Source organism: Falco cherrug, chromosome 10, assembly GCF_023634085.1.
Source record: "Falco cherrug isolate bFalChe1 chromosome 10, bFalChe1.pri, whole genome shotgun sequence".
Taxonomy (NCBI): Eukaryota; Metazoa; Chordata; class Aves; order Falconiformes; family Falconidae; genus Falco; species Falco cherrug.
In genome coordinates, this window is record NC_073706.1 from 36,181,529 (window position 1) to 36,242,476 (window position 60,948).

General features: G+C 56.9%; 3 protein-coding genes across 11 annotated transcripts; all 3 read right to left on the reverse strand.

Annotated features, from left to right (window-relative positions):
* Nucleotides 1-12,020: 12,020 nt before the first annotated feature.
* Nucleotides 12,021-23,135, reverse strand: IFITM10 (interferon induced transmembrane protein 10). The gene is made up of 3 exons (XM_055722143.1): nt 22,872-23,135; nt 21,457-21,871; nt 12,021-12,943 (listed from the first exon to the last, which is right to left on the reverse strand). The coding sequence occupies exons 1-3, from the start codon at nt 22,895-22,897 to the stop codon at nt 12,794-12,796; spliced, it is 591 nt and encodes a 196-aa protein (XP_055578118.1). The 5' UTR covers nt 22,898-23,135; the 3' UTR covers nt 12,021-12,793.
* A 4,049-nt stretch (nt 23,136-27,184) lies between these two features.
* On the reverse strand, nt 27,185-43,694 carry CTSD (cathepsin D). The gene is made up of 9 exons (XM_055722142.1): nt 43,424-43,694; nt 42,851-43,007; nt 40,399-40,522; nt 38,663-38,781; nt 34,507-34,706; nt 33,194-33,316; nt 31,866-32,010; nt 30,779-30,877; nt 27,185-30,092 (listed from the first exon to the last, which is right to left on the reverse strand). The coding sequence occupies exons 1-9, from the start codon at nt 43,498-43,500 to the stop codon at nt 29,931-29,933; spliced, it is 1,206 nt and encodes a 401-aa protein (XP_055578117.1). The 5' UTR covers nt 43,501-43,694; the 3' UTR covers nt 27,185-29,930.
* A 7,704-nt stretch (nt 43,695-51,398) lies between these two features.
* Nucleotides 51,399-59,983, reverse strand: LOC102054275 (cytosolic 5'-nucleotidase 1A-like). 9 transcript variants are annotated; one of them, XM_055722747.1, is made up of 8 exons: nt 59,847-59,942; nt 57,097-57,160; nt 56,944-57,002; nt 56,046-56,213; nt 55,578-55,707; nt 54,914-55,036; nt 53,653-53,831; nt 51,399-53,112 (listed from the first exon to the last, which is right to left on the reverse strand). In XM_055722747.1, the coding sequence occupies exons 3-8, from the start codon at nt 56,986-56,988 to the stop codon at nt 52,810-52,812; spliced, it is 948 nt and encodes a 315-aa protein (XP_055578722.1). In that variant the 5' UTR covers nt 56,989-57,002; nt 57,097-57,160; nt 59,847-59,942; the 3' UTR covers nt 51,399-52,809. The 9 variants fall into 9 exon arrangements, with proteins under 9 accessions (XP_055578722.1, XP_055578725.1, XP_027661135.2 ...); XM_055722750.1 differs by having other exon boundaries at nt 57,093-57,160; XM_027805334.2 differs by lacking the exon at nt 59,847-59,942 and adding an exon at nt 57,937-58,602.
* Between the last annotated feature and the right edge of the window lie 965 nt (nt 59,984-60,948).

Here is a 60,948-nt window from a genome sequence, read left to right on the forward strand (position 1 = left end):
CTCCGTGGGGAGAAACACCAGGAGCACCCGGGTGTTTCTGCAGCCATCTCCCCCGTAACACTGCCATTACACCCACGGCAGAGGGCAAAGAGGTCTACAAACCCTCCCAGGGCAACCTCCCAGCTGTTCTACCAGGCAGAGAGGAGGCAGCGTTCACAAGCCCCTTCTCTTTATCACCTCCTTCCCTACAAGACTCAGTTTGCCGGAACTGTTTCAGTATGACGGCAGCATCCTACAAACCCATGCCATAAATCCAGGCTGCCAAGCGCTGGAGCACCTCCTTTTCCTCCTTCCATCCCCGAGAGTGTTAACATGCTCTGCACCTGCCTGCGCCCAGGGCTGCGGGAGCCTAGCTGCGCATCAGAGGAACCAACCTCTGATCCCTAAGAACAGCCCTCCTTAAAGGCAACGAAGCAAATCCAGAGAGGAAAAGCACCCATAACCCACTCCCCATCTCTTACGCAGGTGAAAGCAGCTGGCACAGAGGTAAGGGGTAGGGATGGAGTGGGGACTCGCTCACATTTGTGCCAAGAGGAGTCACTTCAGAAACCCAGAGCCACAACTGGTTTCCAGCCTATGGGGAGGTCTCTTGGGGGAAGACGTGGCTGCAGGGGGAGAAGCTGGTTTTCTCCCACCTCCCCAAATCCACTTGGGTAGTATGGGATAGACACTGCTGCAAAGTCCTACCCAGCCCTCAGGGGCTGTCTGGGTAGTAATAATGGTGCTGCATTTAATTTTAGGTGAGTTTAAGCTCTCCAAAGGCAGGCACCTCAGTGGTTTTCTCAGCCAGGTGCCTGGCATCCAGCAAAAACACGCTCGGCAGACACACACAGTGCAGTATTTGCAAGAACAATCTCCACGCAGAGCCCCCAGCACACGCTTCTAAGGACCCTGCACACTTTGCTTTGCTCTCCCCAGTGTAGCTGAGGCTAGATTTTAAACAGCAATGCTAGATCCAGGTTTTCCCTACCCTTGCATCAAGGCAGGGACAACTGAAAGCCACAGGAGAAAATCTGTTGGGTTAAAAGCCTTTTGGTGTGAGATGCAGCCATCGCGGTTCGCAGACCCTCCAGCCCCAGGTCTGTGCTGCTCGAGCATGTTGCCGATGGGCTGAGGGCAAGAATTTCTACCTACTGGCATGGCAATGAGGTGTTTGGGCATCCATCTGCTGCTCACGCACCCAACTGTCCTCTCTGGTCCCAGCCATCAGGACAGTCCTAGACATCCAGGACCTGCCAGCAGGGCTGTGCCAGGCAAAAGCAGGGACAAGACACCTGCAGAGCCCTTGCAGACATTTTAAAATCCCCAATACCTGCAGCTTCGGCCAGGAGGGTTTTGTCGGTGCTGCAGTTTATTTCGTTTTGGGAACCGTTACAAGCAAAGCCAAAGCGAGCGCGGGAACCCCCAGTCAGCCCCCAAACCCCAACAAACCTCTTCCACAGAGACAGTCCTGGCGTGGCCACCCTCCAACAGCACGAGCAAACCCTGTCTGACAGAGGCAAGGCCAAACCCATAAGCGCCAATTCCCGAGCATCGAATCCTTCCGAAAACAAAGCTCCCCGCAGCCGCGTTTGGGGCGCAGGGAGCCATGCCCCGAGCCTTTCGCCCTAGCGCAGGAGAGTGAGACAATGCAAGCGAACGTTACACCGCTCCACGGGCGAGCTGCTTTCAAGGTTAACATGGCCCCGGACTGCCAGGCGCAGCCCTCAGAGCTACCTGTTCAGGGCTCCTTGGACATTCCGACCATCTCCCGGGGGGGGGGCGTCTGCCTTTATACCTCAAATGCGAGGGAGATCAAAACCTCCAGCAACTATCCCCAATGCGTTTGTCATCGCTAGCTGCGTGGGACGGGGACGGTCTCTTCCACACACACTTATGCAGCGCCCAGCTCCCACCAGCGAGCTGCTGCCAGCTACCGCAATACGAAGGAGCAACGCATCCGTGCCTAGAAATACCCAAATAGCCTTAACAGAGCAGCACCGCACCGCGTCCTTCCTTCCAGCAAAACCGCAAATTACTGACCTGTGCACAGAGCTCCCCCAATGCGAGCTGAAGCACTGACATCAGCTCTTGCTGTTGCTCAGGAATTTAATTCTGGGGGAGGAGAAAAGGGAGCGGGGGGGGGGGGGGGGGAGGGGGGGGAGCAGGAAGGAGAAGGAACTTATTTATCAATAAGGGAAATAACCAGGAATCTTTAAAAACAACCAAGGCTCGGCACAGAGGGCAGCGTTTATCAGTAGAGAGTAACTGGGGAGGGGGGTGCTCGGTGGGTCCACGCACGTTGGGGGAGGTGGGGGGTGTATTTTAAAGGGGCAGCTCAGCTCGCTGGTGCCAGCGGCGCCTCCGCAGCCGCGGCAGCGGGGTTCGCACGCACACGCCGGCCGCCGGCCAGCGCCAAGGACACGGGGCGACACGCCGGCCCCTTCCATCCCCTGAACACCCCAGCGCTGGTACCGCGGGTCCCTGCGCCACCAGCCCTGGCCCCCCAGGAGACCCCACCTCCCCGCCATCGGCTGTCCCGGCGCTCCCCGAGCCCCCCTACCTGCCCGGCAAGCGCAGGCGGCATTTCCAACGCCCCCACCCCAAAAACAAGCGCAGCGCCCCGACATGCGCGGCCGCGCAGCGCCGGTGCCCCCTCCCCATCCCCGCCCGCTGCAGGGCTGCTCCCTCCCAGTCCCAACACCGCCCCCCCCTCCCCCCCAGGTTTTTTCCTCGCACCGCAATAATTCCAGCTCCCCCGGTAAAGCCCCAAGCCCTATAGCTCCATATACACGTACGTATATAGGCACATGTTTTCGCGCTGTCCACCGGCGCTGGCCGCGATGCCGGCTCCGCTCCGCACATGCGGGCGCGCTGCCCCCCCCCTCCCCGCGCCCCGGGGCGCGCAGACCCGGCGCGTATAGACATCTATAGGGGATGCACTGACCCGGCGCGGCGGCCGCTGCCGGCGCCGCAGGGCCCGCATGCCGCGGCGGGCGGGGGGGGGGGCAAGGGGGGGCCGCTCCGCGCTGCTCCGCGCTGCTCCGCGCCGCTCCGCGCGGCCGGGAATGCGCCGGCGATGAGGTCATGCCTTGGGAACGGGGGGGGGGGAGGGGGGGAAAGGCAGCGTTGACGTCACCCGCAGCCAATCAGCGCGGGCGGCGCAGGGGCAGGGTGACGTCATCCCCGCGGGCGCGGAGCGGCGCGGGAGCTGCCCCCTGCGGGGGGGGGGGGGATGCGCGGCCCCGGTCATCGCTGCTGCGCGCCCCCCGACCCGGCCCGCGGGTCCCTGCGCAGGGGGTGCGCTGCCCCGCGGGCCGGCGGGCTGAGCACCGAGCGGCTTTGGTGTTCGTGGGGGGGGGGGGGCTGCACCTTCCTGGCTACTGGGGTCCCGGGGGACACCCCAGGGCTGCGCAGCCCCCGCCAAAAACTGTGCTTCCCTGTATTTTTGGTCCATAGCTGGTTCCCACTGATGAATATTCCCTGTTCACAGCGATGCTCCCCCCCCCCGCGGGCAGGACCACCGCTCCCGCCTGCCCGTGCCCCCCACCCGCAGCCCACCCCCAGCCCCCGCTGCGGAGCGCGGGGCAGCGGGGTGACACGGCCGGCGGGGCTGGCCCGCGCTGTGCACCCAGGCTGGGGAAGGAGGGGTGTAAGAGCAGCGCCCCGTCGCGGGGTGGCACGGCCAAGGGTGGCCCAAAAGTTGGGGGGCTCAGGGCGAGCCCGGCCCATGTGTCGGCTGCCAGCTGGACGGGGTGGGCTCACCTCCATCCCGCCGCGGTGCCACCAACGTGGCCGCTTTGGCTAATGTGCGGGGGCTTGTCGCCGTCCTTGGCCCTGGCCCGGCAGCTCCAGTTGAGAGGAGGATTAGGGTTTAGAAGCTTAGGTTTTGCTGGCGCTTAGGAAATCAAGGAAACCTTCCTCCCTGCCGATACGGATGCCGGATGTTTTAAAATTAACTCTCATCTCTCTGGCAGCTTGCTCAAGCAGGGTGTTGAGCTCCCACAGTTACTGGCGGCAAAATCTTTCCCAGAAAGGTCATATCTCGTAGAGCACCAGAGGCATAAAACCCTGGGATGCTAAACTTCTCGCCCTCCCCGTTGCATAAGCAGAGCTGAGTTCAAACCCTTCTCCTACCGCAGAAAATCAGCTCACCCAAAGCTGTCAGCAGGGAAGCGTGCAAAACCAGGGCTACTCTACCTAAACCGCAGGGATCTCAGCCCAGTGCCCATCATCGGTGGCAGGATGCTGGGGCAGCACCTCTGGCAGCACTGGGTCCTGGTGGGCATGGGAGCAGGAGCAGGAGCATGCCCAGCATGGCTGGAATGGAGCCGTGGTCTTTCTTCCATTCTGCCTTTCCTGCTGGTTTTCCTGCCCAGCTCCCTCCTTGCAGCCGTGCGAAGTGCCCCGGCCAGGGACAACCAGAAAGACTTCTCTTGCTCCAGGCTTAGGGCTGTTCCCTCCCCTCCCCAACACCCCTTTTCAGGCATAAAATAGAAAAAAAGAAGGGGAAAGAAATGAGTTTGAAAATCCCGAAGCTGCCTTGTCAAAGCTGTTACCTAGGCAGAGAGCCACGAGCACACAAAGCATGCTGAAGGAAGAGGATTTCAACTTTTTTTTTCCAAACCCCAGTTAAAATCGATGTTTCCAACCCCAGGCCTGGCACGCCACTGCCCGCTGAGTGTCCCAGACCGGCTGTCAGGAAGGTTGCTCCCCGGCCAGCGGCATGGTGCAGGGGAGGAGGGCGAGGAAGGAGATGCAAGAAGGCTACTGGGCTGGTGGAAGGCAAGGGAGGAAGGGAGGTTGGTGAGGAAGAGGCAGAGGATGGGGTGTCCCGAGGGACTGCCAGACACCTGCCTTGGACTGTTCATTCCAGCAGGAGGCCGAGCTGAGCTCCCTCTTGAGCCTGCACCCCCAGCAACCTCTCCACAGCCACCCCACGCACCCCCTGGTGCATGCCTGGGTGATGGGGACCACCAGAGGTTTGACCCATGTGAAACCCCTGATGGCAGCAAGGAGGAGGAGATGCTCTGGCAGGGCCGGGGGCCAGTGGGACGCCGGTTCTCATAGCCAGCGGGAGAGACTCCAGCCCACGAGCGGAGCGTGCATCTCTCCCACGCCCACTGCTTCTGAGCGAGGTGCTGCAGCCAAGCGCCTGGTAGGGAGAAACCAAAACAAATGATTCACTGCTTTTAAACTGCTCCTGGGATCGCATGGGGCCGGGAGCAGGCAGCGGCGGCGGCTTGCAAAACCTCACCTGCCTCCTAAAGCTGGGAGCTAACCCTGTTTAGATCCCAACCCTGTTCAACCTGAATTTCTGGCATTCGGGTGCAGACTCATGGCTACCTGGAGGGAGACTGACCGGGGGCAGCACCACGAGCATGCCCGGCCGGCTCTGGGTGGCTCGGGCGCACTGACCAGGCAAGCAGCATCCCTGTTTTTCCCGGAGGAAATTAAGCGGGAGAGCTGGGGCAATGCTGTTGTGGTCAGGCAGGCAGAACAAAGCAGCCTCACGCTCTAAGCTCCCATCTACCAGATGTGAATCTATTGTCTCAGCCCCAAGGCCGGCATCCCCCCCCCCTCCCCATCGCAACCATCCTGAGCCAAGCAAAAATTATTTAGCAAGTTGGTTATTGCTAAAGGAAAACACTTTATTTCAGGTAAAGCACTTAAAAAATAATTCACTCCACTCTGTTTTTTCCTATTTCCCAGATTTCAGGCGCATCCAAAGATGGATTGCATCCCAGCTCTGTGTTTTGAATGCGAGTTACACTTGTACGCTCAATAGTTCTTGCTAAAATGTTTTCCAGGCCCCCTAATTGCCATGGCAGGCCGAGTGCAGAAGAGCACAGAGAAGCCTTCTGCATCCTACAGGGATTAAAATCAGAACCTGATCACGAAGGAAACTAAGACTAGGAAAAAGAAATTGCTGCCGAACCAACTTTCTTACCCATCAAAAAGGAGAGACTTTTTGCCCACCTGCAATTACTTTCAATGGCAGAATAATTTTTATTTTGAGCCCTGCCCGGTGGTCAGACGCAGTTCCTCGCGCCGCCGGCTGAGCCAGCCTCCCGCCCCCCGAGCCGGCAGTGGCGCAGGGGGCTGCTGCATTCCCACCACAGCAGGTATCGCCACCCCAAAACTGCGCTGATGGCTGATGCTGGAGCCAACCCTCAGGCTGCCCTGGCTCTGCTTCTGCCAAGGGTGGTTGTTCCCACCACACGTGTGCCCGTCACCCTGGCCGCGCTGTCCCGGCGTGGGGCACGGCAAGCTGCTGGACGGAGGGGCTTGCCGGGTGCCGTGTCACCCTGTTTGGTAAAGGAACAGATTGGCTGCGGTGAGCTGTGCGTCCTGCTGTAGGAAGGGCATCACCGCTCCCCTCTTTGGCTCCTGTGCTCTCTGGGAGCAGGTCTCCAGCTCTCCCACCCCATGGCTGGGATGGAGCCCAGCAGATTCCCGGTGAATCCCAGCACACCATCTTCCTCCTGCAAAGCCCAGAATGGTGTCACTCCTTTAGTGAAGCGAGCTGACATGCTCGAGCAGGCAAAAGGCACTTCCAGCATCACCAGGCAGCTGCGTTTCTCACACAGTGGGCTGTCCTGGATTGGTCTCCATTTTTCTGATAGAAATATCTGCCCGTGCACAGCGTGGCTCAGCGCTTGCAGGGTGCGGAGCTGCGCGTGCATGTCGCAAAAGCAGCTACCGCGCAATTAATTGCAGAAGTAGCAGGCTGGAGGGTTGCGTGCTGTGCCATTCAGCTCAGCGCATGCTGCAGAAGCATTCATTCTGCGGCTCTGACTGTGCCGCGGGGCGCTCCTGCCAAAGGGAAAAGGGGAAAAAACCCATCATATGTTGAATAAATTCCCTCTGATTCCCTCCACCCCGGACATGTCTGAGAAAAGCCGGGCAGGAGTGTGCGGATGTGCCAAATGCAGGGCACAGTTGCCGGGTACTGGCATGACGGGTCGAAGTCAAGGGATGGGAGGGGCAGAGGAGCAGGACCTTTGCACCGGCCGCAGGAGCAGCAGCCAAGCCGTGCAGAGGCTTTGTTTGCACTAACACCCCTCAGGTGTGGGAAGCATGCCTGCTCCTTGGACCCCAGTGCCAAAACAGCGTGGCATGTTGGCACAGACGGGCTTGTCCCAGGCAGTGAGGGCGAGCGAACGGCTTTGGTGTGCCTAGAGCCATCTGGGGTCAGATTTGCTTTGCTGAAGGCAGTGGGAGGGGGTGGAGAGAGAGGACTGGGGAAGGGGAGAGACACCAACCGGTTTCATTTCAGTATATCTGAGTCTTAAATAATAATCACTGCCCAGTGCTCCGGGACAGGGCATGGGTTTTCTTCGCCATATGTGAATGGGGGGTGGGAAAAACAGAAAAACATTACCCCGGGCCAGAAGGCAGCATGGAGTTAGGTTCTGTGCAAGGGTCCATCAGGTCTGGACCCTTTTTCTCTACCCCTATGCTGGTTTTTGTTAGGCTGCTCACCAGTTGCTAGGGTTTTTTGTTTTGTGTTTTGCTTCAATCATTTTCACTGATGAGAGCATCTGCTGCCATCTGTGCCTCCCGCTCCTCCCCCCGGCAGACCCTCGCTCACCGCCGTGGTCTGCCTGCAGAGCTGGGTGCTCCTCGCTGCCCGCCACCGCACGTGTCCTGCACAGCCTGCCGGCACCCAGTGATGCAGTGGAAGGAAGGGGCAGCTCCATCAGCCCCCTGCTCTTTCCCTGGGACCGCCGCCCGTGTCTGGGCACTGCTGCAATTGCAGCGGTCGCAGGACACCTGCGGTGCCAAGGTCCCAAGCGAGCCCAGGACCTGTTGGCGTTAAGCAAGACTTCGGTTCCTCTTCTGAGAAGCCAATGGCCAATGAGATGGTGTCGGAGGGGAAAACAGAGAGGTGAAGGGACTTTACTAAGGTAACCCAGGACATCAGCACACAGCTGGGAAAAAAGGCAGAAGCTGCTACTCACTGGCAGCGTGACTCTGCCTCCCGGCCCCCGCAGCGCCTGGGAAGCAGGGTTATGATGCTACAGCTCCATGCTGGGTTTGCTGGTGGCTTACACACCCTGCCGAAGGATGGAGCTTGCCGTTCGCATCTCTCTGACTGTTAATTTGGGTATCCAGGCTGAGGGCTGCTCCAGCCCTGACTCGCAGCGCTTTGCCCGCACGCCTGGCAGCTCGCCACCGGTGTGGGAACCGGCGGATGCCGGCGCGGGGCTGGAAGGTCGTTAACAGAACTAGCTCCACCTCGCCGTGTTTATTCCCACCAGCCCCTAGACCTAGGAGACCTGTGGGGTCACATTGACTGACCAAACCCAAACCCGTCCACCCCAGCTGGGATCCGATGCCAACCGGCTCGGCAGCATTTGTGCAGGGGCGGCATCACCGAGCCCTGCGTGGCAGCTGGGGCAGAGCTGTGGGTGAGCACGGTGGGGTTTGCTCACAGGCGGGTGGGACGCCCACCCCTGGTGCTGCTGGCCCCCCAGCCACCTCCCCCTGCCAGCGTGGAGGGTGACGGCGGGTGGGCCCTTGTGTCACACGTGTCCCGGCTGGCACCAAGGGGCTCATCCCTACGGGGAGCTGGGGCTGCCACGGGGGCTCGCATCGACCCGGCGGCGGGGCTTGGGGCGGGGGGCGCGTCCCTGGGCTGCTTGGGATGGGAGGGGATGGACCCGGGCTCCCTACCGGGGGCCAAAGGGCCCGCTGCTGGGCGCCCAGAGGCGGCGGGGATGGGCGGGCGGCCGGCGGCGGAGCGCGGGGGCCCTCTGCCTGCCTCCCGCAGCACGGCTCCGGCGGGGCAGCCCCGGCCCGGCTGCCTCCCGCCGTGACCCGCCCCGGGGTGCGGGGCTGCCGTCAGCCGCCCCCCCCCAGCCATTGCACCCCCCAGGCAAGCGCCCCCCCCGCCCCCGCCTCGGTGCGCTTTGCCCAAACGCCTTTCGTGTACCGGGGGCACAAACCCGGCAGCCGTATTTTAAGCACAATCTCACAATGTCGGCTAAAAGGAACAATCACCCCCCCCCGCCCCCTTCCCCATTTTCCCCCTCGAACTAAAGAAAAAGTGAAGAGAGATCCTCATCAAGCTGTCAAGCTCAGTTTCCTGAAGGAACGCAATTAAATCTCTATATGGCAGCGTGGCCGTCAGTTCTTCCCCATCTCAAAAGATGCTTCTCAAGCATCATTCGGCTGCTCCTCTCCCACCCCCTCTCAGCTTCCCTTCGCCGCCGAGTGCAACAGAGGCTGCAGCTTCGCAGCCAAGAAAAGGTGCGATTTGGAGAGTGCGGTGCAACGCTGTGAGTGGCAGAAGTGAAAAGGCAGAGAAGCAACCCTCGAAAGCCTGCCTTCTGCTGCAGCGGGTGTCAGCCTTGGCAAACCTGAACTTCCAGAATTTTCTTGCAAAATTTAAAAAAAAAAAAAAAAAAAGAGGAAAAATAAAAGGCAATTAGAGGACCTGTCAGATTTGGCGGCTGCTTTTCTTTCCCTCGTTCCTTCAAAATGAAAAGAAGTTCGTTCTTTTGCTTAACAGCACAGTTGGTGTAATCTGGGGTGTACTTGCCTGCCAGTATATGGGGGTGCAGCTCTGCCACCTCAGTTTGGGGTTCCCGACACCGGCAAGGTGAAATGAATGCTAAGCACCTTGATGCTGCTGCACTTGGAAGACCTCTGCATGAATAAATTACTTTTATTTTCCTAAAGAAGCTTGGAAATCTATGTGTTCCCCTCATTTTTCCCATCTGGGGAGTGCTTTCCTACTGCCATGAGTTTGGAGGGGCTCTGCCAAAATGAAGGGAGGCACCAGGAATGAGGAGGGGAGAGCGCGGGGGCTTTGCAGCTCCCAGCCCAGAGCTGCAGGTGGGGCCGAGGGAGGGCTGTGGCAGAGCTGAGCATCTGCCTGGGGTCCATCACCCCATCCTCCAGCCACGGGGTTACTGCATCCTCCTCCGCTACCCTGGTCTTGTCCGAGGCAGGTCTGGGTGGACCTCCAATCTGCTGCAGCACAGCAATTTCAGTCTTCACACCTCCTACAACGTGGGCAACAAATAATAAATATGATGATTACTAATGACAGCCAACCCTCTCCATCCCTGATGGTTTACACATGCAAAAATGCTGCAGAGTCAGTTCAATATCCCCCTGGTTCATTAAACCAGCATCCATTTTCCTGCAGATAAGACGGTCCGTCAGGGGAAAGGATGATGGTAACTCATTTGTCACACTTGTTAAATGTAGGAAAGGCTGGCTTTGGGTCACTTCCAATTTTGTGTCAGCTCTGCCTTTTATCTGAGCAGCCCCATGCCTGCATGCCAAGCAGGCAGCTCTCTCCCACGTGGCAAGGGAGATGGGGACAGCAGCACTGTCCTCGCAAGATTTCAGAGTCAGGGGGGTCTCTGAGTGCAAAAGCACCTGCTACATGGCTCCGATGGGTCCCAGCTCATAGAAAGGGACACAATTGTTATTGCAAGATGTGCCAGGCTCGTTGTTCCCACAGTGACCTAAACCCGGGGCTCTGAGCCCTGGGCAGTGCAAGTGGGGTCACCCTGCATGAGTTACCCCCGGGCCCATCCTGCTGGGCTTGTGTTTGGGCTGCAAAGCTTGAGAGGGCACCGGGTGGGGAAGGGTATGGAGCCACGACCTGGCTAGCGGCCAGCGGGAGCTTGGTGCAGGTGCAGGGGAGGGAAAAGTGATGCAACCCCACCTCTGCGCTCCTCCTAACCCTCGGAGGATTTTGGGGTGACTGGTCCAGGTCTTGACTAAACTAGCACCGTCCCAGCCAGCTTTAATTTGCTGCAATTATCAGGTGCCAGCTCAGGGTGGCTGCAACGCGAGTCATTGTGGCTGCACCCTCTTTGGAGGCATTGCCACTGTGACAGGCCACCTCCTTCCTGTGCCAGGGACAGGGACCGGGTACAGCCCCTAGGTATGTTGGGGTGGAAATGCAGATGGCTGTGACCCCTCAGAACTTGCTTCAGGGGAGGGAGCAAGAACAAAGGTTGGGAGGAATCTTGCCCTCTGGATAGGTGACTGCGGTGCAGTTCACGGCTGAGATACCTCCCAGGGCAGGAGGTACTGCACCACCAGTGGACACTTCAGCGCAGAACAGACCGCTCATCTGGTCTGGTGTGGAAATGGGGCAGGTCCTTCCACCCATAGCTTCCCCCACAAATGAAGCCCAGGCTGGGGTTAAGGCGTGGAGACCTGGGAAAGAAGGAGGAGACATCTCATGAGGCTTGCAGGGAAGCATCCTCATGGTCTGTCCCCATGGCTCGCTATGGCACAACCCTCACTGAGCACAGCCCAGAGACAGCACGCTGACTTAACCACGCACTCAGCAGTAGATGAAGTGTCCTACCATGGCCTGCCTTCATTCCCCATCTCTTGCTGCATCTCTGCTGTCGTGGTGGGCACAAAGGTGGGTGCTGATCCCTCCTCCCGGCTCCATGGCTGGTCTGCAGAGACTGGTTTCCCTCTGCCTGAGGTCATCTTACAGCTGGAAAAAGGTGAGACGGTTGTGGCATATGAGACGAGACAAAGTGTCAGAGGGGCTAAAACTATCTTTCAGTCCTGGTCTTGCCATTAATTTGTGGTGTTTCCAAGCCAGGGTGCGTTGATTTGCAGCACTGCAGGCAGCCACGGGCAGCTCTCAGGAAGGGCTCCAAGCTTCTGCCTCATTCAGCAGCAAACGTGCAGCGTCTCCAAAATCTGGCTCTTGGTGATGACCCTGGGAAGCGCCGTGGTAGCAGCAGGTTCAGACTGCGGCGATTTATTTCTGTCTTCGGCGTTGGTCCTATGAGGGGAGGGGGGACCTGCCTGCTCAGCTGCCTTTGCCTGCTTGCCATTGATCGACCATCACGGGAGTTGCTGAGGTTTCTGCTCTTAAATCTGGACCTGTGCCCTCCTTCACGGCCGCATGCGGCCCCGACCTGCAGCAGCATCCCTCACTCTGCTTTAAATCCCTCCCAAGCAGCTGCTGGTGACACTAGCATTTTCTCTTGCCAGCCCATAGGGACTAGGAGCCCAGCCATCCTAAGGAAGGAATTAACCCAGCAGTGTCTGATATCAGAGGTATCTTTTATTGACCATTTACAGAAATACAGTAGCACTCAGTTTAGGGGACTTAGGCGAGTTCTCCAGAAGGTGCCTTCCTTCTTCACTCTGCCGGGAGATCCCGAGGAGAAACCTGCCCTTTACGCTTTGGGGTGTCTCTGGAGGCTTTGGGGCTTCCTAGCATGAACATCCTAACACCCTCAGCTCCCCGGGGGTTGGGAGTTGTTTGAACCAGGGGATGAAATCCAAAAGAGGAAAAGAAACCCCCTCAGCACTGGGGGGCAGTGGGACGGTCTGAACACACCTGATATGTTGTGAGCCAGCCCTGCCGTGGTCCTCAGTGGTCCCCATCCATCACCGCATGTGCCTGCCGCTCAGCAGGACCCCACCGCTCCTCCAGGCAGAGCTCAGCTGCCGGCCGCTAGCTGCGCCTCGCTCTGTGCTTTGCACACTCTTGTCACACGCCTTGTTGGCCATAAAATAAATATTTCTTAGTCTATTTTTCTCCCTGTACATGTGTACGAGTAAGACCCTTTCCTACAGCAGTTCACGTACTGTTTGGGGGCAGGCAGGATATGCTCAGCTGGGCTGATAAAACTCATTTAATTTTTATTTATGTACTTAATTTATTTTTTTTTTGCAATCAAGATGGAGTGTTTGTTTTTTGGATCTTGTTTGTTTGGTGGGGTTTTTTTTTTGCGTCCTTGCTACAAGAAACGACTGCAGACACTTCTGGCATAGAGGCATTTTGGCGGTGGCCACTGCTGTTGGCCTCACTCTAGTAGTCAGTGAGGGGGTATCGCAGGAAGATGAAGATAAGGATGATACAGAATGTGGCAAGGGCTGAGCTGGTGATGTTAAAAAGCCGGGCTGTCTTGGCATCTTCGACTGCCCCATTTAAGTCATTGAGGAGTTTCTTATCCCGGACCTGAGACCAAGAAAAAAAAAAAAAAACAACAAAAAAAAGAGAGAAATAAAATAACTGGGAGATGTATAGAAGACATAACTTCTTTCAAGCAACACCCGCAAAGCCCAATGCACTCGTAGGGTACCTGTACAGCGGATGAGGGCTGGGCTGGGCCTCTTTGCACTTGAACACTTGGGGTGCTGTAAGACACCCCCAGGTGAGGTTTGCATCCCGGCTCCGCTATGGGCTGAGCTTGCGAAGCCAAGCACTGTAATGCCGGCAGGCTGTAAACCCCTGGCAGTGGAGGACACCTGGAAGAGTGACCCGTTGCTGTTGCCAACCAAGCAAACCAGGTCCCGGTGACCCCTGGGATGGGGCAGTGTCGTTTGGAGCTCGAGGGCGCACGAGGGAATGGAGGTGCCGTGGTGCACCCCATGCACGTGGGCACTAAAGCATCCTTCCCACAGCGTCACAGCCCCCTGGCCCTGCAGCACCGGGCTTTGGGCCGCCCGGCCCGCGAGCCAGAGGGCTGGCTGTGGTTTTGGTGTGCAACCCCCCCACCCACCTCCATCTGCGCCGAGGGGCTGCGCGGGTGAAACCTGGCACAGCATCCTACTGCAGCTCCAGGGCTGTGCACCAGCCTCCAGCATATTAAGCAGTCCTGGGTTAATGAGTTCCTTTTGCAGGTCTGATGCGGCTCATGTAGCGTCTCTGCCGCTGGCAGTTTTCAATCCTGACAGTGTGGTCTGCTCTCTTCATTATCCTGCGGGCTGGGACTTACGTGTGCTTGCCTTGGGACAGCTCTGCAGTGGGTAAGGACTGTGCATGTCCATGTCGCTGACCTGTCCCCACCTCCTCCAGGCTGCCAGGCAGCGGTGGCACCAGCAGGCAGTTGATGGCAGAGGATGTGATGGCGTCATGAAGCAGCAGATGGCACAGCCAGGCAGTGCGTGGCACTGCGAGGCAGTGATGCCACTAGCAGGAGGGGATGGCACTACCAGGCAGTGGGTGGCACAGCCAGGCAGTGCACGGCACTACCAGGCAGCAGGTGGCATCGCCAGGCAGCGAATGCCACTAGCAGGCAGCAATGGCACTTCCAGGCAGCAATGGCATCATCAGGCAGCAGATGGCACAGCCAGGCAGCGATGGCACTGCCCGCCAGCAGCAGCTCTGCAGTTCGAGCCCAGCAGATGGGGGGTCAGGCTCCATCCCTTCCTAGCAGGGATGTGTCCCTGTCCTCGCACTGCCCCTTCAGCCAGCCCTCAGCAGAGCCGGGCAGCTGGAGCTGCGAGAATGTGGGAAGAAAGGACCAGGAGACTTTACCCCTCCTCCCTTCCTGTACCCGCGTGGGGTATCCAGGGTGGCCAGAGGGTCGCAGGCCGTGGGGCTGCGCATCCCTCGTGTGTCCTTTGCTGCGGCCGCGTGAGCCCTGCCCGGTCGCTGCCGGCCCAACACTAGATGTCGGTGGAAGGCTGCGAAACCCAGCCCCAGGGTCCGGCCTGGGAAGATGAAACAGCTTTTATCAACTTGGAGCTTTCCAAAGAGACCCTGTGATGGATTCAGACCACATCTGAGTGACTTTTCTCTCTTCCTCCTGCAGTGCTTACCCGCAGGGCTGTCTCGAAAGCCTTCTGCGACTTGCCTGCGTGTGGGGAAGGGTTGCTGAACCCCTCATGCCCACGGAGCCATGCTGGTTCATGGGGCCTTCAAAACCACATCTCAGACCCTCCAGCAACGTCCCCTCCTCCGTCACACCAGCAGGGACCTCTCTGCACACATACCCCTTGCTCTTCATTGATCCTGGACCATCGGTAGGGCAGCTGCTGCTGGCATTGGGCTGGCAGGAGCCGGCGCCAGCAGGCACTCAGGTGAGAATGAGAGCGCCGTTTTCCTCCTTGTATTAAATCCTGCGGTGCCATGTCCTCAGCCTCTGTTGTACCCGGCTCCTGGGAGCCTGCAGCTGAAGCTGGGGCCATCGACCCATCACCCCGCTGCTGGGCACTCAGCAGCCGCAGGGCATCCTTCTGGGAGCAGGGACAGAGGACAGCCACCGACGGTGGGTGGCTCTGTGGCATACTTGGCTGGTGCCCCCAGTAGCGGAGATGACCTCTGGGAGGGCAGCAAGCCGGCAGCCTGGGAGCCTGCACACCTTTTTGTGTCAGCTGTGTGGCCGGGATGACTCACCTTTGAAATTATTCAGTAGGTTTAGCATCCTGCCAAAAACCCGTGGGCACAGCAGCACCAGGTGGCTGGCACCTTCTCATCCACCGGTGAGAAGCGTGGAGGTCCCTGCAGCCCCAGCCCCAGGAGCACTGCATTCGGGCCAGAAATCCCGCCTGCTGCTCCCACAGGTTCTTTGAAGCTCTCACCTGCTCTCCTTGTCCCAGCAGCAGGGAGGCAAACCCTGCTCAGGGAGCAAACGCCTTTTGCCCCTTCCTCCGCCATAACCCAGCTGCAGCTGGGAGCGGCCGCACTGCCGCGGGCGAGCCAGTGTTTGCTGCTGGTGTTCGCCAGGCAGACGGAGGTTTCTCCAGCAGACGAGGTTTGTCCAGCAGACCGGCGCGGCCGGCACGCTGAGCTCTGCACCCTTCCCGCGGCCAAACTGCTTGCTTTGCCTTTGTGGGGCCAGTTCCTCTTGGGCCCAGGAACACTTTCCCACTCCTCACCTCCTGCTCCTCCTGTCCCCGGGGCCCTGTCACCCTAATTTCCATGCCCAGCCCTCTCCCAGTGCCCCCAGCAGCCTCTCCCTCCTGACACCAGCTCACACTCAGGAGCGGTGCTTAGCTCTTTCCCAGGGTACGCTTCAGTGGCACCTGCTCTTGACTTCCCAAGGCTCTTCCTTTGGCCCTGCTCCAGTCCTGCTGCTGCTGAGCATCCCTGGCCAGGGGTACCCAGGGCTGCCCTCTCCCTGGTGCCACTCCTCCCTCCCAGTTCCTCTTTTTGTCCTTCACATCTCTTTTCTTTCCCGCTCTTTGGGCTCAAACGATGGTAGGACAGCCACCTTCGACTCCTGCCAAAGGGCACCCAGCTGCCTCCTCCCCATGCCCCCCCCCGTCCGGTTCCACCCCTCTGCTCCCACACACCCCTGTGGCACACAGCTCCTTGCCCCATCCTCACCGAGTCCTCACTCCCTTTCCTCTTCTCCCTTTTTATTTCCGCACACCCCCTGTGGCTTCAGCGGTCACCCTCATGCAAATGATCCCTCATTGCCCGTTCTCATTTATATTGCAATGGAGCCTCTAAGCCAGGGACAAGCGCCAGGGCCCCTGCGGCACACAAGCCGATGGAAAGGTGCTTCTGGCATTTCTCCTCCCAAAGCACTCACAGCCCCGGCCTCCCGCATCTCTCCAGGGCGGCCTTGCCTCCTTCTGCCTGGCCTTGCACCCCCAGATGTTTCCAGATGTCTCCCTTTAATGTCCTGCTGCGGCATCCAAGCCTGGCTTTGGAGGAGGACCTCTCCCGGGGAGCGGGCAAGTGTTTCGGCTCCTTCCCCACTTTGTCCTCAAGGAGATGCAGGTGTCTTTCTTATAGCCCAGCCTCAGCTTTTCTTATTCCCATGCTGCTGTGGCCACCACCGCTGTAACGTGCTGGCAGCGGGTGCCCCAGCTTCTGGGAGCCCTGGAAGCTGCTTCCTCCCACAGCTGAAGAGGTGAAGCAGGGTGAGGGACAAGGCCCCAGGGTCACAAGGCTGAACCCCCTCCAGACCCAGGTGTGGTGCTTCCTTAGTCACACACCCTTTTCTCATCATCACTTGGACTCTTCTCCCCTCGCCTAAAACAAGACAGGGATTTTTGGCCCTGCTTTGCACCGAGATGCCTGGCGTGTAAGGAGAATTACATCTGCTGACTGCAGGGTGCCCCCAGGTACCCCAAAGTACCGTGTGGTGGCCCCTTTGGAGATCCCACCCTGGCCAAGGCAGACCTCACCTCTGGTCTGGCTTGCCAATTTATACGGTTCCTTTTCCTCTTCCGTGCCTGGCCTTCCACAAAACACAGCCTGCTTTTGTGCGTTAACAAAATTAACAGTGTAAACCTTCCTCCTTTCCTCTCCCACCAGCAAAAGGCAGTGGTGGCCTTTCCCTCCATGCCTGCTTGCCTGTCACCTCCCTGCTGCTCACCTTGTCCTCCACCATCTCCAGCTCACCTTCTCCTCCAGTGCCTCCAGTGTGCCAGTGCCCAAAGGCTCTTTCGTCCCTCTGACCACCATCCCCTGCCTTTCCTCCCCTTGGGGTTTCACCTTCAGCTTCCTCTCCAAGCATCCCCCTTGGCTCCTACCACCCCACTCTTTCCCCAGCCCCCCAGCGGGACCTCCCCTCGCTCTGTGCTGGGGCTCAGCCCCTCCTGTTTTTGGGAGCAGGGAACTTGCTGCATGAGTACAAAGTGCTGCCTCAGCTTGCAGGAGGAGACAAACGGTTTGTTGGTGATGAGCCTAATGAGGCTGTATTTAAGGCAGCCTGGCTTTTAGCATGCAGCCTGCAGCTGGTTGTCTGTGAACCCATGTCTGTGAAGAGCTCTGCATCCCTACACACGAGCTCTGGGGGGGATCCTTGGATTGATTTGTTCTGTGAATTGGCCAAGAGCTCTCCAGCCCACATACCTCTACCACGCCGGCACCAGCGCCATGGCACTGTCACCCCTGTCTCACCCACCTCCAGAAACCGTTGCTGCTCCTGAAAAGCAGGCTGAGAGCCTGCCTGAGGGGCTGGGTGCCGCAGCCTCCCTGCTTCTTTGGGTTACCAAATAGCTACGGATTTGTGCTGGCCTGCTTCCACTCGAAACGGGGCAGCTCAACAGGCGGTGAGGGGGGAAGGCAAGGAGCTGTGCCCGAGCTGCGTGCTAGGGGCCAGGCAGAGAGCGGGCAGGACGGCTCCGCTCTCCGGGGCTGCCACCACACTGCATATTTTGGTGGGCCTGGGGGGGCAGGCAAACTCTGAGCAACCCCACGGGCTGCTGGTGGGACTTAAAAAGCCAGCAGGGCTTCTTGCCATCTTCGTCTCTATACAGGCTCAAGGAGGCATCTGTACCACGGCTCGTATCGGATGCCAGCTCCTCCGAGGTACCACCTCTTGGTGTGATGGGTATTGAGCAGGTCTTGGCTTGCCCAGCAGTCCCCAGAGAATGACCTAATGCCTGGAGCGAGGTCTCCTGCCACCGGGTGCTGATGCATCATGCGTTACCACTTGGAGCTGGGAAAGAGGGAGGGAGGGAGCTGCCAAATACCGAGCCACGGCATTTGCTCGTGACCAAAACCAAGGGAATCCAAAGCATTGCTGTCGGAGCGATCCTCGCAGCTGTGCTGAGCTGGGGTTAAGGTTACTCCAGGGTTTCTAACTTCCCTCGTCCTGCTTTTTATCTCTTCTTCCCCAGCACCAACACACACTTACAGTTACGTGCGAGCGCCTTGCTTGCGCTTGGGAGGCTGACCTTGAGAAGCCTGGGATGCTAGAAACAACACCCCAAGGGATACGTGGGTCGGTGTGACTCCGTTGCAGCCCAGTAAGCTGTGTCTGCTGAGGATCTGGCCCGCTATGGGTGTAAATAAAGACGAGGCATGCCATCACGCTCTTACTCAGAGCGCTTGGCTGGGTTGTCTGTCACACAGAGTACTTGGCTTGGACGTCACAGTCTCTGCCTTCACCTGACTTCAAGTGTTTCTTTCAGTAAGAGCATAAACTCTTTGGTGCTGGAGTGGGTTTTTAGCATTTTTTTAGTAAATGGTGGTCACCACGAAATCACATTTCCCTGCAGGAAGAAACCTAGAAGGCTGTAGCTCACATGCAAAAGGCCAGGCAGGCGTGGAGGTACTGTTCTCCCAGCTGTAGCTGAAGCCAATAAAAGTGGGCATGGGGAAGGAGACAGATTCACGGCAATATTCAAGTGTACCTAAGCATACATCTAGCTTCCAGTGTGGGCATTATGCTGCTGAAACCACTGGAAATATTAGGGTGTGCTAAGGTATGTAATGAAACATCTCATGGACTTGGGGTACAACGGCACTACTGCTTTATTAACAGCATGAATCTGGCAAAAGCGATGACGGTTATGGCAGGGTATTGAAAATGCCATTTCTGGTAATGAAAATGATAATTCCTGAGATGGCTAGACGCTGCTTAAAGGAAATGTAAAAACGGTAACCCAGGAATCATTTAATGCCATCAGTGCACTGATAGCCCTTCAGCCAGGAAACCTGTGCTCCACTGGCTGAGGGCTCTGCCCTCCGAGGTCCCAGAACAGGCTCAGGGAGGGGAAGGTGCTCCCCCCTCAACTTGGTCTCTGCAGAGCAGAGACATCCTAGATATCTGCGGCATCCTAGTATCTGCTGCTCAATTGTCCTTACATTTAATTGCAGAGGAACAAGAGAAGTCTGTTTAAAGGGACATCTGTCCCCAGGGCATTTCTTGCTTCTGCTTTCTCTGAACTTCTGGGAAAAACCTTATTGACTGTAGAAGAGATGAAAACAACAAGCTTCTGGAGAAATAACCCCAACATCCAGCCTGTCCGGGGTGTTCTGGAGGGCTCTGCAGCAGCTGCGCGTGAGGAAGGATTCTGTCTTTCTTAACATCCCAGTAGTCTTTCCCAGGACAGACCTTCTGCTACTGCCCCAGTGTACCTGTGGCCTCTCACCGCCTATCCCGACAGCAGCCTGCGAGGGCACCCACCATCCCTGCGGCCACCGTGCCTCTGAGGGATGTTTTCCCCCTGCCAGAGCCACAGCCGGTGCGGAGCTCCAAACCCGAGCAGGGTTATTTCTACCCGCTCAGGTCCACGTCCGTTTGGGTGCCATCGTTACACCCGAACAGCTCCTGCCTCCGCAGTCCGGAAGCCAAGGCTGGCTTTTGACAGCCATCTTCTATTTTCCTTCCCCTGATTTGGAGCAAGTTTGCCCGTTTGCCTTCCCCCCCCACTGCTTCTTTTTTTTCACACTGGAGTTTATGTCCTCTAGATCTTTGCAGGCAGGTGCTGAGCCCACACTTCTGCCTCGGCACGAGGCTCCAGCCCCGGGTTACTTCTGGGCTTTGCCCTTCCTTCCACCTCGTGTCAAGGATAGTGAAGAGTCCAGCCTCTAAAAACTTTGTAGGTGGCAGACCCTACTCCATCCTGTCCCCTGGGGATGGGTCAGCCTGCTCCTCAGGCTGTCCTGACCCCACTGTTTGCTGCCCACATCTACCCAGATACCCGCTGCAGCTACCGCCGTGTCCTGGTGATGTGACAGCCTCTCTTAGTCTGCTGTGACAAGCCTCTTGCACGGAGAAGACACCGATTGTGAAAGGCAAATTCAGATGAGCAAAGACATGAAAAATAGGGAGGAAGCCACTTTCTTACCTCGCTGGCTAAAACAGCGGGGGGCGTTAAGGGACTCCTTCCCCCACTAGTGTTAGGCTGCTGCTGCCTGGATTTGCCCTTCGATCAGTCTCGCTTGTAGTGATGCTCAGCCCTGGTGTGATATAAGCCATTAAGTGCCTTGCCCAGGCAGCAGCGAAGCCGGCTGCACGGGTGGTGGGTGGGCGCTCACCTTCCACCTCAGGGAAGGGGAAACGGAGGCAGGCACCGCAGTGCCAGTGCTGGGGGAGCCCAGGGCATGGGTGGCTGAGCCTCTCTGCCAGAGACCCCGAGGGGCTGGCGCGGTCCAGTTGGAGCTGGATGGGGTTAAATGACCTGCTTCTGTGAGGAAGCCCATGGAGCCCTGGCCTTCCTCTAAATGCTGCCTGCCAAAACAAATCAGCAGCTCCTCTCCAGGGCCACCCAGCCGCCCCGGGCTCCCTGCACATCCATTCAGGCAGTTCTGCGTCTGGCAGGCTCCGGCTGAGGGGCTGCCTGTGTGCTGGGCCCCATCCCTGCCCTGCAGCGGCCCGCTGCCATCCCCACCGTGGGCCACGCTCCACGCTATCACCCCCCCCCCCCCCAGCAGCACAGCTTTATCCCCCCAGCCCCGATGCTGTGTGAAGCCCCCCTGCACTCACTTCCACCTCGTCAGCTCCCTGGCGCTCGTTCAGTGAAGCTGGCAGGTCTCCAGGGCTTGCCTGGGAATTTATAGGGCTCGGGGCGGGGGGAGCCGGCCACCAGCATTAGTGTTTTAATTAGGGAGAGGGCAAGAAGGAAACAGCAGGGTTGCCCTGCACTTTGGCAGCCTCTCCCCCCCCAGCCAGATGCCAGCTGATCCTGGCTGGCTGCTTCTTACTGCTTCTGCCCCACCATCCGATGCTGCTGGATCCTATCCTGATGATCTCTAACCAACAGGATCCCGAAGAACAGACCGAATGCCGGGGTGCCTGCGGGCACAGCATGAGCCAAGCCAGCCCCACGTTTTCTGCCCATCACCCTCCACCTCCGAGGGCACCGGAGCAAGCCAAAGCACCTCTTCCCCACCTGAAACAACATCCCCGGCTCCCAACCACACCGCGTCTCTCCCCATCTCCAGCAGCTGCAACCTTTCATTTGGGTGGCAAAGATGTGATTTACACCAGGCGCGACCCCCAGGCACCCCCCTCCCCCCTCCGGCCACCCCGAACCCCGCGCCTCGCGCTCCGTACTCACTTTCAATGAATAGGCCAAGGCGATGAAGCCGAGGCAGCAGAAGTTGAGGTATACAAAGTTGAAGATGGACCAGAGATAGTAGTCGTTCACCTCGGTGGTGTCGGGGTAGATTTCGATGACGGTGGTGGGGTTGGTCATTGTCTTCTTCTCCACCGAGTGCTTGCACGGGACTGCCGGCCGCAGACTGTCCCCTTTGCAGCTCTTGCTCTCCATGAGATAAACGGCAGAAGAAGGGGACAGGATGGGCGAAGCTTGCCGGAGAGCGGGGGGCTTGGCGATGCAGGCAAAGCAGCCCTGGGGGGGGCCCTGGGGGGGTCTCGGGCTCCAGGCCACCCCCTCGAAGGGGCACGGTGGGCCCAGGGGGGGGTCCTGTGTCCTCTCCGTGGTGGCTGCCGCGGCGTCACCGCGCTCTGCCCTGGCAAAGCGAAAGTCCCCCCGTGAAAAATGGGGGTGAGAGGATGGAGGGGGCGGGGGGGGGGGGGGGGGGGGGAGAAGAAATAGGGGGAAGGAGCGGGAAAGAGGAACCGCGGGGGAAGGCAGGAGAGGGACCGGGAGCCCGAGGGGAGAGCGGGGAGAGGAGCGGCAGCGGGCAGGAGCGGGAGGAGAGGCGGGAGGCGGCGGGGGAGGGGGCAGCGCGGAGCCCCGGCCGGGCGCGGAGCTGCCGGCGGCCCCGGCCCCGCGGCGGGAGCAGCGGCACGTCCCGCCCCCCGCCTGACCCGCCCCGGCACGGGGGGTGAACACAAAATAACGCCGATGAGGGAATAAATAAAGGCAGACAGAAACGCTCGGGAGGAGGCGGGGGGTCCGGGCTGCGCCCCCGCCGCCCTCCCCGCCCGCTGTCGCTCTGTCGCTGCCTGTCGCGGCCCCTGTCCCATGTCGGGACGGCAGCGGGTGGCTGGGCTGGGGGCGGCGGGGGAGCGGCCCCCCCGGGGCGGCAGAGCAGCCCGGCCCCTCGCCCTCCTACCTCCTGGGGGGGTGGCTTTTTCGGGGGGATTTTTTAAAATTTATTTATTTATTTTTTCTTTGGCTGAGCCCTCGTCTCTGCGGGATTCCCAGTGGGATTGCATTGCCAGATTCCTTCCACCTGCCAGCAGGTTCCCCCCTTCCCCCCTCCCCCCCCCCCCTTTTTTTTTTTTCGGGGGGTGGGGACAGAATATCGTGTCCGGAGAGGAGGAGGAGGGGAAAGAGGGGATGAAGGCAGAGGATGGGGAAGGGTATGAGGGGACGGGGAAGGGGTGAGTGGGAAGAGGAGGTGAAGGCGGAGGATGGGGAAGGGGGTGAGGGGATGGGAAAGGGATGAGTGGGGAGAGGAGATGAAGGTGGAGGACGGGGAAGGGGATGAGGGGATGGGAAAGGGATGAGTGGGGAGAGGGTCCCCCATCCCCCAGCTTTGCAAATAGGAGAGACTGGTCCACCTCTGGCTGCCCGTCCGTCCGTCCATCCGGCTCCCGCGAAGGCATCAGGAGGAGCGGCCGGCTCGCGCGGAGGGCTGCGGGGAGCCGCTGCGCATCCGGCTCAGCGCTGCCTCCGGCTCGGCGTCCTCGGCGCGGGAGGAGGGGGGGGGGCACCCATGGGCTGGGGGGGGCAAGGGGGGACTTCGGGGATGGGAAGGTCAACCTGCAGCCCCCTCCCTCCCTCCCCGAACATGCCCCGCGCAGGAGAGCTCCTCCGTGTCTCAGCCCTTCTCCCGTGTCTCCCCCTCCCCGGGGACGTCACCTCCTGCTTGGAGCATCCTGGTACTGCTCAGCCGGAGAAGGGCATCTCCTGGGGGCCGGCCGAGGGGCTCCCCGGCCCCCGCAGGGGATGCTCGGCCCGACTGTCCCCAGCATCACCCACAGAGCCCCCGTGGTGGGGGCTCGCTGCAGCCAGGGTTGCGGGTTTGCTCCCACGGGCCTGGGGGAAACCTAAAGCGCGACAGGGGCTGTGGGGGCAGCTGGTACTGCGGGGTGGTGGTGGTGGTGTGGGGGAGCAGCAATGCAGTGCCGGGGCGGGGAGGGGGGTTGGGGAAGTGGTCCGGTCGTGGGGGATGAATGAAAAGGGGATAAATCCCGCCTGTGGGGCGATAAATCTTGCCGGCACTGAGCAAATCTCAGTGCGGGCAGGGGCGGGAGCAGCCGGCAGCAGGACGCAGGGCATGTGGCTGCTTCAGGGGAGGGAGGTGGGGGTGTCACGAAGGATGGACGAGCCAGGGAGGATGTGGCCGTGCCCAGGCTTGGCACAGGATCAAGGAAATGCTTGCTGTCTCCCGTTGCCAACTGCCCGGGGAGCTGCCTGGAAACCTGATTCTGGGGTGCTGCGGTAGCATCCCCCCGGGGATGCGATGCCCGAGAGCAGCTGGTGCCGTGCAGGGACAGCTTGCAGGTCATTTGGGAGGACACAGCTGTGGCATGGCAGGGGGTGAGGACATGAAGACATGCCATGTCACCCCACAGTGGCAAAGTCTGGCCCGGCGCAGGTGGCCTTGAGGCAGCAGCCAGCTCAGCTGGGGCGCTGGGAGCAGAGAAATCCCAGAATACTGGGAACAGGATGGGTAAAACAAAAGTTCATGTGAGCAGTACCTGCAGGGGAAGGGAAATCCTCTGGAAATGCCTTAAGCCTCCCCACAAAGTGCTGAGCTAAGAAATAAGGATGGTAATTCACTCGCTGTTCACAGGCAGGTTTGGCTCCCGTGTAGGGACACCCACACTGGTCCGTCCCTGGGGGTCAGCACGATGCAAGGGGACTTCTTGCGTGTCCGCAGCGCTCCCAGCCCAAAGGGGGTCCCATTTCCACGAGGCTGGTTTAAGCCCTCTGAAGGGGCCTACGCTGGTCAAAAAAGGACAAATTGCCCTCTGGTTGGGGATTTATCACTGCTGGAGTGGTATTGGGTCTTGCCAAAGCAAAGGGGGGTTTATTAGTGCTACCGCCGCCTGCGACGAGACCCAGGTCTCCCTCCAAGAAACTGCTGAGAAGCAGAAGCAGCGCCAGGGTAAAAGCGATGTTCCTGTGGGATTAAGAGGTTTGCAGGGAAGGCAGAGCTGCGGCCAGCTGTCGTCAGCTTTTCTGGAGGGCTCGGACAAACCTAGGCAACCCGCAGCTGTGCAGAGGATCCTTCCCGTAGGCTCAGGAGGAGCAACGAAACCCCTTGGGTGCAGCTTGCTGCCCGCCACAGGAGCTGCTGTTCATTGCCTGTGGAAAGCCACGTAGGCAGGGCTGCTCCTCAACGGCAGGCAGGGACGGCGGGCAAGCAGGGAAAAAGGTCAAAGAGGGGGTCTGAAGGGGGCAGGAGGAGGCAGTAGGGTGGTGCTGGGGCATGTGGGATCCACAGAAGCAGGCACATTCCCCGGTAGGGAGAGTGTTGAAAGGTCAGGGAGGTTGGATGGCTGCTTTTTCTCTTCTCCAGGTACCAGGTCAACCCTACAGTTTGTCGAGCATGTTTGGGTTTTTGGGATGGTAACTCATCATCTTTCTCAACGCCAAGTGTGAGCTGTGAAAGGTTTATTACTGTGGATCACAATGGCATACATGCAGCATCACTGATTCAAAAACCGTTCATGTGACCCTTCAAAATCAGGGAACGGGCTTAAAAAATAATGACTCAAGGAATAATAAACCTCAGCATTCTGCACTCATTTTAACACTCCTCCAGTTTTCTGGGGGTCTTTGAAGGTCATCAGCGCAAGTCCTCAACTGTAAGGTCTAGAACCACCTTCCTTTCAGATAAAAGCTGGGGTGAGTATGAATAATCAATCGTCAGTATTACTGTGGCATCAAGGCCCGCAACCCCTTGTGCTAAGCAGGGGACAATGAGAACAGAAAGATGTTTCCTGGCCTAAAGCAATTCTCCTGTAATCGTGTTAGAGACATGTCGGCTGTAGCATAATCAAGCGCTGTAAGACCCGTGAGAAAGTCTTCCATCTCAAATCCTACTCCAGCTCCCTAGAAAACCATTAGCAGGACCTGTCCCTGCCTTTTTCTGAAGGGAAAACCCCCAGCCTCCTGAATGCTTTTTCCTGTTCCCCCTATAAAATTCCTCAGTGGGTTGCTAAGCCCCATGAGTAGTAAGGCAGCCTGAGGCTTGGAGGGGTAAATCCCATCTCCCCACTCTCCCGTGATCTCCGTCTCCTGTCCTCTAAGCCTTCAGTCTGCACTCCCACTTCTTTTCCCTCCCAAAGGAACCTAAAAATAAATAAATCCAAGAAAGAGCAGAAAAAGCCACCAGCCCCCAAAACAATGTGCTTAGTCATTCTTGATGAGTAAAAATAGTTTCGCAACTGAACAAACTGCTGAGCCAACCAGATGAGCAAGTCCTCTCCCATAAATGAGGGGTCTCATCCTCCCTCTCCCTGGGCAGCTCCTTGTCTGAACGGGCTCTTGGCACAGCCCTGAGCAGAGCTGGCTGGGGAAGGATCAGACCCGTAAAGACAGCCCTGAGGGTCAGCGCCAAGCGCCCTGCTGCTCAAGGGGATGTGTAATGAAAATTTTTATCTTCTTTGCATCAGTGGAGACGTTTAATAAAGAGTGAGTTAGCAAATTGTCACGTGCACGGAGTCCTGCAGAGACGGTGCAGTAAACGGAGGGTCTGGTGCAAACTGGGGCTTTGCTGGGCAGCACAGCAGGGGCCATGAGCAGGCTGCTCACGGGGTAGGTGTGCTCTGCTCCCTGCTGGAAAACCACGGGTGGACAATCCTGGCTCTTGGCTTCTCCAGCTTCTGGCCAAGATCAAGCCTGCGATTGTTCCCGCTGAGGTGTAACGTTCAGTACTGACAGCACGATTAAAGGCTTAGGCACAATCCCCCCAGCAGAAACAACGCCCTCGTATTCCTGTCGATAAGTATTTGGCAGCGGATGGCTTGTTCTCCCCTTGGGCCATGGAGGAATGGTGGGCTGCATGATTGATTTTCAGGACCCAGCCAGCCCTTTTGGGTTAAATCCATCGCTTTAACGGAGGAGAACAGCTGATTGGGGTATTAAGGCATCCTTGGGGGAACAGAGGCTCGGGACGTGCCAGTGGGGAAATCAGTTAAGCTCTCCATGTGCTTAGATCTGCTCTTGGAAGATGGGATGGGACTTGGCTGCATCCATCTTGCTTATGTAGATGATGCTTTTTTCAAAGCAGGGATTAGCTCTTATCTTCCACCTGGCACATGGGGCCTTCACTCTGCATTGGAGTCTCCAGCTCCTCTACAGCAGCGCTAGGACTAAAAATCGCACAGCCAGGCAAGAGGGATGGATTTTTCCTATGTTTTGAACTCCCCCCCTCCCCACCATGTTCCTCATCACCGGGCTCTGGGAGCATAACTCCACATCCTAGTGGGTTTCAGGCTGGACTTAGAAACTGGAGTCCCGCTTTAGCTGCTCCAGGCCCCCTGTGTCCCAAGCTGAAAAGGAGCTTGTAGCTGGCGCAGAGGACCAGGGGACAGCGTGAGCATCCTGTTGGAGGACTACCCTTGGCAATACTCGCCCAGGGAGATGTGGCCCCAGAAGGCTGTAGGATAGGAGAGATGCTGGGTCAGATGGGTGACTGTCACGTCACCCTGCAGAGGCTGGGTTATGTTTTAATACATTGAAAAAGACAAACCCAGCAAGCTGCCAGCGTGTTTCCTTACCAGAGAGCAGGGAAGGAGCCTATGAGTTCACACGAGTGGGTGACCAGACATACTGGGAAAACAGGTCAGGGAGGCACAGTCTCTGGACACCAAGAAAGAGTTCGGCATCTCAGCCTGCTTAAGGAAAGACACTCTCAGAGTTAAGGGGGGAAATACTGTATTTTCTTTTCAATTTTCTATGATGAGACAGTAATTCTGACAGCAGATTAGATTAAAAAACCCACACAGTTAAGAGTTTGGTTTGAAAATGCAAATAAAAGAACAAGGGGAGGAGGCTCATTCAGGGAAGACTATGATGAACCGCTCCTCTGACCCATCCGAAGGTCTGTCACTCAGGGCATTGCTTTGGGCTGTGCCGTCTCCTGACTGCCCAAGGACAGACACGGGCCCAGCCTTGAGCTACCACGGAGGCTACAACACAGCCGATGTACGGCATCGCACACCCAGCAGAAGCATGGCCTGAGGGCTTGATCAGGGGCTGCGATGCACATCCTGCTTCAACCTGATGCTGGAGGTGTTCAAAACCTGCTGCCAGCTCCATGTCAGGCTTCCCCCCTCCCTGCATCACGTCTGGTTAGCAGGTACCCAAAGGGCTGTCTCTGTCTCGCTGTGCTGAAGAAATCCTGCAGTTGGGAAATGATGTAGCAGGACTCGGAGGAGCTCTGGGCACTTAATTGGTGTGAAACTGGGGCTCTCCGGAGAGGTGCTGGGTATCTTCTGGTTTTGGAGTACCTACTGATGATTTGGGTTTTTTTGGTAAGATGCTACTGTTCTCTAGCCAGTCTGCAACAGATGTCCTTAGGCGTCCAGATGCAGGGTTGCAGGTGGAGATTTACAAGCAGGCAGAAGCAAGCTTTGGAAGCAGCACTGGTCACGTCTGGGGTTGTGGGGGACAGTGAATGTGTCCCAAGTGTGCCCGGGCCTGTCCCCACTGCCCATGCCAGACCCCTCCAAGGCACGAGGCACAGTTAGAAAGCCAAACGGATCAGCTGCAGCAGGTGGGGACAGGGCATCTGCAGGCTGTGTCCTCACTGCTCTCCCACAGCTCACCTTGGGACCTCTTCCCCACCTGTGCCTCTGATGCTCGTGGTGAATTCAGCATAGGGGATGACGCGTATGCATTTCACTGGGCATAACCATCCATTCACCCACTACCCAAAGACCCTTCTCGGGAACTTCCTTGGCCCCACCTGTACTGCTGGCAAGTTTTTCAGTGAATTTTGGGGAGCCAGGATTTTACCCTCTATTTTGCCTGGTCTGGGGTTACGGCTGGTGCTGATCTCGCCCCCTTACCACCCTTAGCTTTGCCCTCCACCTGCTGCCACTCCCTAACTGGAGGACCTGTTCCAGCGCGCTGGGAAAGTGAAGAGTCTTCTACTCCCAGCACGGGCTGGGACTCTTGGCAAACTCTCTTCTGCTTTCCAGTACTGCTTGTAACACTTCATCGTCCTCCTGGCTCCACCAGTATTTGCCTATTGACGTCAGCCCAGTGAAGCAAAAGGCTCCATATGCACTCATCTGGCCCTCCGGGAGGATCTGCAAGCACAGCTGAATCAGCTACAACCCCTCCAAAGCAGCACTGTGCCTCACTCCATCCGCAGCACGGGGTGGACATGAACAGAGCTCTCACCAGTGTTAGTAAGGTGGAAAGCAGGTAAGGAGGGTGTTAAGGGCAGTTGGGTTTCAGAACGGGGCAGCAGGGAAAGCGAACCCAAGTCCAGCAGCTGCCACAGCACCCTCCTGCCCAGGAGGCACGCTGGCTTTCTCAACTGTCTCTTGAGTTTTGGCCAGTTCGAAATGTTGCAAATGATGTTTCCAAAAGGTCTCAGGTGGCTGACAAACACCTACGGATTTTATTGGTGTGATGTCAGCTTGAAGATCACTTAGTTGCTTTAAGAAACATTATTCTCAACTCACTGGCTGTGGATGAAGCTGGGAAGATCTGCGGTTTGGGGAACCTGGGAGAAGTTCACTAAACTTGAGGGAACCTGCGTCAAGTGACTTTGCTCAGCAGAAAGATGGGTCTTCACGGCCACAAATTCAAGTGACCTCTTTTAAAGCCTATCCTGACCCCCTTTTATATTCATACTCCCCGAAGAGTCCTGCTGGCTGGAGCTCCCCTACAAATCCCCGTCCTGTTAGGTCAGGCACGCAGATGTCATGCCTCCAGCTCTCTCACTAGTACCCTCACTACACAAAAACACAGCACCAGAGCCCTTGGGCTCTGAAACTCAACCCTTGGGGCACACTACTGCAACCCCCACGTCTCTCCAGCCTGGGATACAATCTCCTAGCACCCAGCCAGTGCAAACCCGCTGAGAAGTGACCTAGCAGTCTGCACCAACCCGCTGTAGAGGGGTGATGAAGACAGGCTCTCCCCTGCCTCCCCGCTCCCCCACTTCATCAGTGAAAAAGCAAGTAGTAAACATGCTGGACAGCCTTCCCCGTCCCCTCTCCAAAGCCCAAACCCAAGAGCAGCTGTACAGCTTCTCTGCAGAAACAGAGGTGCTGGGTGCTGGCGCCAGCCAGCTGTCCCCCCAGAAAGGAGACCAGGGCTGGGAGACGTGAGAGGGTCTTGTTCAGCTCTGAGAATCATTCTTAAAAACAAATACTGGAAGACCTAGCAGTAAAGCAAGGGGCTACTCCTGCTGGAGATGTCAAATAGAGACCTCCCAGCACCACTTACTCAACAGAGGGGAAAAAGTAGCTAGCAGGGCCCTAATGACTATTTTCCATGTAATTTAAAATCTAGTTCCGTTTCTTTTTCTTTTTTTTTTTTTTGTTTTCCTTTCCACTCACTGGATTTCTAATCCTCGTAATCTTTCTCTACAGCTCCCGTGCATGTGTGTAAGTGTGTGTGCAGCAGAGGCAGTGGGGGTCAGGCGCTTAGACACATTTGGCAAAGCCAACAGAGTCATTATCACGGTCAAAGACGGTGTAGTAGGGACCGATGAAGACATCTCCCAGGATCCAGAGTGGGCCCCCGGGGGGTGGGATGTCCAGGCCTGAAAAGCCGCTCAGGCAGATGGTCTCTCCTTGTACAGAAACCTAGACAGAAGAGTGAGAGCTTCAATCCGAGGAGGGCCTCCCCTTCCTTCAACCCTGTAAGCTTGGGAGGAACACCTGCCAGTGCCGGCTGCGCTTCAGCCTCTCCCAGCCTGAGCTCCGCAGCTTGCAAAAGTAATTCCCAACCTGCTGCTCCCATGGCTCCAAACCCAGCTTCCCTTCCCAGAACCTGTATGCAGCGAAGGGTCAAGTAAAGCCACACCTGCCCATAAACCTCCCAGTCCACACAGCTCTTGAATTACAGCCACTGTTGAAATTCTGCACAAGATGGTCCTGCAAGTTGACTCTGCTGGCTTAAATGCCAGGCTGGTGGCCTCTGCTATGATAAGGCTGGACTCGCAGCACCAGAATCCAGCAAGAAAGGGCAAAATATCTGTATAAAAAGTGATGCAAAAGCCTGCCCGCCCTTCCTCTCCCATCCTGCTATCCCTCATGAGCATCAGGCAGTGGGTCTCATTCCTGCAGGACCTTTGGTGAGGTTGCCTGGGTCCACCAGCAGTGCCACCACCCTGTCACCTCAGCCCCTCAGGCTTTTTCCCAAGTGACAGCTCCAGCCCTGCTTTTGCTGCTCTTGCCTTTTGGGTTTTGTGGTTGAGGTTTGAGTGGAGGAGGCAAAAGTCAGGCCTTGGGGGAGAAGCACAGGGCTGGCAAAAGCTGCCTGGGCATACCTTGAAGACATACTGCTCGCCGGTGAGCTGGTAGGGCTTCCCTCCTAGCGTTAGCGTGACGACAGGCAGAGATGACACCTTATCACAGGGGATCACGTACTGAAACAGCAACAGTAAAGGCTTTAGATGGCAGGTCCCACACCCTCAGGAAAGGACACAGTCTCCCCCAGGCGCAATCACATCTTTGCTGTGGTCTTCCCCAAAAAAAGCTCATCTCAGGGTGCAGAACAGGCTTGAGGTGGGGTAAACGGGTTGCTCCCTGCCCAGGGCTGCAAACTGAGGGACCTGAGGGTTTTATGGATACGGGTGGAGCCAAAGGATGCTGGGCTTAGCTTTTGGCTCTGCTGAGCCCTAGGGCACAGCACCCTATGCAGCAGGGCTGAGGTCTTTGTCACTGGAGGGGGAGACGTGGCTCAGTACAGCCTAGAGACATAGACAGGGCCTTGCAGTGTGATGAATCGACAAGGATGATTTAGTTAACACTGGCAAGTCTTGCGGAGGGTGGCAGGTCTAAGCCAGCTGTTGCTGCAGCCCACGGTCTTGTAACACTGCAGAAAAGTCCTAGAAGTGTTCATGGCTCTGTGATTTGGGAGGGCTTTCAGAACAGAGCATCATTCCTAGAGGGTCTTTATATCCCTGTCCCTCCACAGTTTCCGGGAGGACAGATGACCTTGTGAGGTTAGCTACAATGGTTAAAAACTTGGCAGGGAAGGGTTGTTACTTGCATTAAATATATTTGTATTAAAGTGCCTCTGGACTCACATTAATGTGAGTCCTTGGCCTCAGCTGCAACTCACACCCCTTCCCCTCCACCTCCCAGAGACAGTGTCAGAGGTGACCCAAAGCCTCCTGAAGTTCCCAAGACCTGGCCCTCTCCTGAGAGCATGAGCAGGGCGGTGAATGCTACCCGGGGTCAAAAGACTGCGGGGTCCCTGCTATACCAGGGGCTTTTCCAGGAGCACAGGCTGGGAATGGAGAGCAGAGGGAACAGAAGACCGGGGTCTCTAGAAGCATCTGGGTGCAAAGCAGGGCATCAGTGCAGATGCCGCAATGGCCACGGACTCCCACTTTCCCAGCCCAGCCTCACCTGGCCTTTGATGAGTGGTTTTGCGCCGATGGCTGTCTGCAGCTCCTTCACCTCCTTGGTGGGGCCGGTGATGAGTGAGGTTCCTGTGTCCACAATAGCCTCGCAGCCCCCTTTGCACAGAGTCAGCCCATTCGCAACATCCACCCTGGGGAGAGATGCCCAAACAGAAGACAACCCTTAGAGGCCTCCCAGCGAAGGCTGCAGGAAAGCGGCAGGCAAAGAGCTGAAGATGGGTGCGCCTGGGCAGCAGGCAGGCACAGAAGGGAGGGCTGTGACAGATACCTGAGAAAGACAGGTGCCTAGAAATAGATGCAGTGCAGACCTCCCAGCTCTCCCTCATCTGCTTCTGACTGAGTGGGTGCCTTGAGGTGTTGCTGTGGTTCTACAGAGAGCCTGGACCGCTGCCTGCCTACCCTGCCTGCGACCTGCACCCCAGAGCAAGCACTGCAGCTAACCTGAGCAAGCCAGGGGCAATGCATGAGGGACTCTCGGGACCTGTGCTTCTGCAAAAAGCAAAGGGTTAAAGGGGTGGTGTGACAGCTGAGAGGGTCGTGGGCCAAGGAAGGGTGCGTGCACCTCAAAGAGGCATGACAGGAGCTGCCATCACCCACAGCACGTCTGACAACAGTGCAGATGGATAAAGCCTTCCAGCCAAGGGTCTGCCACGCTTTGCCAACGCGGCAGGGCTGGGGGAAGATGAGAACTAAAACCCTGCACTGGGGAGGAGATGCAATCCCCGAGAAAAGGATACACTCTGATCACAGGCCGCTTTTAAGTTCCCATCACGTGGCAGAGCTCAGAATAGACCGCAGGGCTGGCGGCCGGCAGCTCAGCCTGTTCTCCTCCCCTCTGCCTCCAACAATGCACGCTGATTGCCACGCCATGCCCTTCAGTCAAGGGCTGGCTTCCTGGGGCCTCATCCTGCGCCTCCGGAGCTGCGTGCAGGGGAGCCACGCAGCCTGGGCCTTGCTGAGAGCTCAGCAAAGCCGGGGTTTAATCCATGGGGTTCGCCCTGCCTGCAAGGAGGGCACACCAGCATTTTTACCCGCTTGGCAAGGGTGCAGCAGGCATTTTCAAGGGTCAAGCCATAAACAAGAGGAAAGGATTTTGCAGAACATCTCCTGCAGTTTTCTGCCTCTCCTCCCTTTCCAGCAACAAACGACCCAGATTTCCAGCCTTAGGGTGGGAATTTAGTCTGCTTTTTTTTGGCGTGATGTGTTGCAGGGATAGATACGATTCTTTTTCGAGGAGGGTCTCAGCCCAGCCCCAGGTGTGAGCTGTCTGCATGTGTGTCCCCATGCACCTAGTCAGGTGGAGGGGGAACTTACGCATCCATGTGGACCTGCCAGTACGCCTTGCGTGTGACGTTGACCCAGCTGAAGTCACCGCTGTAATACTTGGGGTCGGTCCCTCCCAAAAGCAGCTCACCACCAGGCTGAGCAGTGGGGTCTCTGAAAAAAAAAAAAACCAACAAACCCACAACCAATCATCCAACCTGTTAACATCAGGGGCAGGACAAGCACACACCCCTCCAAGTGCCCCCAAAATACACGCCGGGGTGCCTGGGGGTGAAGCACGGCATTAGCAGCATTGGAGACAAATGACTTGCATCACGCTACAGTATGTCAATGTAAGGAGAGCTATTGTGAGATAGAACGGGGTGGGGAAATGGGACTATTTTAGCCCAGCCAAAGCATCCTGCCCTGCAGCTTTTCGCCTGGTGCTTTCTCACAGGCACCTGGAGAAACTCGCTGCATAGAAAGGGGATGGCAAAGGGGAACCGAGCACTGACACAAGGACTCCCCCAATAATTAGCTCGTAACACATATCTGTGCAGGGTCGGACACGGCTGATGCAGCGTTAGGTTATCTGCACTCGACTCCGCGCCAGCCAGCAGCCTCCGAGCCGAATCCTCAAGGTTACTGTCAGATACAAGCTCACTGCCGAGCAGATGGGAAGAAATATGGTGATGGGGGAGGGCTGGTGCTTGAACGGCCAGCAGCAGCGCTCTCTGCCCTCCCCACTCCCGGCGCACTACTTTTTGGGCTGAAGTAGTTCAGAGTCTCCCCTGCAGTACCAGGAGGGTGATGGGGTGTCCTGGTGGGAGCAGCAGTGGGTGGGAAGGTGCTGGGAGCCACAGAGGAGGATCTCCCCAAGAGGTGAGGGAGTGATAGCCCCATCATTACTGGTGACTGGTGGGGGCATGCTTGCCTGGGGGGTGACATGGTGGTGGCCACGTGGCTTGTGTATTTTGGCAACAGGCCAGGGCTGTGTTTACCCCCACAACGGGGACAGCACTAGCAGCATGTAATCTCATGATCGCAACCCTGTTGTTACTTCTCTTTCCTCTGGACACATCTTCTGTCTCTTCATCATTTAAGAAATCCAGTGGCAGATCTACCCAGCTTTTTAATCAATAAAACGGCTGCCCTTCTACTTCCCTTCTTCTTACTTCACAGCAGTTAAAGGAAGAGATTCTGGCCTGACATCTCCAGCAAGGAGACCTTGCTGAGACCTCCCCAAAGGTGCTGGTCAAGGGTGTAAACCAGCACACAGCAAGAGATGCTACTGGGAGACACAGAGAAATCCCTAGCTGGGCTTGCCCTTGAAACGAGAAGTGTGCCACCAAAGCCAACACTACCTGTTCAGGTAGAAAGAGAAGATGTTTTTCTCAATCAGCTTCTGTTGCATGATGTTATCGAAGAAAGGGGTGACCTTGTCCACTGAGATCTTCGGGAATGCCATGCCCAGGATGCCGTCGAATTTGGCAGCGATGAATGTGATGCCTGGCTGCTTCACGGCCTCCCCGAAGATCTGGTTCTTGATTTTCAAGTTACCGAGCTGAGGGGAGATTGGGAGGGAAGGGAAAAGCAGATTGTAAAGAACACTGACTCGGGACCAGGGTGCAAACTGAACCCAGTCAGTTCCTCAACATGCTGCCACACTCCTGCCTGCTTTCACTCTTGCATTTGTGGGCAGCTTCAGAAACCAGACACCCTGGTGCCACTCTCCTCAGGTGGCAGGGGGGCAGTGGGACAGACGCAACGAGACAGTCCGCTCTGCCTGCACAGTGGCACCTCCCGAGTCCCTGCAAAGCTCAGCGCACTCCTAAGGGCAGGAGCCCCCTTTGCTCTTTGGCCACCTCACTCCGGCATTTCAGCCTTTTGCAGGCTCCTGGCACTGGCCATGACATTTTGCAGCCCCTCCTCTTTGCACAAAGGGCCCTTTATCACTTTGTCCCCGCTGCATCCCTTCCCCTATCACCTACCTCACCCTTTCCTCCCAGTCTGAAAAGCTTTGTGCTGCACCTTTAATCCTCTCCCCCACCCCGTACATCTAAGTTATCTCTGTGTCCTGCCTTCTTGGGCACTGCACCCGTTCCCAGCTGAGAGCACAAATCCCTCTCACCTCTGCCAATAACCCCTGTGATCTCCCCTACACCAGAAACATCCCCAGGATATTGCTGCATCTCCCAGAAGAGCCACAAGCCTGCAGAGACCTCCCATGGGAGGGGAGAAGATCCAGCCAGGGAAGCAAGGTTGAGCCCGAAGCACAAAAATAGCAAGCGGAGTACTGTGAATGCAAAGGTCACCTCTCTTGCCAGCCATCAGAGGGACCGGCGTTCCCTGCTGGAAAGCTGAAACGCCTTGCAAGGGCAGATCCCCGGAAAGAAGGAGATCGCAAAAAGCAGGATAGCTCTGCTGACAGGGAGCAGGATGTGTCTGCTGGCTCTAGCAGTTCAGGAGGTTTCTGAGCTTCTGGCTGACCACAGGCAATTTCAGCATCCGTGCTAGGACAGTTTCAGCCTCTCAGCCTGCAGCTAGCAGCCCTGTAGTGAACCGGGCCGGACTGAAAAGCTGGCCTCTCCTACCTGATGGCAGATAACGATCCCTGTAAATTACCAATATCCCCCCAGGGTTAGACAGTACAAGGCTGGGACTGGCGGTGCTGGCTTTAATGGTATCAAAGGCTTGTGCTAGGAAAGGGCTATCGAGCCTTGCAAAAGCGAAAAGCCACAGGGCAGGATGTGGGGCGAAACAGCTCACAGCAACGCATCCGCGCGCTGCTGCATGGCGAGTGCCCCAGTTGTACGCTGCAGGTTTACGAAAGCCACCGCTCTACCACTTGGCACAGCTGGTCCTGCACCTCAGAAAGTTCGATAAAGCTTCCACTTAAAAAAAAACCACAGTAAAATGCGATGGACTGATACAACGGAGCACTAGGTTCGTCTGACTATTGACCTGGCTGCACAGCCCAGGAGGAAGGCATTTATCTGCCCGGTGCTGGAGCTGCAGCAGACCCTGCCCGTGCTTGGCCCGCAGCAGGACTGAAACGCAGTATTTTCTTCAGCAGAGCGCTGGAGCCAGGTGACAGGTCCTTTGTCTCTGTTCCTCGGCTGGCTCTCGCCCAAACACAGTGACCAAAAATCATTACCAGTGGATGGCTGTGTGGTGGCTGCCCTCCAGCACTGTGCAGACAAGTGTCAGCACCCTGCAGCTCGCCTGGCCTCCTTGTTGGTGGCCCCAGCCAAGCAGGCAAGCGCTGGATGGCGAAGGCAGACTAGAGGTGAGGGCCTCCATGGCACAGTTTGGCACAGGGCTCAGGGCTCCCTCTGCAAAGGCACAGAGGAGAGGTGAGGAGGGGCATTTCCTCCGTGGCGTATCTCTACAGCAGCCCCAGGAGTGACTTCATGTCCCATGGCCAGCAAGGTTTCCTCTGCTGTCCTTGACAGACATCCCAAGGTCAGGCTGTGATAAAGGGACGAGATGTCTGAGCAACAGGGGGCTGGCTAAGCCCACTGCTCTTCGGACAGCAAGCAGCACCAGGGAATGTGGTGCTACAGTGCATCATTCCTCCACAAAAGGAGAAATGATGTTCCATATGAGCTTGTCACCCCCTCCAAAAAAAAATTCAGGGCTGAGGGACTCTGGGCCACCTGCCAATTAGTGCCTTTCAGTCGGATGTCAGTGCTACCACAGGCTGCTGTGGCTGCTTCCACCCATCAGGATGGCTGGAGCTGAGAGGGTCACCCTGAAGGCTGTTGCAGTGTCTGAATTTCCAGACTACACCTGACTGGGAGCTTGTCTACAGGATGCTGTGCATCAGAGGAAGCATCTTGGTGCTCAAGCTGAAGGTCCCTGACCTGCTGAGTTGGCCCTGCTCCAGCATACTGCAAGCGTGACACGGCTCAGGCTCCATGCATGAGGTTTCTCTTGCTTCTGCCCAGACCGAAACCAAATGCTACAAGCTGTGCTGGCTGTTAAGAGCCATCTCCACTTCACGAACAAGCTCAGGCACAAAATCCTTCCTCTGAGCCGCCGGGAAGTGGAGAGCTAATTAGCAAGCTGGCATTAGGGTGATAATTACAAACCATGAAAAAAAAGAAAAAGCTGCAATTTTACTTCTGACTCACTTCAGCCCCTGCTTTAAGCGAGAAAGTGCCTAAACCAGCCCACACGTTCACAGGACAATGAAGTTCACTGTTTGCCTTGCTGCCCCACTCCATTACTGAGATGAACGCAGATGCCTCTGCCTGCTCCGTATTTTGCAAACCTAATGTATGAGAACCCATTAATGCTCCATACACAGTGCCTTCATTTGGCGAGAGCTGTGGGAAGGCTCAGATGCGTGGAGGTTTTCTTCTTTTTTTTTTTCCTCTCTTTTTTTTTTTTTTTTGCAGTGGGGTGTTTCTAAGAGAACCAAGGGATGCAGGAAATAAACTGCATGAAACAAAAGCCAAATGGTCCCAAGGCTGGGTGGGCTGCAGGAGGCAGAGAGTAAAACCAGAGGTGCAAAGCTGCTGGCAGCCCCTGTGGCTCTCCCCTCCAGCCTTGCCTGCACTGATTTTCAGGATTCATTGAGCCTGTCAAAGGCCCTCTCCCCCAAAGAGGGTCCCGCACCCAGCCTGAGCTGTTGGTACCGTTGGATGCAGCACAGAGGCAACAGCTACTGCTTCTATGCTAGCCTGAAATTTTCCTGCTGTAAGAATGGGCCAAAGAGTGCTCCTTGCATAAGCCACCCACTTTGGGCTCCTCTCAGATATTTTTCTCTTGACGTTGATGAAATTGGTAAGCCAATACTTTTCAGCTGAACCTAACATGGAAAACCCTAAATCCTTAGATTTACGTGCTTATTCAAAACTTTTGCTTTGTCTCCCGCCAGCAAAGCAAACTTATGCTCTTATACCTGCCAAGAGACCAAGTAATCTGGGGGCACGTGCGCTGCAGTTTGGCAGCTGGCAGACTCTCACGAGCATCTGTACCTGGGGGGCAGTCGTGAAAGGTGCCCACCCTTCACAGGACAGAAAGCTCACCAGCAAGCAGGGCCCACCTCAAGCTGGCAACCCCCCCCTCCAAGGTGTCACGCAGCTTTTGCAAACATAAGCACTGGTTCTTGACACCAGGATGGGGCAGGGAAGAGCCCATTTCTCACCAGTGTTTGCACAGCTGCCCTGTGTGGATGTTGGCCAGGAACAAGCTGGGCACCACCAGCAGCCTGTGCAGCGGCGCTGGCATGTTCCTGGGCTGGGAAATTCCAGAGTCAAGAGGAAGAGGGTTGGAGGGATGGCCAGAGACCATGCTCCTAGCCTGCTGACCTGCTGATTAATACCTTCCCCCTTCTCTGCCTGCCTTGGTCACTGTCACTGCCTTGTTTCAAAGCACTTGGAAACACGGTGCTATGCAAGTAGGACACTCAAGAAGTTCATGGAACCCACGAACCCATGGAAATCAAACGGCTTTGAGCGTTCTGCCGAAAGCGGGGTGGGGCCTGTGGGGGCAAGGGCAGCTGTTACTCACCGTGACGGTGTCCTGGCTGAGGTACCCAGAGAGGCTGCCTGTCCCGTAGTGGATGGCAAACTCTGTGCCGTTCTCCACGTAGGTGCTAGACTTAGAGGCATCGTACTTGTGGTGCAGCACTGCAGCCAGGGAAGGGGACACAGAGGGACAGAAAACATTAGTGCTCCTTGATACCTAGGGCTCCCCAGTACCTAACTCCACACCCCCTAGCTCATCTGGACAAACGGACACTCAGGGATGTGAAGGTGGGTCTGAACCCAGCATCTGCCAAGTCCAGACTGCTTAACAAAGCACTTCCAACATCTGGGGAATTAGGTGGGCAGATCCAATTTGGCTGTGAAATCGGATTTGGCCACTGGGTATTAAAAGGCTAGAGGCTGCATCGTTGGTGTGTCAAGGTGCATTAGCCAGCAGAGCAAAATGTTCCCCCCTGTGCCATGGAGTACCAGGGTGGCTTTAAATATAGCCTGTGCATTCTTGTTACTTTTGCCAAAACTGGCTAGAAATTGTTTTTTAGATGGTCATTGCTTTTTGCACAGAGAGGGCTCAAAATATTTTTTTATTTGCAGAGAAGGGCTTTCCCCTAGTCTAAGCTGCTTTTCCCCTTGGAAGGGTTTGGAACTGTACGATATGCCTGGTTTTATCGCTGGGCAGATTCCTCCTCCACAGATTCCTCCCCAGTCATGAGCTGGGCAGCGGAGTGTGGCGAGCTCAGCCAGCCCAGCCCCATGGCTGCTGGCTGAGCAGGGCAGACAGTGGCTGAGGACCAACCAGCCAAGCCCTACAGAAACCCACATGCTGTACAGGGACTTCCCTGGCTGGGCTGTCTGGATGCTGCTCTGGCAGGAGGTTAAGCCCGCTGCATACTCACAAAACGAGTCCTTTGCTCCCAGCACCTCCCATGCCACTGCCTTGAGAAACCAGCTCCCTGCTACAAATCAGGAACCTCCAAGACAGCCCAGATCTGGATCTCACCACCTTGCCAGTATCCTAAATCTCATTTCACATATGCAGGAAGGTGGTCCGCCTCCTCTCTGGGCACTACCAGGGCCATACAAGAAGTCCAAATTTCCTCTTTACCCCCAGTGCTCACTGCGGGCTGCCTTTCATGGTCGCATTTGTTGGCTCCACAGGTTTCTCCATTCTGCTTAAGCAACACTGCTGGTGGCTTCTAAATGGCATTTTGCCATAACCGGGTTTGACACCTTCAACAGCGGAGGCTGATTGCATAGGAATGCCACTGAGCAAAAAACCTTGTAGTCCCCAAGATGTTTCATCTCACCGTGCCTACCTGTCTTTTGTTAATTATAAATCCGTAAGCATGCACGCACATGCTCCATGCATTAATAAACCAAGAACTAGGCCAGTTTGTATCAGATCTGGCAAGAGGCTGATTTTTTTTTCCACTAGCCTTACGCAATGGGGCAACAGCAGCATCGGTCTATAATTTGGGGAGAAACATCACAACCTGCAACGCTGCTCCCCAGCTGCAGGGCTGAGGCTGTTGGGGAAGGTTCGAAGCTGTGCGTGGGTGACGCGGCACGGAAAAAACAGGAAGGGAGTAATGAAGGATGGATGGAGGAGGTTGGGATCCTATTTCAAGCTCTGACCCTAAAGAGTCCATCAGCCTTTGGCAAGCCCTTTCAGGCTGCTGCCTCAGTTTCTCTTGCCATGCCAGGACCTGCCTTCTGCGGGGAAGAAGCTGTTGAGCCATGGCTGGCACTGGTGACACTTACAGCAGGCGATGTCTAGCAGGTGACAATGCACAGATGGCACCCAGAGGTTGGAGGAGCCAGTGTCAAAGACCACAGTGAACTTCTGTGGGGGAGTTCCGATACCAATCTCACCATAATACTGGGCCTGCAAAGGAGGAAAAGGGAGCCATGAGCAGAGGTAGCTGGCTAAAAGCTGGGATTAAAGACCAAAAAATCTTAGGACTGAAAAAGGGACCAGCTTCTTATCTAGACACTGCCCTCCTCTTGTTTTTGGCAGTGATGGGCTCCCAGCCTTCCTCCTCTGTAAGGGAGGCTCCCCTTTGGTGTTCAAACCTCATTACAGCAGGTGTGAAAAGATAGGCTGGGGTGGAGAAGAGGGAAAGGTGCTTGCAGGGAAGGACTTTTCAGGCAGGGAGACAGGACAGAAGAGAAGGGGGAAGGTCTGCAGGCTGGCATGCAGTTCAATATACGGAAGAGAAAAAGGATGGGAGGAAGCCAAGCAGAACACCTGCGTTATTGAAAAGCTGAAACTGGCTGGGAAGCTGCTTTGCTGGCAGGTTTGCCGAGAAACTGTGGGTTGCAGCGAGCAGCAGCCCTACTCACTGCAGGTGGAGGTATAACTGCTGGGGCATTTGGTGCATGCCGGAGAGCCCCTGGGGTGGCAAGGAATAAACAAATGCTCAGTCACGGGTGTGGAAAGACTTTGGAGGAGCTGGAGGGAGAAAAGGGCATCAGCAGCACCACCACTAGAAAGGTATTCAGGGCTACAGGGTGAGAGCTTGAGTGAAAGGGATAACCCTCTGCCCTGCAAGCCCGTCTTTGCTGGGACTAGAAGAAACCCGAGTGGCTGAGATGTTTGTAGGGCATCCCTCTATCCAGAGGGGAGGGGATGAATGGGGAATGCTTGGCAGGTCCTGGACGAACCTGTTTTTCCCCAGCCCTCCCGAAGAGGCAGAGAGCTGTGTCTTGCTTGACGAGCAGCTGGATCAGGGCCCTGGAGAGAAGGCTGCTAGCAAGGGAAGTCAGCCTGTGGCCTTTCCAACCCCCCCCCCCCCTCCCCCCCGTGTACTTAATTAAAGGGGGGGGGGGGGGGGGCAGAAAAAAATAAGGTTATCAAAGCGGCTCACCTCCTGTGAGCTTACTTTGCAAGCCTTGCTCGCTGAGTAATTAATAATCCATTGCGATTAGGCGTAATAGGGAGGCAGCACTTCTTTCAGCGATTCTGCAATTATTGCTGGGGCTTGAAAATTAACCACTGGTGCAGGGGCCCTATGTATCAGATACACAGACCCACAAGGGGTCCCAGGGGCTGGTGGGGACCGTACAGGGCAGTCTAGGTTGTGCTTTCATCTCAGCGGCTCCTCTGGCAGCAGGAGCCTTTTCAGCCAGGCTAGGAGGGACCCAGCAATCCCTTATCTCCCACACCGCAGGTTGGGCCGGTCCCCCTGTGACAAGGGAGCAGAAGCCTTCCCCGGGCGGTGGCCTGAGCTGTGGTCTCAAGAGACAACACTGTGGCACAATGACTAGCGTGCTGGCTTTTGACACCACTGATTAAAACAACGGTGGCCCTTCCAGCACAGCCCCAGCAGGACAGTGCTGGCTGGATGACAAGAGCCCCTACAGAAGGGGAGCAGGGGGAATATTCTGAATTAACACCCAAATATCCGGCACCAGATTTATTCTGTCGGCCAGTGTTTACATGCTATCCCTGCAAGAGCCATGAAGGTACCCAGCGGGGAACCCAGAAATAGGAACCCCCATGTGTATCTGGCAGCTGGGTGAGGGCAAACCTCACATCCTTTATCGGGCTTTTCCTTTTATTGCTGCTTCCACCACAAAGCTCCCTTTGCTCCCTAAGCTGCTTGAGAAGGTGGTGGCGGTGCACAGCGTCGTTTCCCAAGGCTGTGCAGAAAATGAAGGCTAGAGAGAGGAAGGGTCCTGCATCCCCCATCCCATGGCAAGCTTGTGCCCAGTGTGAGCCCTCTTCCCCTGCCCCATGCTTGCTCTTTTATGCCCCAAGGAGCGGACCATGATTTTTATGCCAGTCTTGCAGAAAGTGGAGCCGAAACAGACCAGAAGATGCTAGGAAAGACCGCCAGTGAGCAGGTCCCTATTTATGATTGTTAATTAGTGACAAATGGGAAAGGACATAGGTCACAGAAGCTGCAAAGCTCCCGCTTGGATAGCAGTGGGTTGTTTGTTATTACTATTACAATTATTATTAGTAGTATTTTTGGTTTAGCAATGATGGCAAGCAACTTTCAGCAACCACCCATCAAGCCGTGGGGGTGCACAAATCTGTCTTACGGGATCAACATCTCTCCCCCCTTCACCGTCCCAGCTGGGCGGGAGGAGGCTGGCACGTCCCACCCCCCCCGGGATGGGCACCCCCCAGAAGTGACAGCCACCTGACCAATATCAAACTGGGGTCTGCTGGGTGTGTGTTGGGGGGTTGCAGCGGGGCATTACTCACATCCATGTAGTTCTTCAGGATCTCCGGAGTGGGCTCATCCACGTCGGCAAAGCCCAGCTTGAACTTGAGGAGCTGGGTGAGGGCGTTCATGTCCGGGATCTCGCTGCCCACCTCGCTCAGGACCCGCCGCATGGAGGGGAACTTGGTCAGGGGGATCCTGCGAGGGGAGGGCAAACGCCCACCTCTTAATAGGGGGTGGGGGGTTCACCCAGGGATGGGGGTAGCACAGCTACACCGAAACCAGGGGACCCACCTGCATGGGATGGGCAAGGTTTGTGCTCCTGCCAGCACCCTGCGCCAGATCCCCTGTGCCGCGAGGGGGGTGGCAGGTGGCCGCCGAAGTCCACCAGAAATAGGGGAAACTGGGGTGAGACCCCTCCATGGGCCCCGAACCCCACCGGGGCAGTCCCTGCCCTTCTCCCCTCTGCTTCACCCACCGGGGAGCAGCCCCGCCGGGGGGCAGCGGGGCGCCTGCGGGAGCAGCCCGGCGGCCAGCACGGCACGGCACGGCACAGCACCTGCGGGTCCTGCCCCAGGGCATCCCCCCAACCCGAGGGCCCGCCGGTGACTCACCGGATAAGGGCCGCGCAGGGCCCCGCCAGGGCCAGCAGCAGGAGGAGGAGGAGGAGGCGGCGGCCGCGGAGCGCCATGGCGCCGGCGGGCAGGGGGCGGCGGCGGGCAGGGGACAGAGGCCGGAGGGTCTCGCCGGTGCAGGGCCACCGCGCCCGCTGCCTTCCCCGCTTTTGTAGGCGCCGAGGCCCCTCTCCGCGCTCCCTCCGTCAGCTGACGGGCTGACACCGCAGCCGGCCGCGTCACGTGAGGGCGGGCCGGGCCGGGGCGGGGGCAGCCGCGGGCGGGGGCAGCCGCGGGCGGGGGGCGCCGCCTCACGCCCCCCCAGGCCCCAGGCCCGACCCCCGGCGCCGCGGCCCGTGACTCAGCCGCGGGGAACCGGGAGCAAACACCGCCCGGCGCGTCACGAGGCGCCCGGCCGCGCCTGCTCGCTTCGCTGCGGCCCGGAGCGCCTTTGGGGCGCTGCGCGGGTCGTGGCTGCCGCTTCCCGGGTGTCCTGGCTTTTCTCCTTTCCCTGGGGAGGTGTGGGGGGGCACCCCCAGGCAGCAGCCCCCCGACACCGCAGAGCGCAGCCCCCCCCAGCCTGGCAGTGAGGGGGCTCAGTCCCCAGCCCCATGCTTGTCCCCAGCAATGTGACACACACACACACACACACACACACACCCCGACTGGGACTCATTCCTCCGGGCTGGGGTTATGTTGCGGGGGTGGCATTCCCTGGACATAGTTTAGGAGGGGCCAAGGGGGTGCTGAGCCAGATGTGGCCCCCCCACCCCCCCAGATGCCACCATGGTGTGGTACTGGGCTGCCCACAGCCACCAAGGAGGGTGCTGGTGCCAGGCAGAGCCTGGGGGGCTAGGCCCACCGGCAGACGCTGAGGTGCCCCCCCCCCAAATGCAAGGGCAATCATGGGGGAGCACTGGGACAGGGTCTTCGCCACCACCGGGGGGTCACGGCAGGGCTCAGAGGTGCCACCCCGCTGCTTGGGAGGCGGCAGATGGGGCTAATCTCTGCCCGGTTTGGCCTGAAAGAGCGATGGGCCTGACCGAGCTCCTACAGAGCCACGAGACCAGCTGGGAAAAACACGAATAAAACCAGATTTGCAGACACTTTCCCTTTCAAGTCCTGAGGGTTGAGGGTGTTTGTTTTGTGTTCCTGCTTGTGCCCAGCCTCCGGGGTGGGAGAGCCGCAGGCCCCGGGACGAGGTGGGCACTGCTGGGGTGAGGGACCCCTGGCTTCGTGGCAGGGTCCCTGGCCCTCACCCACCTCCTTCCTGCTCATGCAACTTCTAGAAAATTGCTGGGTCATGCTGCTGGCGCCTCGCTCACGCCACCTCTTCCCCACCCTCTGCCTCTTCCATCCTCCCGTGGCCTCACGCTGTACCCCACTGCCCCGGGTCTGTGCCTGCCACCCCCCCCGCCACGGGCCGTGCCGGCTGTGTTTGGGGGTCTTTCAGCCCTGGGCTGCACCACCTCTCCAAATTGCCATGCCTCGGTCAAGCCAAGGGTATCGGGAAACCTGCCGTCTCCCTGTGGTACGCAGCACCCGATGGGATGAGGTGTTCTGGAATGATGGCCGGAGGCGCTGGCTGAGTCCGCTGCATCCCGTTATTTCGGCCAGCCCCCGCTTTCCTCCTGCCCCTGCGGGCATGTGGTCAAGGCGAGTGCCACTGACCCTGAGTCAGCAAAACCCGGCACCCTCCCACCCCGCGGTGCTGCGTGACTCAGCAAAACCCCGCGTGGCTCTTTTCGGGCCAGAGGCCAAGGCATGGTGGGTCCCCAGCATCTCTAGCACTGCTGCTGCTGCTGCAGGCTCCAGCTCAGGGGTATCCTCCCCTTGCCCCGCCGGGTACCACCGGCGCTGAGTGCCCCCAGGTGGGAGCGGGTCAGACATAAACTAACCCAACCAGTCCCACCCAAGCAAACCCACCCTCCCCCAGGTCTCTAAACGCCTTTGCATATGTGCTTTGCAGACAAAAAGGGTAGTCCTGATGCCAAGCCCTGGGCTCCCCTACACCCTTTCGGGCTCTCCTGGAGCCCACGGTGGAGCCAGGGAGTTGCCAGCCCTCCTCCCTCCTCTTTGAAGTGGTAGGGAGACCATAGCCGGCTGGGCAACTTGCCCCCCACCCCTGGGGGCACCTACAGCAGCTCCCCCACCAGCATTTCCACTCCAGCCAGTCTGCCGTGTTTGTCCCATACCATCACACAGTGCAGAGCAAAGTCTTTCAGCAGGGTCAAGCAGTCCAGACCCAGTCTGCGTCCCCTTTATTTAATTCCAAGGGATTAAGGGCAAGCTTTGCTGTTCACAAAGCTGTTATGAACGAGCCTTTGCTTGGGCTTCGTGGTAGCAGGGCTTGTGTCTGCATTCCGAGCCGCGCTCATACCAGTGCAAGAGAGTTGCTGCTTTTAGTCGTGCTTCTCTAAGTGACTTACATGTCCACTGTGCCCATCAGCCCAGATGCTTCCCAATGGTTTGTTGGGAAAAAGGGAGGATGGGGCTGTGTCAGGGAATGTTATGATACTGGTCCTCTCCTGGGTGCCCGCAGGGTGGGAATGGACTAGGGGATTTATCTCCAGAGTGTTTAATTTGGCTCCAGCCCTTGGCACCATTGGTCTCAGAGGTGACACCGCTGTGCCTGAGCACTGGGGGACCAGTGGGCCCAGCACGGAGCCAGGATTTCTGTGTTCGGGCTCCCTCAGCACCTCTGTGGGATGTTTGCCCTGATATCAAGGCCCTGAGAGGCGCAGTGGGGATGTTTAACCAGGAGCTGGGAGCACATCTTGGTATTTATAGGCTGGGACCGTGAGAGTTGCATTGTGTTATCTCCAAAAGATAGGCTGGCATGAGCCTGGGCTCAGGGCTTTTTACACATTTTTCCTTTTTTGCAGAGCAAGACCTGGAGCACTGCGGCTGAGGCATCTGGAGCAGGCAGACATGTACAAGAGATGTACGAGGGACCTGTCCCCCCTCACTCCTATTTTTGGCGCAGTGGATGAACCCCTTTCCTTGCTGGTCTGTCTCCTCAGCCCCCTGCGTCCCCTCAGCTGCCGGGGGGTGAGCTGGAGCGCTGGTCCCCGGCGGCCACAGCCGTGGGCGTGGGGTGACGCACCCCTGGGATCGGGCCATACTTTTCGCAACCTCGATCCTTGCCAGAGAGGATTCCCAAGGGTCGAATGACTCAGTCCCAGTGGCTCCCACAGGGAGGAGCATCCCAGCCCCAGCCCTAAGAGACTGGGGTCCCCTCCGTGGATGTTGCTGGCGTGTTCCACCTGCCCCTTGCTGCACAGTCAAGGACCTGATGCTGCTTAGTTTCAGGCTCTATTTTTTTACAGGGCTCTAGCAGCATCCCCATCTGCAGCCTGGCAGCACTTGGGCAGGGATGCTACAGTGGTCTCTTTCTCCTTACACATGGCCATGCATTTACCTTTGCCTTTTCCTCGATGATTTTTTTAAAAAATTATCTATCACGGTGGTAGCCAATGCCCTGAACTGCAATGAACTAAAGGGCCTGAAAAGCTTCAGTTCAGAAATGCTGATTATTTTTTGGCCAAGAGGCGTCAAATGCAAAGCTGCAGCTGGGATTTCTAGAGGACAACCATCTCTTCAAATTCAGGAAAAAGTGGTCGAGATTTTGCAGCTCATTTCTAAAGGACAAAAGAAAAATATTCCTTGGTCTGAGCTGAGCAGAGCCTACAGGCACACAAGCCCAGGCAGGTCTGGTTGCAAACATCCTGACTCCAACTTAAGGTCCCGGTGCTGGTGTGAAGCTGCTGGATGCAGCTAATTAGCGGAGCCTGATTCACCAGCTCTGAGCCCCCGAGGGAAGCGGCGGTAACTTTTTCCCGGCGCAGTGCCAGGACCTCGACCACTCCCAATGCCGTTTCCTAAACCGACGTACAATTCACAGGTGAGGGTGCATTTTCCAGCAGCACGGGCACATCCCAGATTACACCCTTTTTCTGGGCGACACCTGCAAAAGAAAACTTGAAGGTGCTTTAGCAGCAGCTCCAGACGGTGGGAAACTTGGGAGCAGGGGAGGGGCTGCACTGAGCACGGCAAAGGGACGGATATAGGCACTGGCCACCACGTCCCAGCGCTGCAGGCACTGGGGGAGATGTCCTGGGCATCACGGGCAGTAGCAGTCCCTGGTCCATCGGAGCTGGCTGAGGCTGGTTTGGAGGCAGAGCTGGCCAGCAGCCTGCTTAAACATTTTTTGGCTGTCAGCATGGACTGCAGTGACCTTGGGGAGACACTAAGTGGAGTTGCAAAAGGCTTAGGCTGGGTGGCAATTGTTCCCTTGGTGTCTTCTCACATCGCAAACCCTGATCTTGGTGGCGGGCGAGTGTGGCTGACTGGTGGCTGGGTGGCGTGGCTGCGTGTCACAACGGGCAGGAGCCCTGAGCGTGGCTCCATCCTCATCAGGGCCATTTGCAGCAGCCTTTAAGCACAGGGTGCTTCCACCCCGGTGGACCTTGTCCATCAAATCCTGCTCTTCCAGCTTTTCCCCATGATATTTAAAAAAGAAAAAAGACTTTGTGCAGCAAAATGTTGATGGTCTTCAAGCCTGTGAACTGCCCTGGTGTCTTCACTGGGATTTACTTGTACACTGTCCTGCTTTGCTGGGCTGCTGCCAAACTCAGCATCGCCCATCCCCATGTCCCACGTACTCCGTGGCCCTGCTCAAATCCCTGCCACTCCCATGCCACCCGTCCGTGCCTGACCCCACTCAGCGTTGGACATCCTTCCGCATCCCCCATCCCGTCCTCCCCCGCGGCTGGGGACACACCTGGTACCCACTGCGGGGAGGAGGGACCTGCCTCACCCTGGTTGCCGGCCCTGTCTGCTCCTCAGGGCAGGGATCTCGTGGTGTTTGCCTCACCTGAGTTATTTTGCAGCAGGCTGAAATTGCTGGGGATGGGCAACAACAACCCCAGCAGGCGCTGGCAGCAGGCAGCGTGACCGGCGGCTGACGGGATGGGATGGTAAGTGGCAGCGATGGCATCGAGTCATCACCTCCCACGCCAGGATGTGATGGGGAGCACCGGGACCCGACTCACCTTGTTGCCTGCCTTGAGCAATCCCTGCTGCGGTCCCAGGGGCCATGTGAGCCCTGCTTGGGGCAGGGGGTTATCGGCTCACCGGTGGGATTTCCATGCACAATGCAGAGATGTGCCTCTGGCCACACCTGTCCATTTTCTCTGCCAGCACTAGATGCCACTTAATTATTTCCTTTCATTTCCAGCTGAAGCTTCCACAAGAAGGCCATCATTTATGCAATCATATATCATCCATGTGACAAAGCACCAAAGCAATTGAGCCTTCTAGTTCTGGGAGGAGGGTGGGCTCAGGAAGACAAGGCTCAACACCCCACGGCAACCCAAGGATTGGCTTAAAATTGCAATGTGTTTCCTTGGAGAGGGAACAACCATCCAGCTTCCACTGGAGATCTGTCACAACCTCCTAGGGCGGTTGCTGCAGTGTGAATAGGCCAGGAAATCTCTTAATTCCTACCTATTTATTGTTGCCTTTCTCCTAAGCTCCAGCTTCACTTGATGCTGCAGCCAGCATTTTCCAACGTGCCTGACTGGGGTTAAGATCTTGAACCCACATTTAAGCACCTTGGCAAACAAAACCTGCGGCTTTGCACACCCTCTCTCTGAGCTCCCGCACGCAAACCACCCTGTTAATGATTATTTGCAGCGTGGGACTTGGCATCTGAGCCTGTCTGGCTGCGAACCCCTGAGTGTTTCTGAAGGAGCTCTGCCACCAGGGTGGCTTAGGGTAAGGGTTATGGTCAGAAATGTGAAGATGCTTCACTGTGCTCGCAGCTGCAGGTGCTTGTAGGCTGTGGGTAGAGGGAGGTGTGGGAGCATCCCTGGTGGACACCGCAGCTGTGCCTGGGTCCTGCAGCCTCCAGCATCCTCTCCCGCTGCAGCCAGGAGTCAATAAAGCTGAGAACTGCTCGGACACTGCCAATGCAGATGTCTGTTAGCAGCTAAACACCTGCCAATCTCCCCTCCCTGCAGTGCCACCATTTCAGAAAAAAATCCTTTCTCTCTCATAGCGCTAAGTTTTTCTTTTTCGCATTGCAACCCTGAACTGACTGGTGCAGTGAGTGGGGGATTAAGGGCAGCTCCTGGGCAAAGGTCTCCTGCAAACTCCTTGGGGCCAGTTGGCTGCAGCCTCCGATCCCTGGGGTCACGCGCACCCCCCCAAACAAGGGTTGTTTGTTCGGCACCGCTGCAGGGCTGGGCTCGGTGGAGGAGGCAGCCGGCCGGCCTGCGGCTGGGCAGAGCAGGGCATTGCCTGCTTCCCTCCCTGCACTGGGAGGGGGTCCTGGGGTGGCCCAGAAAGCCGTGGGTCAGTGCTGGGGGAGCCCCTGACACCAGGCAGCTTTGGCTGGCGTGGGTTGCTTGGCTTTGGCTTTGGCTGGTTGCTTTCCAGCAGCCTCTGTCAAGGGGTTTCTGGAAAACAATGGTCAGATTCAAGTGCAGGTCCTCGGAGCCCCCTTTGCACTCCTTTGCACGGCAGTGGAAAGGGGTGAAACCCAGCAGGGCTCAAAGGGATCCTGTCCCTGTGGTGTGACCTGCTCCTGCCTTGCCCTGGCCCCCAAAACCTGAGATGGATATTGGAGAAGCATCCCACGGCCAGCCCCAGCAGCTGCAACCCTTTGAAGAAGGGAGATTAAAATGCCTCAGAATGCCAAGACCTGAGGAGCATCCCAAGCATTAATGAACTTATTACAGATGCCTCTAAGACAGAAATGACAATTTACCCTTGCAGCAGGCGGTGAACTAGCAGTCCTTGCCCTGGAGGGTGATTTTGATGCTCCATCTTCAAAGCAGGGCAGAAAAGGGCAGTTTCTGATGCCACATCTTTGGAGCAGGGTAATAAAGGGCAGTTTTGATGCTACATGTTTGAGCTGTGGCCTGAAGCAGCTGCACTTAGCCCCATATGTTGCACTTGGCCCCATATGTTGCAACCCTACAAACCCTGAGTTTCCTTCCTTTTTTCTCATTTTGGACATGTTTTGCCCTGTCATCCCCCGCTGTGCTGACAGTGCTGGAGGAAGGCACGTGGCGCCTTTCCCCTGCCTCAGCAGCTTGCACCCTGTGATGGCTCACGTGGGCCTGTCCCCACCACCATTGACTCAGCCAATTCCCCCTTGCCCAAGGCACTGACCAACCTCCTGCCAGTGCTGTCCAGGCAACGGCAAAGGCAGTGGGTCAGTGGTGGACGATGTCCAGGACCATCACCACCACCACCACCACTGGGTCTGTGTTCCCACGGCCGGCTGCCACCGAAGCAGCTGGTCGTACACAGTGAGTGGGGCTGGAGATGGGTGCTTGGATCCCCGTACCGAGCCCAGTGGTATCCGACCTGCGTAAATGTGGGACAAACATCTGTACCTGGTTACCAGGCATGTTTTGAGCATCCTGTAATTAATGTTTGCTCGGTGACAGAGGTTGATGGGTGCTTATCAATATTAGCAAATGATGAGTGGCTGATGATGTTGATGTCACTACCTTGAAACTTCTAATTTCAGCATCTGAACTGAGTAAAAGGCCTGGGGGCCAGACTGCCAGTGCCAAGATCTTGCCTGGCTTAGCATCTTTGGAGGTGGCTTGCTACCAAAGCCCTGCACGCCTGCAACCCTGCCCTGCCCTGGCAGCCCTGAGTTCAAACCCGCACGGTGGCTGTGGTGGCAGGGATGGGACCTGTGCTGGTGGCACATCAAGGCCAGCATCTCCCCTTGCTAGGGCGAGAGGTGCAGAGTCCCCAGGCCCCAGATAGTGGGAGTGGGCTTGGGGACATGGATGCAAGAAGATGTTCAGGGGCCAAATCCAAATGTTTATTGTGTATTGAACCTATCTTGATGTACATGTGTAAGACAAAAGAACTGAGTGTCCATAAAGGAGCACCGAGTTATCGCAGCCCTCCTCCCACACTGCTGAACACAGGTGCGATGGACAAGTGCTCACACAGGGATGCTTGTTTATTTATTTATTGGGGGGGAAAAAGCATTGGTGAGATTGATGCTTGCGAAGCCTTTAAAAAATTTACTTTCTGATTACACTGAGATTAAAAAACTAAGCCACCATCGCCTTTGTCTCCTCCATCCATAATCCCGCTGCCATGCAGCAGGCACTGCCCTGAGCAGCCAGTCTCTGTTTCTTTGCGAGGCTGTTCTGGGGAGCTCCCCAGGATTCGGGGTGCTGGGTCCCTGGGCAGCACAGTGGTCTCTAGTGTCGGCCACTCACATCCAGCCCTGGGGAAAGGAACCTGCCAGTGAACCTTGGGGGGCCGCTTGCTCCCGGGGCAAATGAAAAGCAGAGTCCAAATTGCCAGAGGAGAGGCATCCCCCCCCAGCACGTGGGCTGGCTTGGTGCCAGGCAGGGTTCTGAGCACCCCTCAACGGACCCAGCTGCCCTGAGCAGCTGCACCTGGGACCCCCACCTGGGACCCCCACCCCCACGCTCCACCCACAGCCCTGGAGACCCATTTAAGCTCAGGGCACGCAGCCCTGCCCTGCCTCCCGCTGTACTGGTCTGTGGCTCTGGTCCCTGCGTGGCTTGTGCTGGAGGCTGCCCGTCTCCAGTGCCCTCTCCTGGTGGGACACTGGAGCTCTGTGACAGCGCTGTCTCCTGCAGGGACCTCAGAGCTGGTCCAGCTCCAGCAGCCAAGTGTCCTGCATACAGGTCTGGGTCTCCAAAGGGTGCTGTGAGCAGCCTGTATGCCTGAGGAAAGGTGGCTTGTGCTAGAATCCCTTCTGTAAGGTGAACAGCTTGGCCTTGCTTTCTTCAACCTGGTCACCCATTTCCAAAATGTTTGCAGGTCCTTTACAGCTTTGAAGTCTTTCTTCCTCTGCTGAGTTTGGCTGGAGCTGCCTGAAGGATTTACTAGCATCCTCCTTGGGAAACCAAAGCTGAGTGTGTCTGATGAGGCAGGGACTTGAGGGCTTCCTTTGGGCAGAGGTCCTGAGACTAAATCTCAGGTGCTGCCTGAGCACAGCCAAAGCTAGTGTTTTTATTCAAAGCTCAGTTTCACGCTCCCTTTAGCTCATGTGTGGGGCAATAGCTTCGTTTATTTCTTTGCAGGAGAGAAATGCCCCCAGGTCCTATGGGGCAGGTAGGTGGTAGTCCTCAGTGTCACAGCAGAGGTGTCCTTCCTTCGTGGAGCAGTTGCATCTTGGCTTTACTCTATGACCTAAAAGACGTTGTATTGGGAGCAGAAATGAGCATCAAGTCTTGCCTGGTGGTCAGTGCTCTCCTGCAATGCTTTTACCCCCTTTCCCTGAGGTTTGCTCACTGTAGGTTAGGAAATCCTTCCCTCTCCACCTTCAGCTGGCCCAGTCCCCCGGGGCTGCAGGCCAGCAGTCCTCCCTCCCATCAGCAGCAGGAGGGGACCCAGGCAGAGGGTACACCCACATTTTGAGCCCCCTGGATGTTGTAAAGCCTGTCGTCAAAGAAAATGTGAGGTTGGATCTGGGCGAGGATGGGGCCCTTGGGAGCCCCGTCCATGAAGAAAGCCTCGTCGATGGCCAGGCCCCATTCCCGGAGTGTCTTGATGGCTCGGATGCCCATGTCCCGGCCACTGCGGGCGGTCACCAGGTAGGTGCGTATGGGGGATTTTTCCTGGCTGAACTTCTTGCGCATCTTCCCAAGGTGCATGGCAAAAGCCTTCAGGGGCCCCTGGAAGCATGGGAAGACACTTGGGAGTGGGTGGGAAGTAAGGAGACATCTATTCTGCCTGTACAAGCCACTTGTTCCTCTTGCAGGGTTTCTCAGGGCTCTGCAGAGCACAGGAATGCCTGTGGGGTGCAGGACTGGGCAATGCTGGGACTGGTGCTGTGCACTGGGGTCCTTGGGAGGAAGGTGAGCATTGTGGTGCTCATCCTAACCCCAAAATGACCAGGAAGGTACATCCCAGCAAGCAGCAGTCCTGCGGGGACTCATACAGCAAGAGGTCCCAGCCTATGAAAGGTGGTGTTGGGGGTAACCGCAGCCCTGGGTGGTTGGGAGCTGAGGCTCCCTTATAGGAGTTACCAGGCCAGATCTGTCTCCAGTGGGTCCCCAGGTCAGGCTCATGCCAGGGACTGAGTGGTGGTTGCAAAGGGAACCTGCGAGGATTTGTGCTTTTTTTGGCTACTCATGGCAAAGCCATAGTGGGAGAGATGCTCATGGTGGGTGCAGAGGTGGTGGGGGCCCACTACAGCAAGGTGGCTTGCTCACCTCTCCCATGGGCACAGCCTCCATTGCCCGCTCGTACTCCACCGCCCTCTCCAGCCCCTGTTCCTGGAAGACCTGGTCCGTCTCATCAGAGAAGAGCACGGCATCCCCGTCGAACACCACGCGGAGCGGGTTGCTGGGGGTCTGTACCTCCTGCTGGAAGACGAGTGCTGCCGAGACCCCTGTGAGACAGCAAGGTGGGGCTCTGGAGGGACACCTTGCCAGCAGCTGGTGCACAGCCAGCGCCTCCTCATGCATCTGCTGTGGCCCCATCCCACAGTGTTGGGGTCTCCAAGCCAAGGGGCTTTCTAGGGGGTCATCTCAGCTTTTCTAGGGCTGTGTTATCCACCCATGGAAGTGGACAAGAAAGTGCTGCTGATCAGAGATTGATGTCTGGAGGGATACTGAGGTCTGCTAGGAGATGAGGGGTGGTTGTGTAGGCACGAGCAGCCCTCCTCCTGGTGCTTGCTCACCCTGCCATGCCAGGTTCTAATGCCCAGATTTAGCACTCCATGTGGTGAGTAATAGGGACTGGCACCTCTGCTCGATTGGGTAATTGGCTTAATTACAGGTCTTTTCCTACAAGCTGCTCTCTGCCCACCCTCATCTGCAGACCCAGGTCCCCGGGTGAGAGACACTTGTCAGAGCAATGATGCTCTTCAAGGAGGCTCCAGGAATGTGCTGTGCAGCAAAGGACAGCCCCGGCTGCCGATGGCTTCCTCCCAACTTTGAAGGCCTTTGGCCAGCTGATGTGCTCATACCCAAACAAATTAATAAGGAGGCAATTAAACCTATTAGAGCTGTTGGGGAGAATGCACTCCTTCTGATCCAGATCAAGCATGTGCTTGCATCTATCACTGAACACACAGTAACAGCATCTACCAGGAAAGCAAATTTCTGTGGCATCCACGCAAAACCCCGGGAATTGTCCGTGCACTCACACCGATGCAGGGAGTAGCCATGGGCAGCATCTCTGGTGAGAAAGGCTGAAATGTCAGCCAGGGAATGATCAGCCCATGGCAGAGTCATGGCCAGAATTATGCATGAAGTACTTGGTGACTTGTGAAGGCATCTGGGAAACCCTGGTGTGTTTGCAGGCTGCTGTGGGGACAAAGAGGAGATTGAACTGGTCAGAGGTATACTGGTACTCAGTGTGCCATTCACCCCCTTGCCCCTGTGAGAGCTCTGGCATTGCCTCTTGGTACTGAGCTGCTTGGGGAAAGCGTGGTGGGTTTGGGGACGTGGGATGGAGGGGAGAACGCACCTCTGCGGAGGGCATTGCAGACATCTGCCCTGTCAGCTGAGAGGAAGAGCTTGACCCCGTGGGACTTCAGGTACCGTGTGGAGTCCTTGTCGCTGACGAAACAGAACTTGGAGATCTCCAGTCCTTCGGGTCAGGGGATGTGAGCAAAGTCTGTTACGGGGCAAAATCCACCTCGCAGCCCTCCCACCTCCCCTCCCTGGGTCTCAGCATGTTTTGCTGAAGAGCTCGGGGCAATCCATTCCCCAGTGCTGTGTGAGGAGCCTGCCCATGTTTTTGCTGCATCATCTTGCCCTGGTGCTCCTACGAAACTGCAGAGTGCAGTTAAATATTCCTTCATCCCTCCCTTAAATGAGCCTTCCTGACAGCACTCTGGAATTTATTTATTTTTTTTTAAGAGCTCTTTTCTTTAGTAGCTGCCTGAGGATGCCCAGGCTGTGCAAAATGCTGCCAGACCCCCTAGTGCGGAGGATACGGCCGAGGGGAGCTGGGCTTTGCTGAGGAGCCTGTACCCTCGGTGTGCATGGGACTGGGAGGAATCGGGCTTGGTTCCATAATAACCCCCTCCCCTCGTATCCCCTGGCTCTGCGCTTGCTGATGCTCCACTGTGGTGCCTTATCCACTTTGCAGCCTGGTTGGGGTGGGGGGGAAGCAGGCACCCCCTTACCGTAGTGCTTGGCGCTGTTGATGATGCGCACACCGCTCTCTGGGCTGTTGTTGGAGAGCACCAGGATGTCGAAGAGCTCGTCCTCTGCTGGGTTGCTCTCCAGGATCATCTTGTTCACGTACTGCACTGCCTGCGAGGAGAAGGTGAGACTCTCTTGGTGGGTGTGACTGCCGTGGCTTTGCCAGGGCTCTGTCACAGTTAGGGTTAGTGGTTTGTGCTGCCATCAGCTGTGTAACGGAGAGCCAGACAGAGCAACCACCCTGCAAAAAGCCATTGCCAGGAGGGCAGGGAGCAGAATACTCCACCAAGGGGGAGGTGGACATATGGGATGGGTGAGGAGCACAGGTCTTGATGCCCTGCAACGAGACCAGGACAGGCATATCTGCACCCCGTGATGGGAGCTGATTCTGAGCTTTTGTCCTGTCCTGTCAGTGTCTGCATGTGCCCCTGGCCAGGCATGGGGCTCACCTGGATGAAGGTGAAGGCCGTGCCCGGGGGCAGGGGCTTGTCCTGGTTAGCCTGCTGGTGCCTTGCATACTCCTCCTTGCCCTTCTCCAGGTAGAGCCTGTGCTCCTCCTCCAGGCTGAAGATGGCTCTGGTGGTCACCGCAATGACCAGTGCCTTGCTGGGGTCTTTCTGCAGGACAGGGAGGAAAGAGGGGTTAGGGCACAGCAAAGGAGGAGTTTGTTGGGGGTGGGGTGCGCAGGGGGGCACAGGGCTCCACCGACTGGGGTGGTAGGGTTGGGCATTGGAGGCATCGCCCATGCGTCATGGTTCCTGATGCCAGAGGGCCTTTGGAGACGAGCTACCAAGCCCAATCCTCATCTTTAGGCCACCGAGGATGAGGCAGGCTGTTGTGAAACCCTAACCTGTCTGGTAAGTGCCATATACTCTGAGGACAGCTCACAGCAGAGGGGATTGCTTCATAATTTTGCTGTTTGTGAGCACAGCACAGCCGTGGTTATCTATTTGTGCTGAGCTGAGCACTGCTGGGTTTCACTGCACATACTGGTGGCTTTACCCTTTGCTTGCGTCTGTTCTGGAGAGTCTAATAAAGTCACTATATATGTACAAAAGCTGCTGCTTTCTCCCTGGCCACTCCAAAATTCAAATGTGAGCAAATGCACCCATCCTGCCCGTGCAACTGGAGGTTCAGCCCTGGAACCACTTCCCATGTGGCAATCATATGGACCTCACTGGGACCAGGCACCCAGCAGCCCTGGGATGTGCCGCTTCTGCTGAAACCTAGGCACAAGCATTTCAGGCCACCACAGCTCCAGGTTGTGGTGTGTCCTCCCCTGTGGTGGCATTTCACAATTTCCTTTAGAAATACAGGGTGCATGTTTTGTAATGAACAATTTTTTACCTGTTTCACATCGGTGTTTATGACCGTGCTTTCAGGGTCTGCCATCTTTGATTTTCAGCCTCAAAGAGAAAATATACAATTAAACTGTTGCATTATAATACAGCCAATCTAGAGAGGGGGAAGAGTGGAAAAGACAGGGAATATCCTACCCACCAAGTGGAGCAGCCCAAATGGACCTGCTTCTGTTGACAACAGCTCTGCTTTGAGAAATCCTGCTCTAGTTCCAAATAAATATGACGGAAAAGGAGATTTTTCAACCACAGATCACTGCTTTATTCATTCCCCCCCGCCCTCCTCCCTGAAGAGCATTTTTCTCTGGAGGGAACGGCTGAAACCAGTCGTGGAGCTCTTCTCCCAGCAAAGTAAGTCTGTCTTTTAAAAGCCAAAGTAGGTCAGATCTTGTGGGTAGGCTTCTAGTTCACATCCTTACCGCTTTCTTGCTATTTTTGCTTGAATGGTGAACTTGTATCCACAAATAAGCAAGTTCGCTGCATGAGTAGCTCATTAGCAGCTGTAAAAGGCCTGAATAAGTGTGGCGAGGGTGTGGGTGCAGATGGGACACCCCCCCAGTGGGGCTGCCCTGCCCCCCCCCAGCCCTGTGAGCCAGCCAGCCCCTACACTGGAGGTCTCTGTGCAGGCTGTGCTAACCCAGGTCTGGCAGATGGCACTTTTAAGGGTGTTGCATGGTCTGGCTGTGCCCAGCAGCTGAATCATAAATCCCATTTATTTCTGTACACTTAGGTTCTGTGGCTTCTGTAACCACTGTGCTGTACCCCTCATTTCTCTGCCCTAGTCAGTGTTAAAGCAGACTTCTAAGATTCAGCCTGTGGGATGGGAGCCATTCCCATTCCTGCTGAGAGGGATCCCGTGGGGGTTATCGCCACCCGGCAGTTCCTACAAGTACACTGCAGGGTTTCTCTGGAGGGCAGAGGCAGCGATGACTGCCCCACACAGATGTGCTGGGAATGGCAAGGGGTTTAAAACCTCACTTACCAGTTCATGCCCCACCTGGCTACCGAGTTGGGGGGCTGTGCAGGCATAGACCGAAGCCAGCATGAAGTGTAAAGGGTGAGTCGGGGTCTCCATAGTGCCTTTTCTTTTGCCTCCGTTTTCTTTTACTCATTTTTATTCTCCAGGGACTGCACAGCATCGCCTGGGGTGGTAGGAAATGCTGCCAGAGCCCTGCCGTTGAGGGTTCAATGCTCGCACGTGCAGCCCCTGACTGCCCCTGGGGTGGAAAGCCCTGCCCTCAGGGCTGCTCCCCCGCCCTGCCGGGGCATGCTTGGAAAGCCAGGAGATGCTAGGCGTCCTTCTGCCTCCTCCACACATGCCCCATGCTGGGAAGGGGTCTTCTCCCAGAGAGCAGGAGGGAGGTTGGCACCCCCAGCCCAGCCAAGCAGGGAGCAGCTTTCCTCCAACAGCATTTCAGCCGTGCACCTTTCTGAAAGTGAAAATCAGATGAGTCAGCAACGGGGCTGAGCAGCCCTTCCTGGGGGGGGGGGGGAAGCACCCCCTCTAATTTCTGCTCTGTTCTTCTGAGAGCTGCACACCGAGCCCGCCTTCTCCCTTCCGTCTGCCAGCCTCCACTAACGGCAGTGCGGTTTATGTACAGATACGCGTATACGGACATACCCACGGTTTATGTACAGATACGTGTATACAGACATACCCACGGTTTATGTACAGATACGCGTATACAGACATACCCACGGTTTATGTACAGATACGCGTACACGGACATACCCACGGTTTATGTACAGATACGCGTACACGGACATACCCACGGTTTATGTACAGATACGCGTATACAGACATACCCACGGTTTATGTACAGATACGCGTATACGGACATACCCACGGTTTATGTACAGATACGCGTATACGGACATACCCACGGTTTATGTACAGATACGCGTACACGGACATACCCACGGTTTATGTACAGATACGCGTATACAGACATACCCACGGTTTATGTACAGATACGCGTATACGGACATACCCACGGTTTATGTACAGATACGCGTATACGGACATACCCACGGTTTATGTACAGATACGTGTATACAGACATACCCACGGTTTATGTACAGATACGCGTATACGGACATACCCACGGTTTATGTACAGATACGCATACACGGACATACCCACGGTTTATGTACAGATACGCGTACACGGACATACCCACAGTTTATGTACAGATACGCGTATACAGACATACCCACGGTTTATGTACAGATACGCGTATACGGACATACCCACGGTTTATGTACAGATACGCGTACACGGACATACCCACGGTTTATGTACAGATACGCGTACACGGACATACCCACGGTTTATGTACAGATACGCGTATACGGACATACCCACGGTTTATGTACAGATACACATATACGGACATACCCACGGTTTATGTACAGATACGCATACACGGACATACCCACGGTTTATGTACAGATACGCGTATACAGACATACCCACGGTTTATGTACAGATACGCGTACACGGACATACCCACGGTTTATGTACAGATACGCGTATACGGACATACCCACGGTTTATGTACAGATACGCGTACACGGACATACCCACGGTTTATGTACAGATACGCATATACGGACATACCCACGGTTTATGTACAGATACGCGTATACGGACATACCCACGGTTTATGTACAGATACGCGTACACGGACATACCCCCGGTTTATGTACAGATACGCGTACACGGACATACCCACGCCTCGGTGAGCACCCCGGTGCGCGCAATGGCAGGCGCACAGGAGCGCATGTCAGGCGACGCTTGTGCTGCCCGCAGTCGGCCTGCAGCTGCGCACCGTGGGGCAGATCCTGCCCCGCCGCACACGGATTTCGCTAGAGAGCAAAGCCCAGACTCACCCCGGCGCTGCCTCCGCTCCCCGGCGCAGCCTGTCCGGCGGCAGCATCCCGACGCCGCCCGAGATGCCGGTGTTTATATTTCCCCCGCCCCGCGCAGGCAGGAAGCAGGCAGGAGCCAGGCTGGGGTGCAGCCCTGCTCCCCGGCACGCTGGGATTTGTAGGCGGCCGGGCGGCTCGGCCTTGTGCCCAGGCCAGGCTGCATTTCCCAGCCGGCGCCGCACAGGCGGTGATGGCCACCGGGCCTGGCCGTGGCCGTGCCCTGGGGAAGGGGCTCAGCACCGCTCCTGCTCCTCAGGCTGCCTTGGTGCTCGTGCTCAGCCGCTGCCTGCCAGCGCTGCGGCGGTGTCTATTTTTGCAGCCGGGGTATTTATATAGTGTGCCTGTAGCCCCCTCGTTTCCCAGCCCTTGAATACATAACTGCTGTGGTTTCGACTGAAAATACAGGGGTACCTGTTCCAGAGTGGTTTGCAGCGTACGCAGGGAGCTGGGCCAGGGAGAAAGGTGGTGCAGAGCATGGCAGGGTGCAGCAGGGGCTCACCACGTTTGCAATTTTACTGTAATTTTGGGTCCCCATTCCCTTTTTTTCTGAAAGCTGCCTCTTACACGCTGCCCCGAGCAGGGGTGAGTTTTGGGCTGGGATCTTGCTTTTCCAGGTGGGCTCTGCGGCACCCAGCCCTGCAAGGCTCGTGCTGCCAGGGTATTTCAACGCCTCCTTTCAGCCCAAGAGTGAGACCTAGGGGGGTGGGCAGGGGGTGACACTGAGGAAGCCATCCTGCGGCTTGTCCCTCACCCAGCTGGGGCACGTCCCTGCTCCACTGCTGGAAGGTGGCCCAGAGCAGCAGCTGCCCAGCCTGGCTCCTGCCAACAGAGACGGAGCTCACCTGCATTGAGGCTGGGCAGCTGTCCCCCTGCATGGCACCAGGTTGCCACCAGCATCACCAAATTGCCTCCCAAAGTGTGGGCTGCAGCCAGGGTCCTGCGCAGCTTGGCTTCACCGAGATGCTTGTCTCCAGCAAACAGCCTGTCGAAAAGGCTACTGATATGCTCAGCTTTTAGCATGCAAACGTGAACCTCCTTTCCATGATTGATTTTATTGGGCCTG

Bases quoted from the DNA above. Each gene is read 5' to 3' on its own strand.
- LOC102054275 (XM_055722746.1), bottom strand. From the start codon at position 56,988: ATGGCAGACCCTGAAAGCACGGTCATAAACACCGATGTGAAACAG. The intron at 53,832-54,913 runs GTGCGTTCTCCC...GCTGTCTCACAG, and splicing joins CTGCAATGCCCTCCGCAGAG to GGGTCTCGGCAGCACTCGTC. The intron at 53,113-53,652 runs GTGAGCAAGCCA...CCATGCTTCCAG, and splicing joins AGGCTGTGCCCATGGGAGAG to GGGCCCCTGAAGGCTTTTGC.
- IFITM10 (XM_055722143.1), bottom strand. From the start codon at position 22,897: ATGGACGGACGGACGGGCAGCCAGAG. The intron at 21,872-22,871 runs GTGGACCAGTCT...TCGCTTTGCCAG, and splicing joins GGACGGACGGGCAGCCAGAG to GGCAGAGCGCGGTGACGCCG. The intron at 12,944-21,456 runs GTGAGTACGGAG...TCTTGGTCTCAG, and splicing joins CCTTGGCCTATTCATTGAAA to GTCCGGGATAAGAAACTCCT.
- CTSD (XM_055722142.1), bottom strand. From the start codon at position 43,500: ATGGCGCTCCGCGGCCGCCGCCTCCTCCTCCTCCTCCTGCTGCTGGCC. The intron at 38,782-40,398 runs GTAAGTGTCACC...CCCTGGCTGCAG, and splicing joins CCTGCTAGACATCGCCTGCT to TGCTGCACCACAAGTACGAT. The intron at 33,317-34,506 runs GTAGTGTTGGCT...TTTTTTTTTCAG, and splicing joins TTCTCTTTCTACCTGAACAG to AGACCCCACTGCTCAGCCTG.